The 72,089-nt window shown below is 42.6% G+C and overlaps 1 protein-coding gene across 2 annotated transcripts; it reads left to right on the top strand.

Annotated features, from left to right (window-relative positions):
* Positions 1 to 44,565: 44,565 nt before the first annotated feature.
* LOC127338484 (uncharacterized) lies at positions 44,566 to 46,243 on the top strand. 2 transcript variants are annotated; one of them, XR_007874427.2, is made up of 2 exons: positions 44,566 to 44,806; positions 44,976 to 45,226. XR_007874427.2 is itself a non-coding variant. In XM_051364601.2 (2 exons), the coding sequence occupies exons 1-2, from the start codon at positions 44,757 to 44,759 to the stop codon at positions 46,151 to 46,153; spliced, it is 729 nt and encodes a 242-aa protein (XP_051220561.2). In that variant the 5' UTR covers positions 44,566 to 44,756; the 3' UTR covers positions 46,154 to 46,243. The 2 variants fall into 2 exon arrangements, 1 of the variants encoding a protein (XP_051220561.2); XM_051364601.2 differs by lacking the exon at positions 44,976 to 45,226 and adding an exon at positions 45,475 to 46,243.
* Positions 46,244 to 72,089: the final 25,846 nt, after the last annotated feature.

The raw sequence follows: 72,089 nt of genomic DNA, 5'->3' as shown, positions 1-72,089 counted from the left end.
ACTGCATCTTCTCCAAAAAAAACCTCTTCTGTCTCTTTCTCCCGTTCACCCCTCTCTCCCTTGCATTAGATTACCGACTCCAATGAAGCAGAAGCGTAAGGTTGAGGAGATTCCTGATTGCTACCACCAGTCCATGGGGTGGGGCAACCTCCACTACCCACTGGTGGAGAACATAGCCGAGCGGGCGGATATCCTCAGCACTGGTCACCTCGCTCGAGGCATGATCGGCATGCTGCATGCCATCCGTGGAGCGCATAAGGTTCCGTTCGGTTTACCGAGCCTGCTCCACTGCGACCCCGAGACATGGCCAGACGACCGCGACAATACTGTAAGAGTATTTATTTATTTACTCATCTCGTTTCAGCTTGTGTTTTTTCAATCAACTTTTCTTATTGCCAAACATCATGCATGAATTTAGACTCAACATCATCACCTGATTTGGGAGTACTGTAAGGTTTGCTGCCTTCACTATGCACATGCACTCTTCGGAATTGCTTTATTTATCCATTACATTTGTGCTTCAGTTCAGCACAATCCGCTCTTCATTCTGTCGAATACCTTTCATGCATAGACAATTCTGAAACAAATCCTATTTGCAGGGCATTCACGCGTTGCTGATGCCATTAGACAAGCCGACAGTTCCAGCATTTATCCATACCAAGGAGGAACTGGATGGACATGGACCCATGCACTTGGTGGGTTGTAACAGCGACTGGGTGGCATTTGTCCAGCAGGACGGGCACTTGACGATCCGCAACATATACATATCAGATACTATTATACCTCTTCCATCTCTGCAAGATGCAGGAATTTCTTTGGGCCCTACTAGTGAATGGTGGCATGGCAGCCCAACATTCCTGTTCAAATACAAAATAGATAAAAGTTTGGAACTGCTCAAAGTACGGATCATCAAGAGGCCGTACAAAGATGATCTAGCAGGGCCATGGTATTATGAGGTAATCGTTGTATTTGACGAATTGATCGCTATCCTACAAGCGCCCCTAGAAAAGGAGTGGAATATCCTAAGAAACCCTGAATTCTTTGATAGAAACAGCTATGTCGATGCCATGGGCATTCCTGGATATGGTACAAGTTCACACCTACATCGTGTATACGCAGTTACATATCCGTATGGAGATGTTCTGGTTTGGGAACCATATACCTGTGGTGAGTCTTTGTTTTATGTCTTAACTAGTAAATGGCATGCTGCACATGTTGGCCAATTACGATTCGCAATACTAATGTATAAAAGTTGCGTTCTAAATGTTGTTCAAACTTTCAATACAACTAATAATTTGGTTATACCATCAAAATAAGTGTGAGCATACAGTTTATAAATATGAACAAAAATTTGGAACCTTTCTTAATCACTATCAAGTGGGACGTGTGATATCGGTGTGAGACTGCTCTGATTTTTCTTCATAATGGAAACATGACAGTTCTAGAAACACGTGGACACTGGTGTGGTATTTTTTTCACGCGAATACCTCTAATCCCAACCGTTAGATTTTGGACACCAACAGTTGGAATTGCTGCTACATGTCTTGTTAAAAACTAGTGCCTTATAGTAGTAGAAAATAGAAGATAGAAGAGAAGAGATAATTTTCAGTGTAGTTCCTACTTGCTGCATTGTGGTTGATCTTTGTGCATTGCAGGGACACATGCAGCCCCGCGTCTCATTGACGCCCCTGCCATTGAAGATGAAGAAGCAGAAGTGGCTGCAATTTTCGCTCAAATCGAGGGAGATGCTGTCATGGAAGATGATGAAGCAAATGTGTCTCAAGGCGATGGAGGTGCCGACGAAGATAATGATGCTGATGAAGAAGAATTAGAAGAAGAAGAATTAGAAGAAGACTAATTCGATGATGAAGAATTAGATGATGAAGAATTAGATGATGATGGTGATAATCATAATTATGAAGATGAAGATGTATTTCTTGGATTTTCTGACCAGCGCACTTGGTTCCTGGCACCAATGAGAGCAGAGTCCATTACTGGTGAATCTGATCTCGCGTGGATTCAGGTTAAAGGTTATCGGCCCATCCTCGGTCCTCCAATATTACATATGGGTAACAAGCTAAGGTCTTATCTTTTGGTACGGTGCTACGTTTTCTTGAGATCTGCCCATACCTTGGACCCTGTAGAAGAGGCAAGGTGGGAAAGATTGAACAATTTGAAGGGGCGTTCTTTATTTCTTGGACTCAATCACCCAATTTTCATGCTACCCCCGCCAATCGACGCAGAGGCTGCAGAACCAGATTTCCAATTGTTCAAACCTGACTGTGTCTTTGCTACCCACAATCGCGCCCGTGATACATGGATACGTCCAAGGACAAATTGGTGCAGAATGCACGTCAATGGAGGTCCTGCCATAGGCTCAAGATTGCAGTACAAAAAAGAGAAGATTGAACATAGAGCCGAATCACCCATGTGGTTCGTCCCAACACTTCCACCTGTTTTTCCTTGAGAAATAAGAGACAGATGGTGACCTTATTTTATAGAGAAAACATAGTGTTCGTGAACTTAACCTCATGAACATTCGCTGTTCGGTTTTTGCTGAAATCAAAATTTTGCAGAGATGAAGATCTTTGTTTGAATCCCGTGCTGAACATATTTTTCACAAATTAGCTACCCGTATTGTGATGAATACATGCTGGTTTGTTGTTTGGTGCAGTAGCAGACATGAAGATCTTTGTCCTGAATACCACAATGGACTTTTTTTTTCTTCAAATATTAGCTAAGCTCACGCTATTAGGCGCAAATGCCTATTAAGAGATTCCGTGCTCTTGGGCACCAGTGCTCCTGCTATTTTAGAAAAAATAAAAAATATATTTATTTGTTCAAAAAATTAGAAAAAAAATCATGGAGTAGCTAATGAATTGTCCCATAAACGTGCAAAATTTCAGTTTCAAATACAAAAAATTCTGGGCTACACAAAAGTAACAAACGTGTGGATCTGGGTATGCATATTTCAAATCTCCAAATTTCAACAGACTTTGTCTTTTTTGTGTAGTCTACAATATAAAGAATGTCATATTAAAATTTTACACGCTTGTAGGTTACTTTATTTATTATGTCTACATTTATTTTCAGATTTTTTTGAAACAAATATGTATGATATTTGATTTTTTTAAACAGCAGGAGCACTGGTGCCCATTAGCCAAAGACACTTTTCGCAAATGCCTTCAATAAAGGAACGGATGGTGACCTTATTTTATAGAGAAACCATAGTGTTTGTGAACTTAAAGTCATGAACACACGCTGTTCGGTTTTTGGTGAAATCAAAATTTAGCAGAGATGAAGATCTTTGTTTGAATCCCGTGATGAACACATTTTTCCTAAATTAGCTACCAGTATTGTGATGAATACATGCCAGTCTATTTTTCGGTGGAGTAGCAGACATGCAGGGGATCGAAAGAAACGGCAAAGTAGCTAGAAATCAGGGGTCAAATATAAATTCGAGAAAGGAAACGTTTATTCAACAGTCAGGCTGACATGTGGGACGTATCTTGCAGCCGCGGCCTCAACATTTATCATTCAGAGAGGATGACATGTGGGACCCACGAACCAGCATCGTTCTCGACGTTTCTCAAAGGGGCAGGAGATCGAAAGAAAAAGGCAAGTAGCTCGAAATCAGGTGTCCAAAAAATCCAAGAAAGGAAAGGTTTATCGCACAAAGAGGCTGACATATTGTACCCGGTTGCGGCGGCGTCATCAACGTTTCAAAGGCGGTGGAGTTCAAAAGAAAAAGGCAAATAGCCAGAAATTAGGGGTCAAAAATAAATCCAGCAAAGGAAACTTTTATCGTACAAAGAGGCTGACATGTGGGACCCAGCCAGCAGCGTCCTCAACGTTTCTAAGGTGGCAGGCAATGGAAAAAAGGCAAATAGCCAGAAATTAGGGGTCAAAAATAAATGCAACAATAGAAACTCTTATTGTTCATAGAGGCTGACATGTTGGACCCATGAGCCAGCAGGGCCCTCAACGTTTCAAAGGCGTCACGGGATCAAAAGAAAAGAACCAAATAGTCATTAATTAGGTGTCAAAAATAAATCCAAGAAAGTAAATGTTTTACTTTTCATAGAGGCTGTCATATGGGACCCATGAGCCAGCAGCGTCCTCAACGTTTCTAAGGCGGCTGGGGATCGAAAAAAAATAAGCGAAGTAGCCATTAATTAGGGGTCAACAATAAATCCAAGAAAAGAAATGTTTATTGTTCTTAGAGGCTGACATGTGGGAGCTATGCGCCAGCAGCGTCCTCATCGTTTCAAAGGCGGCCGGGGATCCAAAGAAAAAGGCAAATAGCCGAGAAATCAGGGGTAAAAAATCCAAGAAAAGAAATATTATTGTTCATAGAGGCCGGCATGTGGGACCCATGAGCCAAAGCGGCGTCCACAATTTCAAAGGCGGTACAGATCGAAAGAAAAAGGCAAGTGACCAAAAATCAGGGGGTAAAAATCCAAGAAAAAAACTTTATTGTACATAGAGGATGACATACGGGTCCCATGAGCCAACAACTTACTCGACAAGTTTCGAGAGGGCCGAGGCGGCATGAGATCGAAAGAAAAAGGAAAGTGACCAAATATCAGGAGCAAAAAATAATCCATGAAAAGAAACTTTCATTGTACATAGAGGATGACATAGGGTCCCATGTTGTAGCAGCGGTCTGAACGTTTCAAAGACGGCATGAGATCGAAAGAAAAAGGCAAGTGACCAAATATCAGGAGCCAAAAACAATCCAAGAAAAGAAACTTTTATTGTACCTTTGAGAGTCGGCATGAGATTGAAAGAAAAAGGCAAGTGACCAAATATCAGGAGCCAAAAACCTAGAAAAGAAACTTTTATTGTACATAGAGTATGACATGCGGGTCCCATGACGCCGCATCCTCAACGTTTCCAAGGCGGCAGGGATCAAAAGAAAAGGAAATAGCCAAAAAGCGAGAGGGTGAAAAATCGAAGAAAAGAAACTTTTATTTTACATAGAGGATGACATGTGGGTCCCATTTTGCAGCAGCGGTCTCAACGTTTCAAATGCGGCTTGAGATCAAAAGAAAACGAAAGTAGCCCGAAATTAGGGGAAATAAAACTCCAAGAAAAGAAAGTTTATTGTACATAGAGGATGACATACGGGTCCCAAGGCGGCAGGGGAACAAAAGAAAAAGGAAATAGCCAAAAATCAGAGGGTGAAAAAAAAATCCAAGAAAAAGAAACTTTTAGAGTTCATAGTTCATAGAGGATGACATGCAGGTCCCATGAGGCAGCAACGTCCTCAACGTTTCCAAGGCGGCACACAGGACCAAAAGAAAAAGGATGTATCCCTGCTGGGCCTTTTGATCAAAAAATAATCCAAGATAAGGAAGATATAAATTGGGGCTGCCTGGCCATCTGGGCCTTCTAACCTGCTGGACGTCTTTTGACTCGTACAATTTCAGCCCACTCCAAAACAAGAAAGTCCTATGCTTCGCAAAAACAAAACAAAAACAAGGAGATTCATATTAGTTCGTTTATGTAAAAATAAAGATTTAATTTATCCGTTTGCAATAGCTCAGAGCGAAATACACTTTTTATTGTCTGCAAAATAATCAAGATATCACATGTTTCTTGTACGGGGAGGCTGACATCGGGACCCATGAGCCAGCAGCGTTGTCAAAGTTTTAAAGGCGGCAGGGGATCGAAAGAAAAAATAAATCAAAAATCAGTTGGTAAAAAAATCGAAGAAAAGAAACATTTATCGTTCTGAGAGGATGACATGCGGGACCCATGTGGCAGCAGTATCCTCAACGTTTCCAAGGCAGCACGGGATCCAAAAAAAGGCAAAATAGCCAGAAATTAGGGGTCAAAATAACTCCAAGAAAAGAAAGGTTTATCGTCCATAGAGGCTGACATGTGGGACCCATTAGCCAGCAGATTCTTCAACGTTCAAAGGCGGCAGGGGATCAAAAGAAAAAGGAAGTAGCCAGAAATTAGGGGTAAAAAATAACTCCAACAATGGAAACTTTTATTGTTCATAGAGGATGACATGCGGGACCCATGAGCCAGCAGCTTCCTCAACGTTTCAAAGGCGGCACGGGATCGAAAGAAAAAGGCAAGTGACCAAATATCAGGAGCCAAAAATAATCCAAGAAAAGAAACTTTATTGTACATAGAGGATGACATGCGGGTCCCATTTAGCTGCAGCGGTATCACCGTTTGAGATGCGGCAGGAGGTCGAAAGAAAAAAGGCAAGTGACCAAATATCAGGAGCCAAAAAAATCCAAGAAAAGAAAGTTTTATAGTACATAGAGGATGACATGCGGGTCCCATTTTGCAGCAGCTGTATCACCGTTTGAGAGGCGGCAGGGGATCGAAAGAAAAAGGCAAGTGACCAAATATGAGGTGCCAAAAATAATCAAAGAAAAGAAAGTTTTCAACGTTTCAAAGGCGGCAGGGGATCAAAAGAAAAAGGAAGTAGCCAGAAATTAGGGGTCAAAAATAACTCCAAGAAAGGAAACTTTTATTGTTCATAGAGGATGACATGCGGGACCCAAGCGCCAGCAGCTTCCTCAACGTTTCAAAGGCGGCATGAGATCGAAAGAAAAAGGCAGGTGACCAAATATCAGGACCCGAAAATAATCCAAGAAAAGAAATTTACTGTACATAGAGGATGACATGTGGGACCCATTTTGCACAGGACCAAAAGAAAAATGAAGTAGCCAGAAATCAGGGGGTGAAAAAAATCCAAGAAAAGAAAGATATCAATTGGGCTGCATCTGAACATCTGGGCCTTCGAACTATCCTGCTGGGCCTTTTGACTCGTACAATTTCAGCCCACTCCAAAACAGGAAAGTTCGTTTTTTTCTCAAAAAAAAGAGGAAAGTCCTATGCTTCGCAAAAACAAAAAACAAGGACACTCAACATATAAGTTTGTTTATGTAAAAATGAAGATTTAATTTATCCGTTTGCAATAGCTCAGAGCGAAATACACTGTTTATTGTTTGCAAAATAATCAAGATATCACATGTTTCTTGTACGGGGAGGCTGACATCGGGGACCCATGAGCCAGCAGCGTCGTCAACGTTTCAAAGGCGGCAGGGGATCGAAAATAAAATAAAAAACTAAAAATCAGTTGGTAAAAAAATCCAAGAAAAGAAAACATTTATCGTTCTGAGAGGATGACATGCGGGACCCATGAGGCAGCAGCATCCTAACGTTTCCAAGGCGGCAGGGGATCAAAAGAAAAAAAAAGGAAATAGCCGTAAATTAATTAGGGGTCAAAAATAAATCCACCAAAGGAAACTTTTATTGTTCATAGAGGATGACATGTGGGACCGACCTGCCAACGTCCTAATCGTTTCAAAGGGGGCAGGGGATCAAAATAAAAAGGCAAATAGCCAGAAATTAGGGGTCAAAAATAACTCCAAGAAAGGAAACTTTTATTGTTCGTAGAGGATGACATGGGGGACCCATGAGCCAGCAGCTTACTCAACGTTTCAAAGGCGGCATGAGATCGAAAGAAAAAAACGCAAGTGACCAAATATGAGGTGCCAAAAATAATCCAAGATTTATTGTACATAGAGGATGACATGCGGGTCCCATTTTGCAGCAGCGGTCTCAATGTTTGAAATGCGGCTTGAGATCAAAAGAAAAAGAAAGTAGCTAGAAATTAGGGGGTCAAAAAAATCCAAGAAAAGAAAGTTGATGGACATAGAGGTTGACATGCGGGTCCCATGTGCCAGCAGCTTACTCAACGTTTCAAAGGGGCCAGGGGATCAAAAGTAAAAGGCAAATAGCCAAAAATCAGAGGGTGAACAAAAATCCAAGAAAACAAACTTTTATAGCACATAGAGGATGACATGCGGGTCCCATGAGCCAGCAGGTTCCTCAACGTTTCAAACGTGGCATGAGATCGAAAGAAAAAGGCAAGTGACGAAATATCAGGAGCCAAAAATAATTCAGGAAAAGAAACTTGATTGTACATAGAGGATGACATGCGGGTCCCATGTGTAAGCAGCTTACTCAACGTTTCCAAGGCGGCAGGGCATCAAAAGAAAAAGGAAATAGAAAAAAATTAGAGAGTGAAAAAAAACCATAGAAAATAAACTTTTATAGCACATAGAGGATGACATGCGGGTCCCATGAGCCAGCAGGTTCCTCAAAGTTTCAAACGTGGCATGAGATCGAAAGAAAAAAATGCAAGTGACCAAATATCAGGAGCCAAAAATAATCCAAGAAAAGAAAGTTTTATAGTACATAGAGGATGACATGCGGGTCCCATTTAGCAGCAGAGGTATCACCGTTTGAGAGGCAGCAGGGGATCGAAAGAAAAAGTCGAGTGACCAAATATGAGGTGCCAAAAATAATCCAAGAAAAGAAAGTTTTATAGTACGTAGAGGATGACATGCGGGTCCCATTTAGCAGCAGCGGTATCACTGTTTGAGAGGCAGCAGGGGATCGAAAGAAAAAGTCAAGTACCAAATATGAGGTGCCAAAAATAATCCAAGAAAAGAAAGTTTTATAGTACATAGAGGATGACATGCGGGTCCCATTTAGCAGCAGGTTCCTCAACGTTTCAAACATGGCATGACATCGAAAGAAAAAAAGGCAAGTGACCAAATATCAGGAGCCAAAAATAATCCAAGATTTATTGTACATAGAGGATGACACGTGGGTCCCATTTTGCAGCAGCGGTCTCAATGTTTGAAATGCGGCTTGAGATCAAAAGAAAAAGAAAGTAGCTAGTAATTAGGGGGTCAAAAAAATCCAAGAAAAGAAAGTTGATGGACATAGAGGATGACATGCGGGTCCCTTGAGCCAGCAGCTTACTCAACGTTTCAAAGGGGGCAGGGGATCAAAAGAAAAAGGCAAGCCAAAAATCAGAGGGTGAAAAAAAATCCAACAAAGGAAACTTTTATAGCACATAGAGGATGACATGCGGGTCCCATGAGCCAGCAGGTTCCTCAACGTTTCAAACGTGGCATGAGATCGAAAGAAAAAGGCAAGTGACCAAATATGAGGTGCCAAAAAAAACTCCAAGAAAAGAAAGTTGATTGCTCATAGAGGATGACATGTGGGTCCCATTTAGTCAGCGGTCTCACCGTTTGAGAGGCGGTAGGGGATCGAAAGAAAAGGCAAGTGACGAAAGATCAGGAGCCTAAACTTATTCAAGAAATGAAAGTTTTATTGTACATAGAGGATGACATGCGGGTCCCATTTAGCAGCAGCGGTATCACCGTTTGAGAGGCGGCAGGGGATCGAAAGAAAAAGGCAAGTGACCAAATATGAGGTGCCAAAAAAATCCAAGAAAAGAAAGTTTTATAGTACATAGAGGATGACATGCGGGTCCCATTTAGCAGCAGCGGTATCACCGTTTGAGAGGCGGCAGGGGATCGAAAAAAAAAGGCAAGTGACCAAATATGAGGTGCCAAAAAAAACTCCAAGAAAAGAAAGTTGATTGCTCATAGAGGATGACATGCGGGTCCCATTTAGCTGTAGCGGTCTCAATGTTTCCAAGGCGGCAAGGGATCAAAAGAAAAAGGAAGTAGCCAGAAATCAGGGGGTCAAAAAAAATCCAAGAAAAGAAAGAAATTTGGTTCATAGAGGATGACAAGTGGGACCCATGATCCTGCATCGTAAACGGCTCGATCGGAGAGCGTTGAACGAGATGGCGCGATCGAGAAAAAAACAATGCTAGAGAGGTGATGTCTACGTTCCCCCTCCTTTCCTGTAGACAGTGTTGGGCCTCCAAGAGCAGAGGTTTGTAGAACAGCAGCAAGTTTTCCCTTAAGTGGATCACCCAAGGTTTATCGAACTCAGGGAGGAAGAGGTCAAAGATATCCCTCTCATGCAACCCTGCAACCACAAAGCAAGAAGTCTCTTGTGTCCCCAACACACCAAATAGGTGCACTAGTTCGACGAAGAGATAGTGAAATACAGGTGGTATGAATATATATGAGCAGTAGCAACGGTGCCAGAAAATAGCTTGCTGGCGTGTAGTTGATGGTGGTAGTATTGCAGCAGTAGTAACGCAGTAAAACAGTAAACAAGCAGCGATAGCAGTATTTAGGAACAAGGCCTAGGGATTTCACTTTCACTAGTGGACACTCTCAACATTGATCACATAACAGAATAGATAAATGCATACTCTACACTCTTGTTGGATGATGAACACATTGCGTAGGATTACACGAACCCTCAATGCCGGAGTTAACAAGCTCCACAATTAATGTTCATATTTTAGTAACCTTATAGTGTAAGATAGATCAACATAACCAAATAGATCACATCAATACCATCATAATGATAATTAACTCCACAATCTACAAGAGATCATGATCATAGCCTACGACTAGAACCACATGGTGCACACACTAGTCACCTTTACACCATGCAGGAGGAATAGAATACTTTAATAACATCACTAGAGTAGCACATAGATGAATTGTGATACAAAACTCATATGAATCTCAATCATGTAAAGCAGCTCATGAGATTATTGTATTGAGGTACATGGGAGAGAGATGAACCACATAGCTACAGCGAAGCCCTCAGCCTCGGGGGAGAACTACTCCCTCCTCATGGGAGCAGCAGCGGTGATGAAGATGGCGGTGGAGATGGCAGCGGTGTCGATGGAGAAGCCTTCCGGGGGCACTTCCCCGTCCCGGCGGCGTGCCGGAACAGAGACTCCTGTCCCCCAGATCTTGGCTTCGCGATGGCGGCGGCTCTGGAAGGTTTCTGTGGGTTTCGTCGAACGCATCAGGGTTTTCGATCCAGGGGCTTTATATAGGCGAAGAGGCGGCGCAGGAGGGTCGAAGGGGCGACGACACCATAGGGCGGCGCGGCCAGGGCCTGGGCCGCGCCGGCCTAGGGTCTGGGGGCCCAAAGGCCCCCTCCTTGGTCCTTCCCGGGTGTTCTGGATGCTTCCGGTGAAAATAGGAACTTGGGCGTTGATTTCGTCCGATTCCGAGAATATTTCGTTACTAGGATTTCTGAAACCAAAAACAGCGAGAAACAGAACGGCACTTCGGCATCTTGTTAATAGGTTAGTTCCAGAAAATGCACGAATATGACATAAAGTGTGCATAAAACATGTAGATAACATCAATAATGTGGCATGGAACATAAGAAATTATCGATACGTCGGAGACGTATCAGCATCCCCAAGCTTAGTTCTGCTCGTCCCGAGCAGGTAAAACGATAACACAGATAATTTCTGGAGTGACATGCCATCATAAACTTGATCATATTGTAAACATATGTAGTGAATGCAGCGATCAAAACAATGTATATGACATGAGTAAACAAGTGAATCATATAGCAAAGACTTTTCATGAATAGCACTTCAAGACAAGCATCAATAAGTCTTGCATAAGAGTTAACTCATAAAGCAATAATTCAAAGTAAAGGCATTGAAGCAACACAAAGGAAGATTACGTTTCAGCGGTTGCTTTCAACTTATAACATGTATACCTCATGGATATTGTCAACATAGAGTAATATAATAAGTGCAATATGCAAATATGTAGGAATCAATGCACAGTTCACACAAGTGTTTGCTTCTTGAGGTGGAGAGAAATAGGTGAACTGACTCAACATAAAAGTAAAAGAAAGGCCCTTCGCAGAGGGAAGCAGGGATAAATCATGTGCTAGAGCTTTTCAAGTTTTAAAATCATATAGAGAGCATAAAAGTAAAGTTTTGAGAGGTGTTTGTTGTTGTCAACGAATGGTAATGGGTACTCTAACTACCTCGCCAACCAGACTTTCAAGAGCGGCTCCCATGAAGGACGCTATCTCTACCAGCAAGGTAGATCATCCCTCTTCTCTTTTGTTTACACATGTACTTTAGTTTTTATTTATTTATGGGTGACACTCCTCCCAACCTTTGCTTACACAAGCCATGGCTAACCGAATCCTCGGGTGCCTACCATCAATCTCATACCATGGAGGAGTGTCTATTTGCAAAATTAAGTTGCTTGCTGATGAATCAGAGCAAAACATGTGAAGAGAATTATTAATGCAAGTTGTAATTAATTGGGGCTGGGAACCCCATTGCCAGCTCTTTTTGCAAAATTATTGGATAAGCGGATGAAGCCACTAGTCCATTGTGAAAGTCTGTCAAAAGTAAATGACAAGATCGAAAGATAAAACACCACATACTTCCTCATGAGCTATAAAACATTGACACAAATTAAGAAGCATTTTGAATTGTTTAAATGTAGCACATGAAGTATTTACTTGGAATGGCAGAAAATACCATGTAGTAGGTAGGTATGGTGGACACAAATGGCATAGTGGTTGGCTCAAGGATTTTGGATGCATGAGAAGTATTCCCTCTCGATACAAGGTTTAGGCTAGCAAGGCTTATTTGAAACAAACACAAGGATGAACCGGTGCAGCAAAACTTACATAAAAGACATATTGAAAACATTATAAGACTCTACAGCGTCTTCCTTGTTGTTCAAACTCAATACTAGAAATTATCTAGACCTTAGAGAAACCAAATATGCAAACCAAATTTTAGCATGCTCTATGTATTTCTTCATTAATGGGTGCAAAGCATATGATGCAAGAGCTTAAACATGAGCACAACAATTGCCAAGTATCACATTACCCAAGACATTTATAGCAATTACTACATGTATCATTTTCCAATTCCAACCATACAACAATTTAACGAAGAAGAAACTTCGCCATGAATATTATGAGATAAGAACACATGTGTTCATACGAACCAGCGGAGCGTGTCTCTCTCCCACACAAGCATGATGTAATCCAATTTATTCAAACACAAACAAAAACAAAAACAAACCGACGCTCCAAGCAAAGCACATAAGATGTGATGGAATAAAAATATAGTTTCAGGGGAGGAACCTGATAATGTTGTCGATGAAGAAGGGGATGCCTTGGGCATCCCCAAGCTTAGACGCTTGAGTCTTCTTGATATATGCAGGGGTGAACTACCGGGGCATCCCCAAGCTTAGACCTTTCACTCTTCTTGATCATAGTATATCATCCTCCTCTCTTGACCCTTGAAAACTTCCTCCACACCAAACTCGAAACAAACTCATTAGAGGGTTAGTGCATAATCAAAAACTCACATGTTCAGAGGTGACACAATCATTCTTAACACTTCTGGACATTGCTCAAAGCTACTGGAAGGTAATGGAACAAAGAAATCCACCCAACACAGCGAAAGAAGCAATGCGAAATAAAAGGCAGAATCTGTCAAAACAGAACAGTCCGCAAAGACGAATTTTAAAATGGCACCAGACTTGCTCAGATGAAAATGCCCAAATTGAATGAAAGTTGCGCACGTATCTGAGGATCACTCACGTAAATTGGCATAATTTTCTGAGTTATCTACAGAGAATTTTGCCCAGATTCGTGACAGCAAAGAAATCTGAAACTGCGCAGTAATCCAAATCTAGTATGAACCTTACTATCAACGACTTTACTTGGCACAACAAAACACAAAACTAAGATAAGGAGAGGTTGCTACAGTAGTAAACAACTTCCAAGACACAAATATAAAACAAAGTACTGTAGCAAAATAACACATGGGTTATCTCCCAAGAAGTTCTTTCTTTATAGCCATTAAGATGGGCTCAGCAGTTTTAATGATGCACTCATAAGAAATAGTAGTTGAAGCAAAAGAGAGCATCAAGAGGCAAATTCAAAACACATTTAAGTCTAACATGCTTCCTATGCATAGGAATCTTGTAAATAAACAAGTTCATGAAGAGCAAAGTAACAAGCATAGGAAGATAAAACAAGTGTAGTTTCAAAAATTTCAGCACATAGAGAGGTGTTTTAGTAACATGAAAATTTCTACAACCATATTTTCCTCTCTCATAATAACTTTCAGTAGCAACATGAGCAAAATCAACAATATAACTATCACACAAAGCATTCTTATCATGAGTCTCATGCATAAAATTATTACTCTCCACATAGGCATAATCAATTTTATTAGTAGTTGTAGTGGGAGCAAATTCAACAAAGTAGCTATCATTATTATTCTCATCAAGTGTTGGAGGCATAGTATAGTCACAACAAAATTTACTCTCCATAGTAGGTGGTACCAAAAGACCACTATCATTATAATCATCATATATGGGAGGCAAAGTATCATCAAAGAAAATTTTCTCCTCAATGCTTGCGGGACTAAAAAGATCATGCTCATCAAAGCCAGCTTCCCCAAGCTTAGAATTTTCCATAGCATTAGCAACAATAGTGTTCAAAGCATTCATATTAATAACATTCCCATTAGCATGCATATAAAGTTCCATGGGTTTTTTAATTCTCTCTTCAAACACATCATGTCCTAATTCAAGATAAAGTTCATAAAGATCTCTCATATTTTTGTTGTTTTCCATTATGCCTAACTAGTGTAAACAAGAAACAAAAAGTTGCAATTGCAGGATCTAAAGGAAATAGCTTCGAGTACTTACGGCGCCGGAAAATAGCTTAGTAGCCGAGATCCGGAGTGTGAGTACCTTTTACCTTTCCTCCCCGGCAACGGCGCCAGAAAATAGCTTGATGTCTACGTTCCCCCTCCTTTCCTGTAGACAGTGTTGGGCCTCCAAGAGCAGAGGTTTGTAGAACAGCAGCAAGTTTTCCCTTAAGTGGATCACCCAAGGTTTATCGAACTCAGGGAGGAAGAGGTCAAAGATATCCCTCTCATGCAACCCTGCAACCACAAAGCAAGAAGTCTCTTGTGTCCCCAACACACCAAATAGGTGCACTAGTTCGGCGAAGAGATAGTGAAATACAGGTGGTATGAATATATATGAGCAGTAGCAACGGTGCCAGAAAATAGCTTGCTGGCGTGTAGTTGATGGTGGTAGTATTGCAGCAGTAGTAATGCAGTAAAACAGTAAACAAGCAGCGAGAGTATTTAGGAACAAGGCCTAGGGATTTCACTTTCACTAGTGGACACTCTCAACATTGATCACATAACAGAATAGATAAATGCATACTCTACACTCTTGTTGGATGATGAACACATTGCGTAGGATTACACGAACCCTCAATGCCGGAGTTAACAAGCTCCACAATTAATGTTCATATTTTAGTAACCTTATAGTGTAAGATAGATCAACATAACCAAATAGATCACATCAATACCATCATAATGATAATTAACTCCACAATCTACAAGAGATCATGATCATAGCCTACGACAAGAACCACATGGTGCACACACTAGTCACCTTTACACCATGCAGGAGGAATAGAATACTTTAATAACATCACTAGAGTAGCACATAGATGAATTGTGATACAAAACTCATATGAATCTCAATCATGTAAAGCAGCTCATGAGATTATTGTATTGAGGTACATGGGAGAGAGATGAACCACATAGCTACAGCGAAGCCCTCAGCCTCGGGGGAGAACTACTCCCTCCTCATGGGAGCAGCAGCGGTGATGAAGATGGCGGTGGAGATGGCAGCGGTGTCGATGGAGAAGCCTTCCGGGGGCACTTCCCCGTCCCGGCGGCGTGCCGGAACAGAGACTCCTGTCCCCCAGATATTGGCTTCGCGATGGCGGCGGCTCTGGAAGGTTTCTGTGGGTTTCGTCGAACGCATCAGGGTTTTCGATCCAGGGGCTTTATATAGGCGAAGAGGCGGCGCAGGAGGGTCGAAGGGGCGACGACACCATAGGGCGGCGCGGCCAGGGCCTAGGTCGCGCTGGCCTAGGGTATGGGGGCCCAGTGCCCCCCCTCTGGTCCTTCCCGGGTGTTCTGGATGCTTCCGGTGAAAATAGGAACTTGGGCGTTGATTTCGTCCGATTCCGAGAATATTTCGTTACTAGGATTTCTGAAACCAAAAACAGCAGAAAACAGGAACTGGCACTTCGGCATCTTGTTAATAGGTTAGTTCCAGAAAATGCACGAATATGACCTAAAGTGTGCATAAAACATGTAGATAACATCAATAATGTGGCATGGAACATAAGAAATTATCGATACGTCGGAGACGTATCAAGAGGCTGCCATCTGGGCCCTACATCCCTGGGCGGTGCGGATTTGCGTTGACTCGGCCGGCGAACCCGAGAATTCGCGATGCACCACGTCCCGGGCCACCATACGCGACGTTTTGGCCGCTTTCGTTGGGCTAGGTGGCCCCAAAAACGAGAAAAAAAAAGTTTTGACATGCACCACGGAGGGACCAAAAATCGTCGGCCATGGTGCACCAGCAACCACGGCGCGACTTCAACTTCGTCGGCCATGGCAACTTTTCTTGTAGTGTATATAGGCTGAAGGGCGAGGTCGGTGGGCGCTCGAGGGGCCCACACCACCCCTAGGCGCGGCCAGGGGTGGCCCGCACCTAGGCATGGCATGGCCACCTCCTGGCAGTTCTTCGTCTGACCTCTGAACTCCGTCTTCGTGTCGGAAAAAATAGGAGGGTTGTCTTTTGTTTCGTCCAATTCTGAGAATATTTCTTGTATAACTTTTCTGAAATACAAAAATAGCAGAAAACAAGAACTTGCACTGTGGCATCTTTTCAATAGGTTAGTTCTAGAAAATGCATAAAAGTGCAACAAAGTGTAAACAAAACATATAGAAATTGGTGCAAAATAAGCATGGAGCATCAAAAATTATAGATACATTTGCAACGTACCAGCATCCCCAAGCTTAACTCTTGCTCATCCTCGAGTAGGTAAGTGATAATAAAAATAATATTTGAGGCGATATGAAGCCAATACAATCTTGATCAAGTTATTTTAAAAGCATTGTGAGATGGGATCAAAGTGCTCTAAACATAGACATGATAGATATAATTCTAACAATAGAACTTAGCAACCATGTTACAACATGAGAAGTAACTCAAACAAAGGATCATGAATAATAGTGCACTGAAAGCAACTGTTTGTTTTTTAGCATAGAGAAAACATAGAAAAGCGGTATTCAGCTTGTCCTTTATGGAATAGCAAAACATAAATGCCATGACGCCTTTAAAGTTCAAAGGCTGACTAGATACAAATAGTTTGGGAACAAGCAATAACATAATTATGAATCAATAAATAATACATTTTGGGACTATGCACATTATACTCAGAATGACAACTGTGCTCTCTTAATTGGTGCAAAGTTAGAAGATGGAGACTCAGCATAAAAGTAAAAGAAAGGCCCTGCACAGAGGGAAGCAAGATTACTCATGTGATAGAGTTTTTTTTTTGAATAGAGGTATTGAAAATGTATTTTGAGAGGTATGTATGTCTATGTCAATGGCTGGCATCAAATGATCTATCACCCCTTCATGTTTAATGGCCTAAAGAGCGGCTCCCATAGAGAGAACTATAAAGTTCCTCTTCTCCTAATTTGTTTGAACAAGCTAAGTTCATGATTTCTCAAGTACATAGTGTTAGGAGATTTTGATTATGTGATTAATTTAAGTGGGCTGGGCACCCGCGCCTCTTTTTGCAATATTAAGGAATATCACATTATGCATGCTAGTCAAGGTGTGAAGCCATAATAAACATGAAAGAGATGTTAAAGCATTCAACACTTCCTCTCATGAGCTATAACAAAACACAAAACAAGTAATAATTTTTGAAGGTTTAAAGGTAGCACACAAGCAATTCACTTTGGAGTGGCGGTGAAATACCACATATAGGTAGGTATGGTGGACACAATTGGAAAACTTTGGTTTTTGGGAGTTGGATGCATGAGTAGAGCTCATACTCAGTACAGGCGAAGGCTAGCAAAAGTCTAGGAGCGACCAACTAAGAGAGCAATAATGGCCATAATCATGCATAGCGACAAAACATTATTAATCAAAGCATAAAGTGATATTACAAGTCAAAAACTAAATGATCATAGAGGCTTAAGGTGATTAGTTTGTAGTAATAACATAGTGTAAGCATGTGCCAAGTCAACCTTATTAAAGCATGAAAGGAGAATACCACAATATTATGCTTTTGTATAATGGAAACAACACATGATTCTTTCAATGGAACATTAAGCACTCTCAGCTATTTAAGAGAAGTCATGCTACAACAATAAATACTAAGCATATTATTAAAATAACATCTAACATGACATGCTAAAGTCTAAGCTACAATCTAAACAAGCTTCCTTTTGCACCACTATAAGCATGAAATATTTTACTCGTCTCCAACACCAATCAGTTTATTTAAAACAACTCGCATAGATAATAATCAATAAATACCAGAGAGCTAATCATACCTTACTAAAGAAACTAACAAGCTCTGAAAAAATATGAGTGGAAAACAAGAGCTAAACGCAGTACTAGCAAAAGAGAGCACTCAAAGAACAATAGGAGTGAAAACTAGAGTGTTCTATGCAATTAAAATAGAGTGTGTCATTCTCCAAAATAAATATGATGGGATCCAACCATATTCTACAGCAAACAAAACAAAAGAAAATTAAAAACAAAAATAAAGATGCTCCAAAACAGCACATAGCATATGAAGCAATAAAAATATAGCTTCTTGAAAGATGACCTGATACTTTGTTGATGAAGAAGGGGATGGCCAAGGCATCCCCAAGGTTTTTGATGAGCGCAGATTGCACACCGTTGGGGAACCCCAAGAGGAAGGTATGATGAGCACAACAACAAGTTTTTTCCTCAGTAAGAAACCAAGGTTTAATCGACCAGTAGGAGAAAGGCGTGACTTCTGAAGGTGTTGCTAGCTGACTATTGGCAGGGCGCACTACCGGCGTCAGCAACAACTTGGAACCTGCACACAACACAACCAAAATAATTTGCCCCAACTTACAGTGAGGTTGTCAATCTCTCCGATTTCGCTGAACACAAAGGATTAAACGTATCGAGTGGAAGGAGATGTTTGCAGTAATTAAAGAGAACAGAGCTTGCAGTAAGTAAATAGAGCAGGATTCCAGTGGATGAATTTATCAGTGTAAAGGAAAGGACCGGGGTCCATAGTTCACTAGAGGTGTCTCTCCATAAAGATAAATAAAATGCTGGGTGAACAAATTACAGCTGGGCAATTGACAAAATACAGATCATGCATGACAAGATGATTACTATGAGATTCGTTTGGGCATTACAATATAATACATAGATCGTAATCCAACTGCGTCTATGACTAATAATCCACCTTCCGGTTATCGTCTGAACCCCTTCCAGTATTAAGTTGCAAGCAACAGATTATCGCATTAAGAAATGTTTGTAAAGTAAATAATAGAATTACCCTTAGATAAAACATTGTTGTTTTCTCCCTAGTAGCAACAACACATCTATAATCTTAGAAGTTATTATCACTCTTCCAGAAAACTAGAGGCATGAACCTACTATCGAGCATAAATACCCCCTCTTGGTGTCACAAGCATCTACTTGTCTAGAGTATCTACTAGCAACGGAGAGCATGCAAGATCACAAATAACATATGACAAGAATATATAATAGATCTCAACATAGTATTCAATATTCATCGGATCTCATAAAACACAACATGTATAATTACATAAGGATGATCTTGATCATGTAGGGTAGCTCACAAGATCTAAACGTGATGCACAAAATGGAGAAGACAACCATCTAGATACTGCTATGGACCCATAGTCCAGGGATGAACTTCTCACGCATCACTTCGGAGGCAGGCATGGCGATGTAGATGCCTCTGGCGATGATTTCCCCCTCCAGCAGGGTACCTGGAAGAGCTTCAAAACCCTCCCAAGCTAGGGTCTGCGATGGCGGCCGCGACGGAACTTTTCGTGGATGGAGGCTCGGGTGTTTAGGTTTTTCCCAAGATCGTGAATAAATAGGCGGAAGGGTGAGGTCGGTGGAGGCCAGGGGGCCCACACCACCCTTAGGCGCGGGCCAAGGCCAGGCCACGCCTAGGTGTGGTCTGGTCGCCCTGCTGCCTTTCTTCGACCCCCCCCCATCTGGACTCTGTCTTCGTTACGGAAAAAAATTGACTTCGGTTTTTGTTTCGTCCAATTCCGAGAATATTTCGTGTACAACTTTTCTCAAATACAAAGCAGCAGAAAACAAGGAACTGACACTGTGGCATCTTGTTAATAGTGCCGGAAAATGTATGAAAGTGCAACAAAGCATGAGCAAATTATATAGAAATTGGTGTAAAACAAGCATCAAGCATCAAAAATTATAGATACGTACGTTTGAGACGTATCAGCATCTCCAAGCTTAACTCCTTCTCCTCCTCGAGTAGGTAAGTGATAACAAAATAATTTTTGAGGTGACATGAAGCCAACACAATCTTGATCAAGCATTGTAAAGCATTGTAAGCTGGGATCAAAGTACTCTAAACATAGGCATGATATATATAATTCTAACAATAGAACTTAGCAACTATGTTATAACAGGAAGAGTAACTCAAACAAAGGATCATGAATAATAGTGCATTGAAAGAGAGTGTTTGTTTATGAGCACAGAGAAAACATAGCAAAGTGGTACACAACATGTCCTTTATGAAGTAGCAAAACATAAATGGTAGGACACCTTTAAAGTTCAAAGGGTGACTAGATACAAGTAATTTAATAACAAGCAATAACGCATAATCATGAATCAATCAATAATAATTTTAGGACTATGCACATTGCACTAAGAATGACAACTATGCTCTCTTAATTGGTGCATAAAGAAGAAGATGAAGACTCAACATAAAAGTAAAAGAAAGACTCTTTGCAGAGCAAGCAAGATTAACAAGTTTTTTAAACCTTCCAAAAATTATGGTACTCATTAGCTTTGAGCTCTCATTGCCCCTATCATAAGAATCTTGAATGGTTAAGGTTAATGTGATGGCAAATATGAGCTATATGCTTGACAAATCACAAATTGAAAATCTCATGCCCCTTGAATACGAGTACCTAAACCTCATGCTACTCAACTTAATTAGGTCCCAACTAAGTTCTTGTCATTGTAAGTATACATGTATCATTGAGAACCGCCAACGGGGTATCCCTTGCCCCATGATATGGATGTACTCTTGTAGGAGCAATCCCATGCCAAAATGACAAGACAAACATACAATGAGCATCTCAGCAATCTTTTATTTACTATGGGTATAACTTTTTATTGAAAATGCTTCATATAATGCTCACTATGGTTCGCTGTAAATTTCCACCATGAATGATGCATGGCTTAGATTAGCGGCCCAAGCGTTTCTCTAACACATATACAAACTCCATGGACTTACAAGTTTCCATTTTATTTCGCACCGCTAAGCATCCAAAAATAAAAGAACATGACATGAACTAAATATGAATAAGTGCAATGTTGAAAGTGTTCCCCATGAAAGCATGGTTGTGCTAACTCCCAACTTGCAATTTGCAAAAATATAAACTTCATAAGATAGTCACAATGATCAAGTTTATTAATTGTAAAAAAGTAAATGTGCCATCAAGTTCGTGAGAGCTTTACTAACTAATTTTCTCATGCCAAAATTTAATTTGGACGATAAATAAAAATATGATGAATATACTTGGAATAGCAATAATGCTATTAGGTAGATATGGTGGAAACTTTTGGTAAACTTTGGTTATTGGTGGTTGGATTCACGAGTAGAGTTCATACTCAGTACAGGTGAAGGCTGGCAAAAGACTGGGAGCGACCAACTAAGAGAGCAATAATGGCCATAATCATGCATAGCGACAAAACATTATCAATCAAAGCATAAAGTGATATTACAAGTCAAAAACTAAATGATCATAGAGGCTTTAGTTGACTGGTAGTAGTCATAACATGGTATAATCATGTGCCAAGTCAACCCAATAAAGCATCAAAGGAAAATACCACAATATTATGCTTTTATGATGGAAATAACACATGATTCTTTGAATGACGCATTATGCACTCTTAGATATTTGAGACAAGTCATGCTACAACAATAAATACTAAGCATATGACAAGAATAACATCCAACATGAAATGCCAAAGTCTATGCCACAGTCTAGTCAAGCTTTATTTTGCATCACTATAGGCATGAAATATTTTACTCGTCTCCAACACCAATCAACTTATTTGAAATGACTCTCATAGATGAAAATCAATAAGGGCCAGAGAGCTAATAAGACATGAATAAAGAAAACTCAAAAGCTCTGAACAAAATAAGAATATAAAACCAAGAGCTAAACGCAGTACTAGAAAACTAGAACACTCGCAGAATAATAAGAGCGAAAACTAGAGCGTTCTATGCAATTAAAATGGAGCGTATCTCTCTCCAAAACAAATATGTCGAGACCCAACCATATGCTACAGCAAAAAAAACTAAACTAAACTAAAAACAAAAATAAAGACGCTCTAAGAACAACACATAGCGTATGAAGCAATAAAAATATAGCGCATAGAAAGATGACCTGATGCTTTGTTGATGAAGAGGATATGCCTTGGGCATCCCCAATCTTTGACGCTTGTACCTCTTGGATATTTCTTGGGGTGACATGGGCATCCACAATCTTGAGCTTTTGTCCATTCTTCATCTCATCAGATCATTCTTCTCTCCTTACACTTGAAAAATTCCTCCATACAAAACTTCACATAATTCTTTATTAGCAGCATTGGTACAATGAAAATAACAAATCCACTTGGTTTCCATTCTAACATATATCAAACATATATTAAAATATTAGCTACTGTAGCAACTCTTCAAAAAAGCTCTTTGCTCAAATAACTCAAAAAGAAAGAGATTAAGAGGCAAATGCAAATAGTGGTAGAAATCTGTCAAAACAGAACAGCAGGTAAAGATCGATTTTTTTAAAAAAAATCTTATGTTGATCAGCTTGGAAAGTGTTAAAATAACGAATGTTAGATAATAACCTGGAGCATATGAACAAACATTGGAAGCTCAAAATCCGCTCTGACAATTTATACGAATTTTTATGGTGACAACACAGTATCTGTTTTCAGGACAACAACTTCCCCAAATCTTACTTCCGTCCTATTATAGGCTATTCTTGGCAGAAAAACAAAATAAAAATGATAAGGAGATGTTATTACAGAGGTAATAACTTCCAAGACTCAACAAAAAAAATACAGAAATTAAAACAGGGGTTATCTCCCAAGAGTTCTTTTTATTTAACGCCTTTCAGCTAGGCGCAGAAAAAGAGCTAGCATCAACTATTATCAAGTGAAGAAGCATCAACATCATAATTTGTTCTAATAATAGAATCATAAGGTGACTTCTTTATTTTCATACGGAAGTGTTTCATACCTTTCTTGAGTGGGAATTTATATTTAATAATATCATCTCTCATATCAATAGAAGCACCAATAGTTCTAAGAAACGGTCTTCTCAAAATAATTGGATAAGAAGCATTGCATTCAATATCCAAAACAACAAAATCAACGGGGACAAAGTTATTATTAACCATAATAAGAACATTATTAACTCTCTCCAAAGTTTTTTTTAGCAATATCAACAAGATGAACATCCAAATAACATTTTTCCAACGGTGGCAAATCAAGCATATCATAGATTTTTCTAGGCATAACAGAAATGCTTGCACCGATCAATTTACTCGTCTCCAACACCAATCAATTTATTTAAAACAACTCTCATAGATAATAATCAATAAAGACCAGAGAGCTAATCATACCTTACTAAAGAAATTAACAAGCTCGAAACAAAATACGAGTGGAAAACAAGAGCTAAACGCAGTACTAGCAAAAGAGAACCCTCACGGAACAATATGAGTGAAAACTAGAGTGTTCTATGCAATTAAAATGGAGTGTGTAATTCTCCAAAACAAATATGATGGGATCCAACCATATTCTACAGCCAACAAAAAAATGAAACTAAAAACAAAAATAAAGACGCTCCAAGAACAACACATAGCATATGAAGTAATAAAAATATAGCGTCTTGAAAGGTGACCTGATACTTTGTTGATGAAGAAGGGGATGCCTTGGGCATCCCCAAGCTTTGTGATGAGCACAGATTGCACACTGATGACCCACAAGTATAGGGGGTGTATCGTAGTACTTTCGATAAATAAGAGTGTCGAACCCAACGAGGAGCAGAAGGTGCTGACAAGCAGTTTCGATGAAGGATTCACTGTAAATGCTCACAGACAAGTTTTCAGGAAGTTTTGATAGCAGATAAATAAAATACAAGTAAGTAAAATGCGAGAGTAATAATTGCAGCGAGTGGCACAATCCTTTTGAGCACAAAGGACAAGCCGGTTTGTTTACTTATGATGACCAAACGTTTTTGAGGACACACGGGTATTTAGTCTAGTGCTTTCGCTTCATATAGTTGATTAATCTTCATTGTTTTGACAAGTGTTGTGTGGGTGAACCTATGCTAATGCACCGCCCTTCCTAGGACTAATACATACTTGTGATTAAACCCCTTGAAAGCATCCGCAAATACAAGAAAGTAATTAAGATAAATCTAACCAAAGCCTTAAACTCTGAGATCCTGCTATCCCTCATGCATCGATATACCAACGGGGGTTTAGGTTGCTGTCACTCCGGCAACCCCACAATTAGCAAATGAATACAAGATGCATTCCCCTAGCCCCATAAAGGTGAATTATCATGTAGTCGACGTTCACATGACACCACTAGAAGAATAACACCACAACTTAAATATCAAACCATTAAATATTACTCAACATAGATCACTACTAACATTTAGACTTCACCCATGTCCTCAAGAACTAAATGAACTACTCACAAGACATCATATGGAACATGATCAGAGGTGATATGATGATGGATAACAATCTGAACATAAACTTTGATTCAACGGTTTCACTCAATAGCATCAATAACAAGGAGTAATTAACACCGGGAGAGTTTCCCCTATGAAATACTCAAGATTTAACCCAGATGTTACAGCGGAGACGGGGTGCAGTGGTGGAGATGACGGTGTCGGTGGTGGAGATGATGATGATCCCAATGAAGTCCAGCTTGATGATGGTGATGATGGCGATGATTTCTCCCCTCCGGAAGGGAATTTCCCCGGCAGATTTCTTCCTGCCGGAGAGCTCTTTTCTCTCTGGTGTTCTCCGCCTCGAGGAGGCGGCGGTGTCTATCCTCGATGTCTCCCCGCACCTTAGGGTTTCTGGGAGATGAAGTACGCGGAAGGGCGATGGCCGAGGGGGTCATGGGCCCCCTCCCCACGTGGCGGCGCGCCGGCCTCGGTGGCCGCGCCAGCCTAGGGGTAGGGCCCATGGCGGCCCTCCTCGGCCTCCCCTTTTGGCTGGCTCCATCGTTTGGAAAAATAGGAGCTTCGTTATATTTTCCGTCAATTGTTGATCTTCAGAAATATTGTATCCTGACGACGCTTTTTCCAGCAGAATCCTGACTTCGGTGAGTAGTTCTCCAATAATCATGAAACATGCAAAATAGGTGAAATAACATAAGTATCCTCTCTAAATATGAAATATATCTATGAATAAAAGTAAATTATGATATAAAATAGTGATGCAAAATGGACGTATCAACTCCCCCCAAGCTTAGACCTCGCTTGTCCCCAAGCGAAACTGAACTCAGTAAACAAGACCACATGTTTATGGAGTGAAGAGTCGATAAATAAAATACGGACAAGAAGCATCACATTTATTAATTCACACAAGACATTCTAGTAAACAACTTCCTCATATAACTCAACTTGAAATAAGTAAAGGGAAATCACAAATAAAGGTGCATAGGAAATCATAATTGGTGATGGCAAACTTTGTTCTTGGTCAAAGAACAATTAACAGATTGTACTTATCTTTCGAGCAGAGTCTTTATATTAGAGCTTATATGACAGAACTTACATGCTCAATCATAACAATCTTCTCATTGTAAGGGTATTTTACCCTTATCCATTATTTTGGTAACAATGACACCGTGCTAGAGTATTTGGCCTAATATGTTTATAAGGATAATCTCAGGTATTGGGCAATGAGGCATAAATGGTGTATCAAAGGAACAAGAAGGCTAAAGAAGCTGTTCTTGAGCTCTCTCTCTCTTACTCCATTGCTAGAAACACCAAAAGCCTCAGATCTCCCTCCTCCTCCACCCAAACTCAAATCCCTCCGGGGAATCGTTAGAGGAGGACCCGATCTACCGTTCTACCAAGCCAAATCTCATTCCCCTTGTATTCATCGAGAAGCTTGCTTCCTAGGGTTCCTTGGAAACCCTAGGTGGGCAAGAGGAGTCCGGAAGCATCCGGGCTGTGGATTTGCTCCGGGCAAGATTGTGAAGGTTTGGAGGCTACCTCAAAGTCTACCACAAGTGAGTGAGCTATTCCTTCGTGGGATAAGCTCCGGAGAATAGGGTGAGCCTTCGTGGCGCGGGGAATCTTTCGTGGGACCTCCACTCCTCCAAACGTGACGTACCTTGTTGCAAAGCAAGGGAACACGGGAATACATCCTCGTCTCCGCGTGCTATCGGTTATCTCTAACCGAACTCCTTACTTGTGATTTAACTGCCTGTGAGAGCCTTCGTGCTCAAGTTAGTTGTATCCTCATATAGGTTGCATCACCTAGTTTGCATTAGGCTCACCTTTATATTCCGCAAAGCCTAATATTGCAAAGAAAGAATTAAAATCTGTAGAAACCTATTCACCCCCCCTCTAGGTCTACCATCTCTATACTTTCAATTGGTATCAGAGCCTGGACTCTTATTAAGGGCTTCACCGCCTTAAGAGTGAGATGGAAAAACTATTCGAGGGTCTAGATGACGACTCTAACCTTTCGGTTAAAGAAATGAAATCTAGACTCTTGGCATATGATGCCGAGAAGAAGAAAAAGGAGGATGAACTACAAAGCCAAATGGCAGAAATGACTGCCATGCTTAAGAACCTAACTGCTGGTGGAGCTCCTAGTGGGGCTTCGGCCTCTAAGGAAACCTACCATGAAGTTAACCATGACTATCCCAAAAAAACTTCACCCATGCCTCATATAAACCATTGTGGGACCGTTCCCCATTTTGATGGAACTCACTTTCCACATTGGAAATCTGCTATGGAATCTCATATTCGCAGCTGCAGTGTGGAGCTATGGGAGCTCATTGTTCATGGACATCGGGAGCCACAAGATCCTACTCGGTTGACCTCCACCGAGTTCTACAACCGTCAACTCAATGCCTCCGCACGTGACAAGATTAGAAGTGGCATCAACCGCAAGCTCCTTGATCAAGTCGATGACATTGTCTCCGCTAAAGAGTTGTGGGATCGGATCATAGTACTCCAAGAGGGAACCGATTTGATCCAATCAGCTCTTTATGAGACCGCAAAGCAAGAGGCCCACCAGTTCATGATTCGAGATGGAGAATCCGTATCCGATGCCTATGCTAGGCTTGGTGCTCTTAGAGTAAGGGTCAAGGGACTTGGTGTTGAGAAGTACAATGATGGCTTCGAGATGAATGAAGCATTCATAAAGTCCAAGGTCATTGCTATGATTGCCGTCAAGCAAGAAGACACCAACCTTGCACTCAACTTGCAAATCATGACCAAGAGTGCCGATCTCAACTTCGATGATCTCGTCTCCTATGTGGCCGCCAATGAAAACATGGCCAAAGCGGGAAAGAGGCTCATGGCAATGAACCGTGTTGATGAAGCCTCGCACAACCATGAAGGGTCACACAACCTTGCTCTCAAAGCTAGGGCCGATCATGGGAGCAAAGAAGACTATGAAATTGAAGAAGAAGAAGAGATGACTTCAACTAGTGACATGGCTACCGACTTTGCTTTCTTGGCCAAGAAATACAAGGCAAAGTTCCCAATGCTCCTCAATGACAAGAAGAAGAAGAGAACTTGCTACAATTGTGATGAAGATAGCCACTTTGCAAATGAGTGCCCTTATGAGAAAAGGGTAGACAAGCCAAGATTCATCAAAGGGGTCAAGCCAAGATTGAAGCCAAACCCAATCAACGATCGATACAAGAAGAACAAGGGAAGAGCCTTTGTTGGGGCCGAGTACTTGTCCGTGTTATCACCAGAATTTGACCGAGTCAGGGGTGGGCCGCGATCAAGATGGGCTTAAAGATTATACATGGAAGAATATACGTGAATCGGCCTTATGCACAACATTTGGGCTAGCGTGCCCGTGTATCTGTAATATAGTAGATCGTATCTTAGATTTAAAGTGAGAGTTTGTCTCGTACACGGTGGGGATTATTCCCACGTTAGAAAGTCCCCTGGACTATAAATATGTATCTAGGGTTTATGAAATAAACAAAAACCAACGTTCAACCACAAATCAATCTCGGCGCATCGCCAACTCCTTCGTCTCGAGGGTTTCTACCGGTAAGCATCATGCTGCCTAGATCGCATCTTGCGATCTAGGCAGCACAAGCTTTATGTTGTTCATGCGTTGCTCGTACTGAAGCCTTTTTGATGGCGAGCAACGTAGTTATCTTAGATATGTTAGGGTTAGCATTGTTCTTCGTATCATATGCTATCATAGTGCAACCCTTGCATATCTAGCCGCCCTCACACCTATCTTAGGTGTGGGGGCGGCACCCCGCTTGATCTTTATTTAGTAGATCCGATCCGTTACGGTTGCTCCTTGTTCTTCAAGGATTAGTTTAATATCTGCAATAGTTAGGCCTTACAAAGGGTTGGAGGATCCAGCGGCACGTAGGGTGTCGTTTGCTAGTCCTAGGCAGGATGTTCCGGGGATCAACCTCGTGTTGGTTTTTAGGCCTTGTCTAGGATCGGCTTACGATCACCGTGCGTGGCCGCGAGGCCCAATCGTGAGTAGGATGATCCGATTATGCGGTGAAAACCCTAAATCGTCGTAGATCGTATTAGCTTTATCTTGATCAAGCAGGACCACCATATATTCGTGCACCTCGTACAAATCATGGGTGGATCGGCTCCTTGAGCCGATCCACAAGATAACCTGAGAGCCGATCGAGGCTCGTATTTAATGTTTACGTGTATGCCATGCAGGAAACTAAGCGAGGCATCTCCATCACCTTCCTGACCAGGTATAGGTCAGGTGGCACGCCCTTGCATCAGCATCGGACGTGTGTACCAGAGGCTTTGCGGGCCGTCGCTCGGAGGGACCAGGGCCAGCCGCAGCCCTAAGTTGTTCCCGGCTCTACTGTGTTGCCCGTCGCTGCTCGCCGGTGGGTTTTGACCGCAACACATTCTGGCACGCCCGGTGGGACTATCTTCTACATCAACCACATCGCCATCTACATCTGAGATGGCGGACGGCACTCCAGTCACGTACGAGGATCTGACCGACGAGCTCAAGAAGAAGTATGACGAGGTCAAAGCAATCCTCGAAGCCGACCTCATCGGCTCTTTTCACAGGACCCGTTCACATGGCATCAGGTGGAAGGGGTTCTCGCCTAATGGTGCACTCGATGGGATAGACCTCTCTGCCCCGTCAGAAGAACGCACCAGGTCCCTACGTCAGGAGATCAACTACTTGGTGGCTCACTCGCTGCACCGCCACTCTGAGAACCTGGTGAACACTCTGGAGCGTGTCGCTCTCCGGGTGATCCAGGAGATCATGAGGCACCAGTACTCTCCGTCAGGACCAGCTCTCGGGACACACCAAGGAGAGATGCCACTCCAGTCCCGTCCACCGTTGCCATTTGTGTTGGCAGCACCAGAAGTGTCGAATTCACCGGCATTTGTCGTCTACAAGATCGGTGGTGACCCTAGTGACTGCCAGTTCTTGCATGAGGCGCCTAAGGAGATCCCTCACGGGTACATGTGCACATACGTGCCAGACTGTGGTAACTGGGCACTCACAAACCAGGCCGCAACATCAGGGACTTCTGGGAAAGCAGGAGGAACGTCAGCGACAGATCTTGAGAAGCAGACGTGGCTAGCTACGTATGCCACTCCAACAAACCTCCAGAGCGCAGCTCCTGCAGTTGGCTCAGAGCTCGAAAAGCAAACATGGCTGGCTAAGTACGCCACCCCGGCGAATCTTCAGAGTTCGACTCCTACAGCCAGCACCGCGGATCAAATCAGCACGATCCTGAGAGACCAGTTCGGCATGGTGCCGAAAAGAAGGACAATCGGCTATTCCAAGCCGTACCCCAACGAATACGAATTGGTCCCGCTACCACCCAAATATCGGCTCCCTGATTTCTCCAAATTCAGTGGATCAGATGGTTCCAGCTCCATTGAGCATGTGAGCCGATATTTGGCACAACTAGGAACAGCCTCAGCGTCGGATCCACTACGTGTGAGGTTCTTCGCACAGTCCCTCACAGGATCGGCTTTCGGGTGGTACACTTCGTTGCCACCAGACTCAATCCGGACCTGGAAGCAGTTGGAAGAACAGTTCCACATGCAGTATCACTCAGACGCTTCCGAGTCTGGCCTTGCCGATCTAGCACAAATACGTCAGAAGCGTGGAGAAACTGTGGCAGAATACATCCAGCGCTTCAGGAATCTTAGGAACCGATGTTATTCGGTTCGGGTGACTGAAAAAGAAGCAGTCGAGTTGGCAGTGGTGGGCCTTGCATCACAAATCAAGGACGTGGCCTCTCAGGCAGACTACCCTTCACTGGCGCACATGGTTCAGAAACTGTCAGCATATGAACAGCGCCACCCGGACTTGTACCAGGATAAATTCAAGCGTGCAGTAGTCCTGGTTGAGGCAGATGAAGACGAAGTTTCTGCGGCAGATCAAGAGGTAGCAGTGGCTGAATGGACTCGGGGGGCAACCCCCGTGTCCTGCAAATGGGTTAAGCCACCAGGTCCGCCCAGGGGGTTTGATTTTGACGTGACCAAAACTGAGCAAATCTTCGACCTCCTACTCAAGGAGAAGCAGTTGAAGATACCCGAAGGCCTCAAAATCCCCACGGTACAGGAGCTGAACGGAAAGCCATACTGCAAATGGCATAACTCGGTCTCCCATGCCACCAACGACTGCAGGGTGTGGCATCAGCAGATCCAAATGGCGATAGAACAAGGACGTCTGATTTTTAACCAGTACGCCATGAAGGTCGACACCCAACCCTTCCCCGCCGTTAACATGGTGGGATGCACTTACCCCGAAGGTTGCCAGCCAGGATCCTCGTTCAGCATCAACGTGGTAGAACCTGGACACCACGCTGGCAAGGACGGAGACGAGGGCAGTTGCTCTCATAGCAAGGACACAGAGGAAGCCGCTCCACGCGATCGGCTCCGACACGACGGCAAGCGCTACATCACAGAGGGAGAAGTGAAGAACATGAGATATCAGCGACCCCTCTCTGATCACCTCCTCAACAAGTACGTGAGTCAGTATGACCAACGCCGACGATCCAGCGATGATGATGAAAGGGAGCGTCTGGCTAGAGAAGCCAGAAGACATCGTCGGCATGATCGCGATGAGGAGAAGTACGAGCGCCGTGCCAGGGAGAAGTCGAGGGAGCGAGACGACGAGGGTAGACACTGGGACTGCCCCTTCTTCAGACACTGCTGGGACTCAGGAATGAGCCGATTGCCTACAATCGGCAATTGCCCAGAATGCAACCAGGAGAAGAAGGAGGCAGCCAACGTGTCCGTGTTCAAACGTCTAGGGCCTCTCTCACCACAAAGCAAACGCGCTGAGTCCCCTCGGATGGAAGATCTTGAGGATTCGGAAGACGAGGGAGAAGAAGAAGAAGAAGATAGGTACCACCGTCCAAGGTGGTGCCCTGATGGACTCAGCCGTTCTCAAAAGCGCAGGGTTCAGCGACTGCGTGGCTTGGAGGAAGCCGAAAGGCTATACCTGCACACGCTAAGGAAAGCGCGGCCTGATCTGGCCGCCAAGGTCCAGCGGACCCTGGATGAAGAGGGTCAACCACGGAAAATGGAGTGGCGCCCCAAGCAAAGGAAAGCCGATGATGAAACATCGGCTGGCACAAACATGGTGTTCATCCTTCCTTCGGAGTTCAGTGCTCCAGGATTAGACGAGGCACCTGTGGCACAACTTGACTGCGGCCCACGGCCGGTTATCTTTGAGAAGCCACGAGAAAGGAGCTACAGACATCTGAAGGCCCTGTACTTACGAGGTTATATCGATGGGAGGCGTGTCAATAAGATGCTGGTGGACACCGGAGCGGCAGTCAACATTATGCCATACTCTTTGCTACGTCGGTTGGGACGCTCTAGCTCGGATCTAATCAAGACCAACGTGACATTGAGCGATTTCAACGGCCAAGCGTCTGACGCACAGGGTGTTCTGAATGTGGATCTGACCGTAGGAAGGAAAACCATCCCTACGACGTTCTTCATCGTTGACAGCAAGAGCACCTATGCTGTTCTGCTAGGAAGGGATTGGATCCACGCCAACTGTTGCATTCCCTCCACGATGCACCAATGCATAATACAGTGGGATGGAGATGAGGTAGAGGTCGTCCAGGCTGATGACTCAGCCGAAATTTCAACGGCTGGCATGAACGCGTGGGAAGCAGCAGGCCAAGAACCCCTCTCAGGTATCAATTTGGACGACTGCGAGCGCATCGACGTGACAAAGGGAAGGGTTAGGCTGGTTTTATCCACTGGCCTGACCGAGTAGCAAGAACCAACTTATGGACGAACATGGCGAGGCCGATCCTTTGGATCGGCCCCAAAGGTCTATGAAGGAACATTACAAAGCCTTCATTGAAGCGCTTCAATCAATATGGAGGCCGATTCCAGCAATCGGCCAAAATTATCCTCACCACATGTTCTGCTTGTGTTCAGCATCAATCTACTTGGCAGCGGTTTTTTACGTCGGCTAGTAAGTTAAAGAAGAATCAACATTGGTCCTACCAGAGCCGACGTGCAAATACAATGCCTTGGCTGAACTACAGAGCCGATATCTGCAGTTACCTGACAGATTCGACTCGGGGGGCACCCGAACCAGACGAACATGTGAACATCTGCAAGTGAACATGTGTGCAGTGAAATATTGCAGTGAAATAGTGGGGACCGATAGAAAAATCGGCCAGTAAAAAAAAACTAAGAAACGAAGCCGATGCGCAGCCATCGACTCTAGTGTACAAGGTCTATCGGTTCTTCACGAAGTTTCTCCGCCAAGTCCAGTGGTCGGTTTGGGTACATCTTCACTGACATTCTCGCCTCGAGTAAGGCTCGGGGGGCAGCAGGCCTGGTAGATGCTCTGTTTAGGAGCCGATTGGGGTACCATCGGCTGATCTTTCGTCGCAACCTTCTTCACAAAATGATGAGTGTTTGAAGAAGATCATTAGGTCTGGTTGGAAGAATTCAAAGGCTTTCCTGAAGGCTCTACATTATCCACCAGATTTTAAAATCATAAGTTGAAGAATTGAAGGGTGAATTTTAAAGGACCGATGCGTTGCTATCAGCTCATTACGCATTGGCTAAGGGGACAAATCGGCAAGATCAGTATGAGAGGAAATCGGCTAAATTAAGCTCAAAGGAAATCGGCAAAATCAAATTGGGAGAAGTTCTTCGTTGATAAGCAGGATTTCTTACATAAAGAGCTGATTGCTCTCAAAAGGAAATACTAGGGGATACATTGCCCCATCTATTACTACTGGTCCTATGCTAGAAGTCCTATCTACGGGCCGTCACTGCCCTCGTCATCGCCATCGTCGCCGCTGTCGGCGCTACTCCCGGCGGGCTCGTCGTCGCTGCTCCAGTGGCCACCGACCGGGCCTTCGTTGTCCTCATCCTCCTCGTCAGCGTCGTCGTCGTCGCTGTCGAAGTCGCTGAGGTTCCCCGGCCAGGGGCAGAACCGCTTGGCCGGCGGCTCGTCGGAGGGGGTGTTGTCCTCCTCCTCCTCCTCCTCCGTCTCCTCCTCCTCCTCCTCAGGAGAGGTGAAGTCGTCGCAGGGGAAGCGATCATCGTCGCTCTCCTCCTCCGTTTCCCCGTCGGCGAGGAAGCGGAGGTCGCTCTCCCCGTCGGTCAGGGACTTGTCGTCCTCTGACCAGATGGAGAAGTCATGGCTAGACTCCTCCCCGGCCTCAATGGCGCGGCGGGTGTTGGCCGCGTGGACTTGCGCCGGGTTCGGATCCGGCGTCGGCTCGCGAGAGGAAGAGGACTGGGTGGAAAGATCCGATGAAGCAGAGGAGGAAGAAGACATGGTGGCGCAGGAGGGCTTTTGGGAGTGCTAATGTGGAGGTAAACTGTGCGGAGCGGTTAAATAAAAGGGGATATAGTGGGAATTCAATGCCACAGCAGTTTCCGAGGAAGTGGTGCCTAAAAGAAAAAGAAAAAAACTGCCAGGTCACGCGGAGAAGTTGAGAAGGCAAGGCATCATGATGAAGGATACTGCGACGGTTCTGCCACGACATGACCCGACGAAGGGAAGCAGAGTGATTTTGGAATTATCAATTCCAAAACCAGGGGGGCATGTGTTATCACCGGAATTTGACCGAGTCAGGGGTGAGCCGCGATCAAGATGGGCTTAAAGATTATACATGGAAGAATATACGTGAATCGGCCTTATGCACAACATTTGGGCTAGCGTGCCCGTGTATCTGTAATATAGTAGATCGTATCTTAGATTTAAAGTTAGAGTTTGTCTCGTACACGGTGGGGATTATTCCCACGTTAGAAAGTCCCCTGGACTATAAATATGTATCTAGGGTTTATGAAATAAACAAAAACCAACGTTCAACCACAAATCAATCTCGGCGCATCGCCAACTCCTTCGTCTCGAGGGTTTCTACCGGTAAGCATCATGCTGCCTAGATCGCATCTTGCGATCTAGGCAGCACAAGCTTTATGTTGTTCATGCGTTGCTCGTACTGAAGCCTTTTTGATGGCGAGCAACGTAGTTATCTTAGATATGTTAGGGTTAGCATTGTTCTTCGTATCATATGCTATCGTAGTGCAACCCTTGCATATCTAGCCGCCCTCACACCTATCTTAGGTGTGGGGGCGGTACCCCGCTTGATCTTTATTTAGTAGATCCGATCCGTTACGGTTGCTCCTTGTTCTTCAAGGATTAGTTTAATATCTGCAATAGTTAGGCCTTACAAAGGGTTGGAGGATCCAGCGGCACGTAGGGTGTCGTTTGCTAGTCCTAGGCAGGATGTTCCGGGGATCAACCTCGTGTTGGTTTTTAGGCCTTGTCTAGGATCGGCTTACGATCACCGTGCGTGGCCGCGAGGCCCAATCGTGAGTAGGATGATCCGATTATGCGGTGAAAACCCTAAATCATCGTAGATCGTATTAGCTTTATCTTGATCAAGCAGGACCACCATATATTCATGCACCTCGTACAAATCATGGGTGGATCGGCTCCTTGAGCCGATCCACAAGATAACCTGAGAGCCGATCGAGGCTCGTATTTAATGTTTACGTGTATGCCATGCAGGAAACTAAGCGAGGCATCTCCATCACCTTCCTGACCAGGTATAGGTCAGGTGGCACGCCCTTGCATCAGCATCGGACGTGTGTACCAGAGGCTTTGCGGGCCGTCGCTCGGAGGGACCAGGGCCAGCCGCAGCCCTAAGTTGTTCCCGGCTCTACTGTGTTGCCCGTCGCTGCTCGCCGGTGGGTTTTGACCGCAACAGTCCGATGATGAAGAGGAAGATGAGGAGAAAGAGGCCGGGGTGGCCGGCTTGGCTTTCTCTAAGCCCGGGTCACTCTTCACATATGACTACTCCAAGGACTACTCCACGGAGAATGATGTTGGTTCTTCCTTCATGGCAAGAACAACTCAAGATGATGACTCCGATGACTCTCCCTCCTCTACAATCGTTGGCTCTTGTCTTATGGCAAGGGAAACCAAGGTAATGGAACCTCCACCTTCCCTATCTAGTGTTCTTGATGATGAAAGCGAAAAACAAGAAGAATTAATTGTGCTTAAGGAACTCTATGATGTTAGATGCACCCTTCGTGGTGAAGCTCTTGTCAAGTTTGATTTCTTGATGGACTCACTCAAGGAAAAGGATGAGTCCATCGAGGAATTAGAATATCATTTAAATGAGAAGGAACGGAGATTCAATCTCCTAAGACAAGAGCTAAAAACCTAAAGGTGCATATCTCAAGGTCTTAAGCAACAAATTGAAACTTATGAACTTGATAAAGTTAAGGACCTAGAAACTATTGATAGGGCTCAATCTTTGACTCAAGTGCTCCATACCTCAAAGGAGGAACTTGAAGTTGCTCATGCTTCTCTCACTAGGGATCTTGACCACCTTGAAAGAGCTAACAAGCTTGTTAAGGATGAGCTCAAGAAACTTGGAGAGAACCATGACCTACTCCAAGAAACCTACACAAAAGCACTTGAATCAATGAAGGATCCCATTGTTGTTGAAAAGCATGCTAGTTCCCCTACCTCTTTTACTAGTGAGCATGCTAAGCTTGTTGAGGAACATGTTCGTTTACAAGAGGAACTCTCTTTGCATGTTGAGACCAATGCATATCTTGAATCCTTGGTGACTAAATATGGTCTCAACTATCATCCTAATGAATCCTCTTGTGAGCAAGCATCTATTCTTGAGGAAAATGTTAGGTTAACAAAGGAACTTGCAAAGTTCACCACCGCCAAGAACAAGATGGGATTGGATGACCTCTTGAGTAAGCAAAGGTCAAACAATCAAAAGTTTGGACTTGGATATGTTCCCAAGTCTCACAAGAAGAAGAACTACAACAAGGAGAAACCCGCTCAAGATAAGAACAAGAAGGTCACTAATAATGGCAAAGCCTCAAAGGGCAAAGCCACAAGTGGTGACCGCACGGGGCCAAACGATCACTATGCATTATTTGTTGATTATTATGGTGATGTCTATGCTAACTATGTTGGCCCTCCTAATGGCTATGCTTATAGAGGGTACTCAATTTGGGTACCAAAAGATATTGTTGCCATTGCAAAGGAACCCATTAATCGATGGGTTCCTAAATCCTCTACTTGATTTTGTAGGGGTATTCCTCCGGTGGTCCAAAATGGGTGTTTGATAGTGGATGCACCAATCATATGACCGGAGGAAGAGGTGTGCTTGATCAATTCATTGAAGACATCAACAAGAAGTCAAGCATTACCTTTGGTGATAACTCAAAGGGAAAGGTACTTGGGTATGGCAAGGTAGCAATCTCTAAGGACTTGTGCCTTGAGACGGTTATGCTTGTTGAATCCCTTGGCTATAACTTACTTTCTATATATCATCTTGCCGATGCCGGTTACAATTCATATTTTACTAATTATTGTGTGAAAGTCTTTAGAAGTGACAATCTCAAATTGGTCCTCGTTGGATATGTGGAGAACAACCTTTACGTGGTTGACCTCTAGAAAGAGAGCTCCTCTCACTCCACATGTCTAATGGCGACCAAGCATGACGAAGGTTGGTTGTGGCATCGCCGCCTTGGTCATGTCAATACGAGGAATCTCAAACAACTCCTAAAGGGTGAACACATTGTGGGACTAACCGGCATTTCTTTTGAGAAAGATCGTGTTTGCAGTGTATGTGTAGCCGGAAAGCAACTCAAGAAGAGACATCCTATCAAGAGTATCGTCACCACATCTAGGCCTTTGGAGCTCCTTCATTTGGATCTCTTTGGGCCATCACATTATGATACTCTTGGTGGGAGCAAGTATGGACTCGTCATTGTTGATGATTACTCAAGATACTCTTGGGTCTTTCTCCTTAAGTCTAAGGATGAGACCCATAGGGAATTCATTGTCTTCGCCAAGAAAGCTCAACGTATGTATGAATCCGAGATCAAGGCGATAAGAACCGACAATGGCACCGAGTTCAAGAACTACACCATGCGAGAGTTTGTCGATGATGAGGGCATCAAGCATGAGTTTTCGGCGCCATACACCCCTCAACAAAATGGTGTTGTTGAAAGGAAGAACCGGACTATCATTGAGATGGCAAGAACCATGTTGAGTGAATTCAACTCACCTCACAACTTTTGGGGAGAAGCCATCTCTACGGCCGTCCACTACTCCAACCGGCTCTTCCTCCGTCCCCTCCACAACAAAACTCCATACGAGCTTCTTACCGGTAACAAGCCTAATGTCATGTACATTCGTGTCTTTGGATGCAAATGCCTTGTTAAGAACAACAAAGGAAAGCTCGGTAAATTTGAAACTAGAACCATAGAGGGCATATTTGTTGGTTATGCGGAGAACTCTCACGCCTATAGGTACTACAACCGGTCCACCGGGACTATTGAAGTATCTTGTGACGTGGAGTTCTTGGAGGATAATGGCTCCCAAGTGGAGCAATTTGATCCATGTGTTGCAGGAAATGATGATGATCCATCTAGTGCCATCAAGCATATGGGCATTGGACACATTCGGCCCTAGTGATGATCAAGATGATGGAATAGAAATATCAAGCACGGCTCAAGTGGAGCCTAGCTCAACTCAAGCCGAACCATCAAGTGCAACTCAAGAACCATCCTCCACTCAAGATGAGTCACATTCCGAAGAACAAGAAGAAAGTCCTCATTCCACGGAGCAAGACCATGATGATGATCAAGAAACATCCTCAACTCATGTTCAAGCTCAAGTGGTCCCTCATGATCAAGCACTAGCAAGAGATGAATTCATTGATCATGAAGGAACCATTCGGAAGATCAAGGCCGCTACAAGGGCAAGTGACATGAAAGTAGATCATGTCCTTGGTAGCATCTCTAGAGGAGTGGTAACTCGTAGACACCATGCATTACTTATCACTTATTGTCAACACCATGCTTTTGTGTCTAGTTTTGAACCACTCAAGGTACATGAAGCCTTGGTTGATCCGGATTGGGTAATTGCCATGCAAGAAGAATTGGAGTGTTTCACTCGTAATGAAGTGTGGTCTCTAGTTGAGAGACCCAAAGATCATCGCATCAATGTTATTGGGACCAAATGGGTATTCAAGAACAAGCAAGATGAGAATGGCATTGTCATACGAAACAAAGAAAGGTTAGTGGCGCAAGGGTTTGCCCAAATAGAAGGTATGGATTTTGAGGATACCTTTGCGCCGGTAGCCCGTCTTGAAGCTATTCGTCTTTTGCTTGCATTTGCATCTTTCCACAATTTCAAACTATATCAAATGGATGTGAAAAGTGCATTTTTGAACGGTCCTCTAAAAGAAACCGCATATGTGGCTCAACCCCCGGGTTTCGAAGACCCATGCCGACCCAATTACGTGTATTTACTCCATAAGGCACTCTACGGTCTCAAGCAAGCTCCACGTGCTTGGTATGAGTTCCTTAGGGATTTCTTACTACATGATGGGTTTTGCATGGGTACGGTCGATTCCACCCTTTTCACCAAACGGGTTAAAGGGGGTGGCCTATTTATATGTCAAATATATGTTGATGATATTATCTTTGGTGGAACTAACCCCAATCATAACAAAGCTTTTGAGCTATTGATGACTAGGAAATTTGAGATGTCCATGATGGGAGAGTTGAAGTTCTTCCTAGGCTTCCAAGTGAGGCAACTTGCAAAAGGCACCTTCATCTCTCAAGAAAAGTATGTGAAGGACATGCTCAAGAAATTCAACATGACCAATGCAAGCCCAATGAAGACACCCATGCCCGTAAAGGGGCAACTTGGCTCATGTGATGGTGAGAAGGATGTGGACATAATGAATCAAGAGTCTTAGTAGCATAATGAATAACATTCAATTTTTTATCTACTCGCTGTCCAAGAACAACACCTACAGCAAAATCACTAGCATCACACATAATTTCAAAAGGTAAATTCCAATCAGGAGGTTCAACTACAGGAGCAGTTGTTAAGGCTTTCTTTAGACTTTCAAAAGCTTCCTTACAATCATCGTCAAAAACAAAAGGTACATCTTTTTGAAGAAGATTAGTAAGAGGCTTTGAAATTTTAGAGGAATCTTTAATAAATCTCCTATAAAAACCAGAATGACCAAGAATACTACGAATACCTTTAACATCCCTAGGATAGGGCATCTTCTCAATTGCTTCAACTTTAGCTCTATCTACTTCAATACCTCTCTCAGGAATTTTATGTCCCAATACAATTCCTTCATTAACCATAAAGTGGCATTCCTCCCAATTAAGAACAAGGTTAGTTTCTTCACATCTCTGCAAAACTTTATCAAGGTTTCGCAAACAATTATCAAAAGAATTCACATAGATGGAAAAATCATCCATGAATACCTCTACAATCTTTTCACAAAAGCCATGAAAAATAGCAGACATGCATCTTTGAAAAGTAGCAGGAGCATTACATAAACCAAAAGGCATACGCCTATAAGCATAAGTTCCATAGGGACAAGTGAAAGTGGTTTTCTCTTGATCTTTAGCTCTAACAGCAATTTGTGAAAACCCAGAATAACCATCAAGAAAGCAGAAATGAGTATTTTTAGATACCCTTTCTAACATTTGATCAATAAAGGGTAAAGGGTAATGATCTTTCTTACTAACTTTATTAACCTTACGAAAATAAATGCACATTCTATACCCTACAACTACTCTTTGAGGGATGAGCTCATCATTATCATTAGGTACAACAGTTATTCCTCCTTTCTTAGGAACACAATGCACAGGACTAACCCATCTACTATCAGCAATATGATATATAATACCAGCTTCAAGAAGTTTCAATACCTCATTCCTTACCACATCCTTCATCTTAGGAATTAGACGCCGCTGATGTTGAACAACAGGCTTTGCATCATCTTCCATGTTGATGGCATGTTGGCAAATAGAGGGAGAAATCCCTTTCAAGTCATCAAGAGTGTAGCCAATAGCTCCTCGGTGTTTCTTCAATATTTCCAATAATCTTTCTTCCTCAAAATCTGAAAGCTTAGCACTAATAATAACAGGATATGTTTTCTTATCATCAATATAAGCATACTTAAGATTATCAGGTAACGGTTTCAAATCAAAAACAAGATCTTCCTTTGGTGGTGGTGTTGTACCTAGATCTTCGACCGGTAAGTCATGTTTAAGAATGGGTTGACGAAGGAAAATTTCATCAAGCTCATTCCTTTATTCCCTAAAGACTTCACTCTCGTGATCCTCCAAATGTTGCTGCAAAGGATTAGTAGGAGCAAGAGCAATAGATGCAAGCTATTCAACTCTAAAGTCATCATTAGGCAATTCAGCTTCATAAGGAACTTTAGCAAATTTAGAGAAATTAAACTCATAAAATTCACCAGCAAATTTAGTCATAATTTTCTCTTTCTTGCAATCTATAATAGCTCCACAAGTATTTAGAAAAGGTCTACCAAAAATGATAGGACAAGTCTTACTAGCAGCAGAACCAAGTACCAAAAAGTCAGCAGGATATTTAATCTTACCACATAGAACTTCCACATCTCGAACAATACCAATAGGAGAGATAGTTTCTCTATTAGCTAGCTGAATAACCACATCAATATCTTCAAGTTCACAAGAACCAATTTCATGCATGATTTCCACGTAAAGCTCATAAGGAATAGCACTAGAACTTGCACCAATATCACATAAACCATAATAACAATGATCACCAATTTTAACAGAGAGCATAGGAACGCTGACTTTCCTAGACTTATTAGGATGTGAAACAATATTAGAAGCATCTTCACAGAAAATGATGTGACCATCTTCTACATTTTCAGTCACAAGGTCTTTAACTATTGCAACAGCAGGTTCAACATTTATTTGCTCATCAGGTTCTATAGGTTTCTTTGCACTTTTGTTAACCAAACTAGTTATAACAGAATACTCTTTCATTTTAGCAGGAAAAGGAATTTTTTGATATAAGCTTCAGGAAGAATGTGATCAACAGTTTTAACCTCAATACATTTACCTATAGGTGAATCATTTTTATCTTTGTAAGGTTCATGATACTTATTACTCCCTCCGTCCCGAAAAAAGCTGCGCGGCGGCATTTTTGCAAAAACATCCCCAAGTTTTTTCACCTGAGGTCCGCAGTCCCTGCCACAACTTCCCCTCCTCGTCCGTCTCGCGACCTAGGTTCTCCTCCCGCGACGGAGCGCCTACGCCGCTGCCGTCCCTCGCCTCGCCGCCGCCGCCCTCCTCGCCGCCGCCGCCCTACTCGCTGCGGCCGCCCTCCTCGCTGCCTCCACCGCCCCTCACCTCGCTGCCGCCTCGCCGCCTCCTTTCCCTAGCATCACTGCTTCCTTCCCCTAGCCTCGCCGCACCCGGCCTCAACTCACAAAGATTCAACTTTTTACCTAGACGTTGAGAAGAAACCTAATCTGATGGCGGTATTGGCGGATCCGGTGGTGGGGTTTCTGGATCCAGTGTTGGAGGACAGGAGCGCCTCTCCGGGAGCGACAACGAGCTGTTGCTGCCTGCCGGACGCCACCACTCTGCGATCTCGAACCATCTGTCCAACGGGCGGGTGCGGTGCTTATGTCGCCGGAGAGGCCGCCGGCGTCTTCCTGCTGCACGGCCGTGGAACCACGATGGACACGCTCACCATCAAGCACTGCTCGGTAAATCCCATACTCTGAATGCTTTCATATGCTATGGTTGCTGCAGTCGTACCAGTACGCCAGTTGGGGAATTCCGTCAGCTTCCTGGACGTAATTGCACATGGTGTACCGGGATTGTGAGGCGAACCAAATTAGAGAAAGAGCTTCTGAAAGAGAAATGCATCGGCAAAGTTATCTGTTGGATAGCCACAGAACTCTTGTTGAATAATTCAGTGTGAGAGAAATCCTATATGTAGCCACTGTAATGATTTTGATAGTGATTGATCACAACTTACATGCATGTCCCGCCTCTGTTCATCTCACTGGACACTCCAAATTGCGCGGTTATGTGAATTTGTGTGTGGTTTAGTTAGTATTCAGGTACCTGTATTTGTAGTCTTATGCTTTTTGGGATATACTGATGTGAATTTGGGAGTAATAGGAATGCATTTAGGTTCAGTTTGCTCATAGTGAAGTTTTCCTTGACTCATATTCTCTACTTGCTGACAGGAGGCAAGCCAGGTTGCTTTTGGGGCTGAACTGTGCATGCCCTCTTGAGGCCATTTCTCTGCCTGGAGCCACGGCAGCTCTTGCAGAAGCGCATAATTTTGATGTGCAGCTCTCTGCCTGGGGCTGAACTCTATATGTCGGCTAAGGGCTAGCTCTTATGAGTATCTGATGTTCAAAAGGTAAACCATTCTAGTTCCATTACCTCTTGATCGTGCAAGTATGTTGAAATTAATTCTGTTGCTAGCATATTCTGTGTTCTTCTGAACCGCTGAGTTGAGTTGGAGAGAGTACACATATTGCTTCTGATTATGAAATGAGCTTATAACTAGATATAATTATAATTCATCGGTACTTGAAGCAACAAAGCCGAAGTTTCTCTTTATAACTAGACATAATTACAACATAAAAACAATACTCATTTCTCTACAGTAGCATTACTCTTTCTTTCTCTACAATATCCATATGAACACAATAACACTCCTATTCCACTCCTACTCTTTCTAATTTGCCTCTCCTTTTTCTATAAGCTCTTTAGTTTTTACAAGTAGCTCGGATGTGATTGATAGAGCGATTGGTAGGCTTCCTTCTCTCTCCTTCAGGTCCTTATGCAAGTGTGGGGGCTCGTATTTTATTCCCCCTCCTGCTTTCATGACCTCTCTCATACATGCCTGGAGTGTCAAGAAGCTTCGATACAACATGTTGACCTTGTAGTTCCCGTACTCTTGTTGCACATCCTCTATCAGTTCCCTAATACTTGTAGGTGCTCTAGTATCAGTGAGGGACTGCAAAGATGGAAAGAAACATAAGTCGAGCACATTCATGTCTGGACTATTAGGAGGTTGCTGCAACAACCTAATGTCCAGATTTGTCTGTGCTACGGCCTGTCGGAAAACCTCATCATGAGGTAGGATGTGAGGTTTCGCGTTGTCTTGCTGTATGTAAATTGTTCTTCCTACATCCTCGTCTGGCCACTTGTCTTGTATAGCAGGTATCACTAGGTTGCACATATAGTTCCTCATAACCTCTCGAGTGACTTTCAATGGTTGCACTATCATTGTCCCTTTTGGTCTGTTTTTGCTCTTTTTCACCGCTGGGGTTTCCGTCACAAAAGCCCACGTGCCGATTTTGCCATCAAAAGTGACAACTCCCCCTTCATATCTTGGCTTGGCTACTGCAGTGAGAAACATCACATTACCGATACAGTTCTTGTTCTGGACGGCACGCAAGGGTGGAGGCTCTCCGGGGAGCAGGTAGTAGCTGTTTTTCTTTTTTGTCATGTGGAACCACTTTTCGTCTATGTGAACTATGTCATCCATTTCTTTGAATGACGGCATAGAAGTTGTGAACTCGTTGTCATTCTCATCCAGCATACTGACGCAAAATTTCAATCTCTGAATAATGTTTGCTGCCGTTAGCAACGGCTTTAAAGTGTTAGTGACACGCTTCACCTGACCCCACTGGAACCTTCTGCGTAATGTGGAGGGACAAACACCAAGGGCCCTGGGTAGTGATCGAATTGTTTTTCTCTTGTTAAGAGGGACCGTCAAAATCCTCTCGAGGTCAAGGTCCTTTCTCTTACGACCAACATTGCCCTACTTTCTGATCGACACATCAACTTCTAGACCTTCCTTAATCTGGTCATTTGCTTGTTTCCATATCGTTTCGACAGTTCGTAGGCTTGTCTTCAATAGGCATGCAACAAGCTGCTTGTCTGTCTTGTCAACTTTTCCATCTCTTTGTTTGATTACATCTAAAGCAAAGTAAAGCCCCCATCTTTGCTCATTTGTTAGGTTTGCGTGTCTGTTGTTTCTAGTTGCTCCTTCCATATTGGTTTCTTCATCTTGATCTACCAACATCTCCTCTTCTACTGCATGTATGTAGACATCATCTTCGTCAAGTGGAGTGTAGTTGAGGTCAAGTGGGGCGTTATTGAGGTCTGGGAGCACCATAGTGAACTTGTTGATCAGACCGGCGAGGAGCAGCTGAAAGGTAGACCGGCGAGGAGTAGCTGAAAGGTAGACCGGCGAGGAGCAGCTGAAAGGCAGACCGGCGAGGAGCAGCTGAGAAGTGATGAGTTCAGGCAGATACGGCCTTCTTGATGTGTTATTATCTGCAAACAGGTAAGTTTAAATTGGTGAGGAGGCAGCTGAGAAGTTACAACTATGCTTATCATTTTCTTATGTTCTTGTTATGGATATGCAAATGCACTGTGCATTATCAGCAACTCTACATAATTGAGACATGTGAAATGTTACAGTTGCTTTTAGCTTAAATTGAAATGCTGTCCAGGTTGCCAGGGAAGGTGGCCATGTGGACCAGCACAAGACCAAAACTGATGACTGGGATTTGCATGATATCACTCAAATTTGCATGATATCACTGGGATTTCTTGCCACCATTTATATTTCTGTGAAACACCATGAGGAAAAAAGGAAACTAATCACCCATTACTGAGTCTGTACATAAGGAAAGTAATCACCCATTACTGAGTCTGTACATAAGGAAAGTAATCACCCATTACTGAGTTTGTACATAAGGAAAGTAATCACCCAAATTTGCATGATATTACTCAAATTTTCTTGCCAATATTTGCTATATGAAATAAGGAAAGTAATCACCCAAATTTGCATGATATTACTCAAATTTGCTTGCCAATATTTGCTCTATGAAATAAGGAAAGTAATCACCCAAATTTGCATGATATTACTCAAATTTGCTTGCCAATATTTGCTCTATGAAATAAGGAAATTAATCACCCAGCTAATTCCAAGTTTGGTGGGAATTGTAGGTACCTTTCCTTCACCGACAAATTGACTGGAGTTGCAGCAGCTGCTGTCTTCCCCTTTGGGCGACGCACTCGCCAGACGTGGATAGTGGTGGAGGAGCGAACGCCCTCGGCTAAGAGCGGCGGATGGCGAGGAGGTGGAGAACTATGTCCTCCATGTTCGTTGAAGCGACAGCGAGCGCACGGAGGACCCTACGACGGTGGCCCCTGCGACGGCGACCAGACCAGCGGACGGCGGTCGGAGGTGGAGCTGCTCACGGCGGCACCTGCGCGTGGTCGCGGCGGCCCCTCAGACGGTGGGCGGAGCGGCGGCTGGGGATGGAGCTGCTCACAGCCGCCCCTGCGCGTGGTCGCGGCGGACGGCGGCCGGAGATGGAGCTGCTCACAGCGGCCCCTGCACATGGTCGCGGCAGCCCCTCCGACGGCGAGAAGAGCGGCGGACGGCCGCCGGAGGTGGAGCTGCTCGCGGCGGCTGGTGGAGGGCGCCGACGAGCTCGTGGAGGGCGCCGGCGAGCTAGTGGAGGGCTCCGGCAAGCTCTTGCAGGGCGCTGGCGAGCTCGTGCAGGGGTGTCGGCGAGCTCGTGCAGCGCGGATCGCGGCCAGATCGTGGCCGGATCACGCGCGCGGCGCTGATTGCGTGAGTTGTTTCCGTGCGCTGATTGTGGGGAGTTTGTTGGGCTGATTTCAAAGTGTAAAGGGTTTTTCTGTAAAATGGTCAACAGTTCAAAACATTTCTCCCCCGCGCAGCTTTTTTCGGGACGGAGGGAGTAAAATTCTTCCTAGGAAATTCAAAATGAGAGGCAAAAGCTTTATAAATATGCAACAACTTGAGAGTCAAGACCATAAGTAGCACTCATATTTCAAAATTTATCACTATCCATAAAAGTTTCAATGCATTCATAATCATAATTTATACCTGACTCTCTACCTTTGTCGTTCTCCCATCCTTCAGTATTCTCTTGGATCCGATCAAGAAGGTCCCATTTAAACTCTTCTTTGTTGCGCGTGAATGATCCAGAACAAGTAGTATCCAACAAGGTTTTATCTTGAAAAGAAAGTCTTGCATAGAAATTATCAATAATGATATTACCAGGAAGCTCATGAATGGGGCATTTGAGCATTAAAGACTTCAATCTCCCCCATGCTTGGGCAATAATCTCTCCATCATGGGGCCAGAAATTATATATGTGGTTTCGGTCTTTGTGAATTTCACTTGGAGGATAGAATTTAGAATAAAATAGAGGTATAATATCCTTCCAATCAAGAGAATGCCCATTCTTCAGCAGTTTATACCAATGCGCTGCTTTACCAGACAGCGACATAGAGAATAGTTTATTCCTAACTTCATCCATAGAAATACCTGCACACTTGAATAACCCGCATAATTCATGTAAAAACAATAAATGATCTCCAGGATGGACAGTTACATCCCCTTCATAGCGGTTATCCACAACACGTTCAATAATTTCATAGGTGTTTTATATGGAATCACTTTCTCACCTGGCGCCTCATACACTACCGTTGTAGTAGTAGTAGATATTCCAAATAGGAATTATAGCAGCAGGCAGAAATAAAAACAGCATGTAAAGTAAAAGTTTTCCTTACCAATTCCACTTACCAATAGCGCTTCACTCCCCGGCAACGGCGCCAGAAAATAGTCTTGATGACCCACAAGTATAGGGGGTGTATCATAGTACTTTCGATAAATAAGAGTGTCGAACCCAACGAGGAGCAGAAGGTGTTGACAAGCAGTTTCGATGAAGGATTCACCGTAAATGCTCACAGACAAGTTTTCATGAGGTTTTGATATAGGAGATAAATAAAATACAAGTAAGTAAAATGCGAGAGTAATAATTGCAGCGAGTGGCCCAATCCTTTTTAGCACAAAGGACAAGCCGGTTTGTTTACTTATGATGACCAAACGTTCTTGAGGACACACGGGAATTTAGTCTAGTGCTTTCGCTTCATATAGTTGATTAATCTTCATTGTTTTGATAAGTGTTGTGTGGGTGAACCTATGCTAATGCACCGCCCTTCCTAGGACTAATACATACTTGTGATTAAACCCCTTTCAAGCATCCGCAAATACAAGAAAGTAATTAAGATAAATCTAACCACAGCCTTAAACTCTGAGATCCTGCTATCCCTCATGCATCGATATACCAACGGGGGTTTAGGTTGTTGTCACTCCGGCAACCCCACAATTAGCAAACGAATACAAGATGCATTCCCCTAGGCCCATAAAGGTGAAGTATCATGTAGTCGACGTTCACATGACACCACTAGAAGAATAACACCACAACTTAAATATCAAACCATTAAATATTACTCAACATAGCTCACTACTAACATTTAGACTTCACACATGTCCTCAAGAACTAAACGAACTACTCACAAGACATCATACGGAACATGATCATAGGTGATATGATGATGGATAACAATCTGAACATAAACTTTGATTCAACGGTTTCACTCAATAGCATCAATAACAAGGAGTAATTAACACCGGGAGAGTTTGCCCTATGAAATACTCAAGATTTAACCCCAGATGTTACAGCGGAGACGAAGTGCAGCGGTGGAGATGACGGTGTCGGTGGTGGAGATGATGATGGTGATCCCAATGAAGTCCAACTTGATGACGGTGATGATGGCGACGATTTCCCCCCTCCGGGAGGGAATTTCCCCGGCAGATTTCTTCCTGCCGGAGAGCTCTTTTCTCTCAGGTGTTCTCCGCCTCGAGGAGGCGGCGGTGTCTATCCTCGATGTCTCCCCGCACCTTAGGGTTTATGGGAGATGAAGTACGCGGAAGGGCGATGGCCGAGGGGGTCATGGGCCCCCTCCCCACGTGGCGGCGCGCCGGCCTCGGTGGCCGCGCCAGCCTATGGGGAGGGCCCATGGCGGCCCTCCTCGGCCTCCCCTTTTGGATGGCTCCGTCGTTTGGAAAAATAGGAGCTTCGTTATATTTTCCGTCAATTGTTGATCTTCAGAAATATTGTATCCTGACGATGCTTTTTCCAGCAGAATCCTGACTTCGGTGAGTAGTTCTCCAATAATCATGAAACATGCAAAATAGGTGAAATAACATAAGTATCCTCTCTAAATATGAAATATATCTATGAATAAAAGTAAATTATGATATAAAATAGTGATGCAAAATGGACGTATCACACACCGTTGGGAAACCCAAAGAGGAAGGTATGATGAGCAAAGCAGCAAGTTTTCCCTCAGTAAGAAACCAAGGTTTAATCGACCAGTAGGAGAAAGGCGTGACTTCTGAAGGTGTTGCTAGTTGACTATTGGCAGGGCGTACTACCGGCACACAACACATCCAAAATACTTTGCCCTAACTTACAGTGAGGTTGTCAATCTCATCGGTTTCACTGAACACAAAGGATTAAACGTATCGAGTGGAAGGAGATGTTTGCAGTAATTAAAGAGAACAAAGCTTGCAGTAAGCAAACAGAGCAGGATTGCAGTGGATGAATTTATCAGTGTAAAGGAAAGGACCGGGGTCCACACTTTACTAGAAGTGTCCCTCCATAAAGTGAAATAACATGTCGAGTGAACAAATTACAGCTCGGCAATTGACAGAATACCGACCATACATGACAAGATGATTACTAGCTATGAGATTCGTTTGGGCGTTACAACATAATACATAGACCGTAATCCAACTGCGTCTATGACTAATAGTCCACCTTTCGGTTATCGTCCGAACCCCTTCCATTATTAAGTTGCAAGCAACATATTATCGCATTAAGCAATGTGTGTAAAGTAAACAATAGAATTACCCTTGGATAAAACATTGTTGTTTTCTCCCTAGTAACAACAACACATCTACAATCTTAAATGTTATTGTCACTCTTCCAGAAAACTAGAGGCATGAACCTACTATCGAGTATAAATACCCCCTCTTGGAGTCACAAGCATCTACTTGGCCAAAGTATCTACTAGCAACGGAGAGCATGCAAGATCACAAATAACATATGACAAGAATATATAATTGATCTCAACATAGTATTCAATATTCATCGGATCCCAACAAACACAACATGTAGCATTACATAAGGATGATCTTGATCATGTAGGGCAGCTCACAAGATCTAAACATGAGGTACAAATTGGAGAAGACAACCATCTAGCTACTGCTATGGACCCATAGTCCAGGGATGAACTACTCACTCATCATGTCAGAGGGGGGCATGGCGATGTAGATGCCTCCGGCGATGATTTCTCCCTCCGGCAGGGTGCCGGGAAGAGCTCGAGAACCCTCCCGAGCAAGGGTCTACGATGGCGGCCGCGACGGAACTTTTCGTGGATGGAGGTTTGGGTGTTTAGGTTTTTTCCCGAGATCGTGAATAAATAGGCGGAAGGGCGAGGTCGGTGGAGGCTAGGGGCCCACACCACCCCTAGGCACGGGCCCTGCTGCCTTTCTTCGACCCCCCTCTGGACTCTGTCTTCGTTACGGAAAATATTGACTTCGGCTTTTATTTTGTCCAATTCCGAGAAGATTTCCTGTACAACTTCTCTGAAATACAAAACAACAGAAAACTTGGAACTGGCACTGTGGCATCTTGTTAATAGGTTAGTGCCAGAAAATGTATAAAAGTACAACGAAACATGAGCAAATCATATAGAAATTGGTGTGAAACAAGCATGGAGCATCATAAATTATAGATACGTTTGAGACGTATCACTTATTTGACGCTTGTACCTCTTGGATATTTCTTGGGGTGACATGGGCATCCCCAAGCTTGAGCTTTTGTCCATCCTTCATCTCATCATATCATTCTTCTCTCCCTACACTTGAAAACTTCCTTCATACGAAACTTCACACAATTTTCATTAGCAGCATTAGTGCAATCAAAATAACAAATCCACTTTGGTTTAGTTCTAACATAAGTCAAACATCCATTAAAGCATTAGCTACTGTAGCAACTTCTTCAAAAAGCTCTTTCTCTCAAAAGAACTAAAAAAATATTAAGAGGCAAATGCAAATGGTTGCAAAAATCTATCAAAACAGAACAACAGGTAAAGATCGATTTTTTCGAAAATCCTATGTTGCTCAAATCAAAAAATACAAAACTAACAAAAGTTATATAATAACCTGGGGCATATGCTAAAAAAAATTCAGATCACTCCGACGTTCTGGCTAGAAAATACGAATTTGTTTGGTGACAACACAAAGTCTATTTCAGGACAGCAACTTCCTCAAATTTTACCTTCTTCCTATTAGAGGCTATCCTTGGCACAAAAACGAAATAAAAAGGATAAGGAGAGGTTATTACAGAGGTAACAAGTTCCAAGACTCAATAAAAGAAAAATTAGAGAAATAAAACATGGGCTGTCTCCCATAAGCGCTTTTTAAAATGCATTTTAGCTAGGCTTGATAGTTTTAATGATGTTCTCATGAAAATATAAAATGAAGCAAAAGGAGCATCAAGAAGCAAATTCAAAACACATTTAAGTATAACCCACTTGATATTCATAGGAATCTTGTATACAATAAATTCACAAAGAACAAATTGACAACCATAGGAAGATAAAACAAGAGTAACTTCAAAACTTTCTGCATATAGAGAGGTGTTTTAGTACCATGAAAACTTCTGCAACCATATTTTCCTCTCTCATAATAATTTTCAGTAGCATCATGAATAAACTCAATAATATAACTATCACATAAAGCATGCTTTTCATGATCTACAAACACATAATTTTTAGCAAGCTCAAAAATAGTGGGATTAAAACATTCAAATCCATTTTTAACAATTTTATAACAAGATGGTCGATCATTCTCAAGTGGTATGGGGCTCCAAGATAAAGTCAAGACCCCTCCAATCTCATTTTCAATAGTAGTATAATTAATATTATCAACCAATATAGGACCATCATCTAGAGCTTTATCATAAACATTTTCTACAAAACTCTTTAGTACCATGCATTTCGAAGTTAGGCACAAATAAAGGATTATCATAAGATTTATCAAAATAGCATGAATTATCATAGATAAAAGGTGCATAATTATTATCACAAGTTTTACTGATAGTAAATATTTCGAGAGAATCCACAGGAACATAACCTTCATCCTCCTTTGGTAAGCATGGGAGACAACCAAATAGTGTAATGGATAAAGAGTTATTCTCATTATAAGGTAGGCACGGGTAGCTAATCCATTCTTCCTCCTTTTGTTCATCACTCTCCTCCTCTTTTTCATCTAATGAGCTTTCAGGTTCAACAATTTCTTCTTCCACAGGTTCCTGCAAATTGTCGATACATTCTTGTGCATGACTGAGTCTCTCTTTATAATCAATGATATAACAATTATTGCTGAAATTTTCTATGCAATAATCAAGGATAGAAGAGAACATATCTTTAAGGTTATTACAAGCAACACAGGTTTCATAATTTTAGACATGAAGGATTCTATTTCAGAAGCTCCCATGAATAAAACAAATTGTTCTACTTCTTCAAATCCAAGATGAATATAGTTATTCCAATGATAGTTCACAATTAAAACTTCTTTACTAAAGCCACATTGGAATTTAAGATTTTTAGTATCCTGTTCAGAGCAACAATTTATATCATGGCGTTTAAGCAAAATTTCAGCAATTCGATTCAACTGTTTTAACACGCCTCTCATGACTTTACCCTTATATGATTCTTTATACTTTATAAATTGTTCCATAGAGGTTCTAGCATGTTCTTCCATAACAACATTTTTTTAGATTTTCATTTTTCCAAATTTTTATGAATTTTCTGGTATATAAGAAAAATAAAACAAGACAAAATAAAATAGACAAAAGTAAACTAAACAAAACATAACTAAACAGAAATAAACTAAGCACAAATAAACTAGACAAGACAAAATAAAATAAAAACAGAGAGACAGGTAAAGTGTGCTCCCCAGGAGAACTTATGAGTAGAGCTATGCTCCCCGGCAATGGCGCCCGAAAATAGTCTTGACGACCCACAAGTATAGGGGATAGCAACAGTCTTCGAGGAAAGTAAAACCCAAAATTATTGATTCGGCACTAGGGGAGACAAAGAATACTTATAAGGATAATTCTATTGTTTACTTTACATACTTTGCTTAATGCAATAATCTGTTGCTTGCAACTTAAAATTGAAAGGGGTGCGGACGCTAACCGGAAGGTGGATTATTAGTCATAGACGCAGTTGGATTATGGTCTATGTATCATGTTGTAATGCCCAAATGAATATCACAGTAATCATATTGTCATGTATGGTCTTTATTCTGTAAATTGCCTAGCTGTAATTTGTTCACCGAGCATGTTACTTATCTTTATGAAGAGACACCTAACTGTGGACCCCAGTCCTTTCTTTACACTGATAAATTCATCTACTGCAATCACTGTTTTGTTTACTTACTGCAAGCATTGTTCTCTTTATTTCACTACAAACAAACATCTATTTCCACACTATACGGTTAATATTTTATTTTCAGTAAAACCGGTGAGATTGACAACCTCACTGTAAGTTGGGGCAAAGTATTTTGGTTGTGTTGTGTGTAGCTTCCACGTTATTGCTAATGCCGGTAGTGCGCCCTGCCAAAAGTCAGCTAGCAACACCTTCAGAAGTGATTTCTTTCTCCTACTGGTCGATTAAACCTTGGTTTCTTACTGAGGAAAAACTTGCTATTGTGCTCATCATACCTTTCTTTTGGGGTTCCCCAACGGTGTGCTCTGCACTCATTGAGATTTTATTATAGCTTCAATATAGTTTGAAAAATTCTAATTGCAAAATGTTTTAAAGTTTGATCTTGTTTTGAAGATTTCATCATAAAAGACTCAAATATGGAAGATAAAAGGCGAACTTTATGTTCAAAAGATAAAAACTGTACAAAGTTAAGAATCAAACTAAAAAAGATGGATATATGGATGGATTGATGGACAACAATATTGCACTTTTCAATGTAAACATACCAACACTCACTTACAAATCGGCAAAAACCGTGCTGTACCATGTACTATCATAGAGTGAGAATCTAGGTGGGTAAAATGGGTGAAGAAAAAAGTTACTACCTAATGGTTTATTTCATAGATACAATGTACATCTAAACTACTATGAATCTGACTTTTTCAAAAACCTAAATGGAAATGCAAAATGCGCTGAACACAACATGATCACAAAGCAAATATAGGTGGCCAACCCTACCTCGAGGATACAAATGAGAGATTTGTGTCATGTTGTGAACCTTTCCCCGAGGAATAAAGAAACTTTTGTCTATAATTTGGATCCCAAAGTTTTTTTGGTTGGATCCTTAAACATGACTCTAAAGTGGAACATATTGGGTTTCTGATTCAAAAAAACTCTGAAAAATGAGGGTGACTAGGGCGCGCGCGCGCTACGCTTCGCGCCAGCCCGCGCGCTGGCGTGCAAAGCGGGATCCTTCTGCACGCGCCACGCGTCAGCCGCGGACAGCCTCACTTTATGCATTTTTCTCTTTCCGTGTTTTTGTCATTGGCTTTCGTATCGCGATAATTTGCCAGCTGTTGCATGAGCATTCATCCGCCGCCGCCGACGCGGCCCTGGGTTTCGTTGTTTGACGCTTTTTTTTCCTTTGTTCCTTCTCTTTTGTTTTAATATTTCTCTTTCCGGACAATGGAGATTTTATGGGGTATAATGGGAGGGGTCTCCTTTGAACACTATAGTAGGTGTACTTTGTACAAGGGAGTTCGTATGTTTGTACGCACTGCCTGTTCGTCCATATTTACTGTTCCGACTTTGCACTGTGCGATCTAATACAGTGCATAGAGTCCTACTGGGGCAGTCCGAGAGGGCATGATAAGATGCACCGTGCTATCTAATACAGTGCATATAGTCCAACTGGGGCAGTACGTGAGGGTGTGATAACACTAGTAGAAAAAGGGCCTTTAATCTCGGTTCGCAACTGCCATTAATCCCGGTTGCGCAACCGGGATTAAATATGCGGGACTAAAGGCCCCCCTTTAGTCGCGGTTGCTTACGAACCGCGATTAAAGGCCCGTCCACGTGGGCGCCAGCCGTCCATCAGGGTGGAGGACCTTTAGTCGCGGTTCGCCTGGTCAACCGCGACTAAAGGCCTCCGCAGGTTTAGGGTTTTAGCCCCCCCCCCCCCCTAAATCTGGTTTCTTTTTAATTTGTATTGTTTTATTTCTTTTATATTTTATTTTGTGTTTTATTTTAATTTTGAAGAAGTTTCAGTACACATATTATACGCTAATATATACATGCATATGAACGTACAATTTCAAACAAGTTTGAAATTAGAAACAAGAAGAATTCAAGAGGAATATACAATATATATATATATATATATATTCAATCTCGGATGACCATATACAATTTCGAACAAGTTTCCATACACAAGTTGCGGGATCAGAAGTTCTTCGTCCTCGTAATAGTGTTCTCCTTTACGATGGAGGACTTCCCTCACCAAAAATTCTGCTAGTTCCTCTTGAATTGGTCGGAAGCGAGCTTCTGGACTAAGCGTCTTCCGCAAGTTATTCCTCCGCACATTGTTATCTGACGGCTTCCGCTCAGAGGTGCATCTCCGGATGAACTCACAAACATAGTATCCACATAGATTGGTCCCCGGTGGCTGAATATCCATATTAACTAACCTTCTAAATTCTAACTCTTTTTTGAATTCACCGACCATTTGATCTGAGAACCGTCTCCAAACCCTACAGGACAAAGAAAATTAAATGAACAATGGAGTTATTAGTTACTTGATATTAGGAAATGAACGAAAGAGGCCGAGTGCAAATGATTGAAAATAATTACTTTTGCAGCATATTTCTCATGTTGACCCAAAGCTTTGAATCCATATTCAGAGAGTCCATGATGAGAACTCTGAAGGTGTCAAATTCAATTATTAGCAGAATCCAGTGGAACCTGCGGACACGATACATGCACAGTCATGCATAACTCATCGATTAGACATACCATGCATGGAGTAAACAAAAGAGAATGTGCTCGAGACAGAAACACTCACCCAAAATGGTAAGAAATAGAATTTGACTTTTGAGTTGCTATTTTGTAAGAAAATCCCACAGGTCCTGCTCCACGTCGCGGGGGTGTTTTTCTAACACATATCCATTAACGATATGTGGGTCAAAGAACCCAACATCATGGATGTTCCTTTTTGGCATTCCCCAATCTTCATTCTGCATAATAGCGTACACAACAATATAGTTAGGACAATATATATATGGTGCGGACAATGAATGAGATGAGGTAGAAATAAATCACTTACAGAACGTAGCAACTGATGATATATTTGTCGAGCTCGCGCAGATTGAAAAGCTGGAACAATTCACTCATATGAACTGTTACATAGTAATGTTTGAAGTGATGCTGATGTCTAACTTCCGCATAAATATATTCTTTGCCGGCCTTATTTTTTATGAAACCCTTGTACCAACGTAGCAGCTTTCGCATTTGTGCTGGTAGATCCTCTTCCTGCGCAGGCTCGATGATGCGTGCAGTTAAGACACGTCCGTTGGGAACCCCAAGAGGAAGGTGTGATGCAGACAGTAGCAAGTTTTCCCTCAGAAAGAAACCAAGGTTTATCGAACCAGGAGGAGCCAAAAAGCACGTTGAAGGTTGATGGCGGTGAAGTGTAGTGCGACGCAACACCAGGGATTCCGGCGCCAACGTGGAACCTGCACAACACAACCAAAGTACTTTGCCCCAACGTAACAGTGAGGTTGTCAATCTCACCGGCTTGCTGTGAACAAAGGATTAACCGTATTGTGTGGAAGATGATTCTTTGCGAACAACAGTAAAGAACAAGTATTGCAGTAGATTGTATTTCAGATGTAAAGAATAGGACCGGGGTCCACAGTTCACTAGTGGTGTCTCTCCCATAAGATAGCAGATGTTGGGTGAACAAATTACAGTTGGGCAATTGACAAATAAAGAAGGCATAACAATGCACATACATATATCATGATGAGTACTATGAGATTTAATCAGGGCATTACGACAAAGTACATAGACCGCCATCCAGCATGCATCTATGCCTAAAAAGTCCACCTTCAGGTTATCATCCGAACTCCCTCCAGTATTAAGTTGTAAACAACAGACAATTGCATTAAGTATGGTGCGTAATGTAATCAACACAAATATCCTTAGACAAAGCATCGATGTTTTATCCCTAGTGGCAACAGCACATCCACAACCTTAGAACTTTCTGTCACTATCCCAGATTTAATGGAGGCATGAACCCACTATCGAGCATAAATACTCCCTCTTGGAGTCACAAGTATCAACTTGGCCAGAGCCTCTACTAGCAACGGAGAGCATGCAAGAACATAAATAACATATATGATAGATCGATAATCAACTTGACATAGTATTCAATATTCATCGGATCCCAACAAACACAACATGTAGGATTACAAATAAACGATCTTGATCATGATAGGCAGCTCACAAGATCGAACATGATAGCACAATGAGGAGAAGACGACCATCTAGCTACTGCTATGGACCCATAGTCCAGGGGTGAACTACTCATACATCGATCCGGAGGCGATCATGGCGATGAAGAGACCTCCGGGAGATGATTCCCCTCTCCGGCAGGGTGCCGGAGGCGATCTCCTGAATCCCCCGAGATGGGATTGGCGGCGGCGGCGTCTCTGGAAGGTTTTCCGTATCGTGGCTCTCGGTACTGGGGGTTTCGCGACGAAGACTATATGTAGGCGGAAGGGCAGGTCAGGGGCGTCACGAGGGACCCACACAACAGGGCCGCGCGGCCAAGGCCCAGGCCGCGCCGCCCTGGCGTGTCGTCGCCTCGTGGCCCCACTTCGTCCCCCCTCCGTTCTTCTGGAAGCTTCGTGGAAAAATAGGCCCCTGGGCGTTGATTTCGTCCAATTCCGAGAATATTTCCTTACTAGGATTTCTGAAACCAAAAACAGCAGAAAATAGCAACTGGCTCTTTGGCATCTCGTCAATAGGTTAGTGCCGGAAAATGCATAATAATGACATATAATGTGTATAAAACATGTGAGTATCATAATAAAAGTAGCATGGAACATAAGAAATTATAGATACGTTTGGGACGTATCAAGCATCCCCAAGCTTAGTTCCTACTCGCCCTCGAGTAGGTAAACGATAACAAAGATAATTTCTGAAGTGACATGCTATCATAATCTTGATCAATACTATTGTAAAGCACATGAGATGAATGCAGCGATTCGAAGCAATGGTGAAGATAATGAGTAAACAAATGAATCATATAGCAAAGACTTTTCATGAATAATACTTTCAAGACAAGCATCAATAAGACTTGCATAACAGTTAACTCATAAAGCAATAAATTCTTAGTAAAGGAGTTGAAGCAACACAAAGGAACATATAAGTTTCAGCGGTTGCTTTCAACTTTAACATGTATGTGTCATGGATAATTGTCAACACAAAGTAATATAACAAGTGCAATAGGTAAACATGTAAGAATCAATGCACACAGTTGATACAAGTGTTTGCTTCTAAGATAGAAAGAATAGGTAAACTGACTCAACAATAAAGTAAAAGATAGGCCCTTCGCAGAGGGAAGCATTGATTACTATATTTGTGCTAGAGCTTTCATTTTGAAAACAAGAAACAATTTTGTCAACGGTAGTAATAAAGCATATGAGTTATGTATAAGACATCTTATAAGTTGCAAGCCTCATGCATAGTATACTAATAGTGCTCGCACCTTGTCCTAATTAGCTTGGGTTAACACGGATTATCATTGCATAACATATGTTTCAACCAAGTGTCACAAAGGGGTACCTCTATGCACTTTGTACAAGGGTCTAAGGAGAAGGTTCGCATTGGATTTCTCGCTTTTGATCATTCTCAACTTAGACACCCATACCGGGACAACATAGACAACAGATAATGGACTCCTCTTTTAATGCTTAAGCATTCAACAACAGTTAATATTCTCATAAGAGATTGAGGTTTTATGTCCAAACTGAAACTTCCACCATGAATCATGGCTTTAGTTAGCGGCCCAATGTTCTTTTCTAACAGTATGCATACTCAAACCATTTGATTGTAAAAACCGCCCTTACTTCAGACAAGACGAACATGCATAGCAACTCACATGATATTCAACAAAGGTAAAAGAGTTGATGGCGTCCCCAGAAAACATGGTTACCGCTCAACAAGCAACTTACTAAGAAATAAGACACATAAGAACATATTCTTCACCACGATAGTTTTTAAGCTATTTTGTCCCATGAGCTATATATTGTAAAGGTAAAGAATAGAAATTTTAAAGGTAGCACTCAAGTAATGTACTTTGGAATGGCGGAGAAATACCATGTGGTAGGTAGGTATGGTGCACACAAATGGCATAGTTTTTGGCTCAAGGATTTGGATGCACAAGAAGAATCCCTCTCAATACAAGGCTAGGCTAGCAAGGTTGTTTGAAGCAAACTCAAGTATGAAATGGTGCAGCAAGACTCACATATAAACATATTGTAAGCATTATAAGACTTTACATCGTCTCCTTGTTGTTCAAACACCTCAACCAGAAAATATCTAGACTTAGAGAGAACAATCATGCAAACCAAATTTTAACATGCTCTATGTGGTTATTCATTAATGGGTACAAGGTACATGATGCAAGAGCTTAAACAAGATCTATATGAGCACAACAATTGCCAAGTATCACATTATTCAAGACATTATACCATTTACCACATGCGGCATTTTCCGTTTCCAACCATATATCAATGAATGAGGTAGTTCAACTTTCGCAATGAACATTTAAGAATAAAGCTTAGAACACATGTGTTCATACGAAACAGCGGAGCGTAATATCTCCAATATAAAGGAATGTGGGATCCAATTTTATTCAAACAAAACAAAAACAAAAACAAACAGACGCTCCAAGTAAAGCACATAAGATGTGATGGAATAAAAATATAGTTTCACTAGAGGAACCTGATAATGTTGTCGATGAAGAAGGGGATGCCTTGGGCATCCCCAAGCTTAGACGCTTGGGTCTTCTTAAAATATGCAGTGATGAACCACGGGGGCATCCCCAAGCTTTGACTTTTCACTCTTCTTGATCATATTGTATCATCCTCCTCTCTTGACCCTTGAAAACTTCCTCCACACCAAACTCGAATCAAACTCATTAGAGAGTCAGTGAATAATTCATATATTCAGAGGTGACATAATCATTCTTAATACTTCTGGACATTGCACAAAGCTACTTAAAGTTAATGGAACAAAGAAATCCATCAAACATAGCAAAACAGGCAATGAGAAATAAAAGGCAGAATCTGTCAAAACAGAACAGTTCGTAAAGACGAATTTTAAAATGGCACTAGACTTGCTCAGATGAAAATGCCCAAATTGAATGAAAGTTGCGTACATATCTGAGGATCACGCACGTAAATTGGCAGATTTTTCTGAGTTACCTACAGAGAACCCTGCCCAAATTCGTGACAGCAAGAAATCTATTTCTGCGCAGTAATCCAAATCTAGTATTGACTTTACTATCAAAGACTTTACTTGGCACAACAATGCAATAAAATAAAGATAAGGAGAGGTTGCTACAGTAGTAACAACTTCCAAGACTCAAATATAAAACAAAATTGCTGTAGTAAAATAAACACATGGGTTATCTCCCAAGAAGTGCTTTCTTTATAGCCATTAAGATGGGCTCAGTAATTTTAATGATGCACTCGCAAGAAATAAGAGTTGAAGCAAAAGAGAGCATCAAGAAGCAAATTCAAAACAAATTTGAGCCTAACCTACTTCCTATGGAAAGGAATCTTGTAAATAAACAAATTCATGAAGCATAATGCAACAAGCATAGAAAGATAAAACAAGTGTAACTTCAAAAATTTCAGCATATAGAGAGGTGTTTTAGTAACATGAAAATTTCTACAACCATATTTTCCTCTCTCATAATAACTTTCAGTGGCATCATGAACAAACTCAACAATATAAGTATCACGTAAAGCATTCTTATTTACATGCATAAAAGTATCATTACTCTCTACATAAGCATAATCAATTTTATTAGTTGTAGTGGGAGGAAATTCAACAAAGTAGCTAGCATTATTATTCTCATCATCAAATATAGGAGGCATAGTATAGTCAAAGAAAATTTTCTCCTCCATGCTTGGGGGACTAAAAATATCATGCTCCTCAAAACCAGCTTCCCCAAGCTTAGAATTTTCTATAGCATTAGCAACAATGGTGTTCAAAGTATTCATACTATTAACATTGCCATTAGCATGCATATAAAGTTCCATAGGTTTTTTAATTCTCTCTTCAAACACCTCATGTCCTAACTCAAGATAAATACTATAAAGATCTCTAATATTTTTGTTGTTTTCCATTAAGCCTAACTAGTGAAATCACTCAACTTAGTGTTCTCAGGAGTATTCATTTTAGCAGTAGTAAATAAAGCAAACTAAATAAAGTAAATGCAAGTAACTAATTTTTTTTGTGTTTTTAATATGGAGAACAAGACAGTAAATAAAGTAAAACTAGCAACTAATTTTTTTGTGTTTTGTTTTAGTGCAGCAAACAAAGTAGTAAATAAAGTAAAACAAAGCAAGACAAAAACAAAGTAAAGAGATTGGAAGTGGAGACTCCCCTTGCAGCGTGTCTTGATCTCCCCGGCAACGGCGCCAGAAAAAGAGCTTGATGCGTGCAGTTAACACACGTCCGTTGGGAACCCCAAGAGGAAGGTGTGATGCAGACAGTAGCAAGTTTTCCCTCAGAAAGAAACCAAGGTTTATCGAACCAGGAAGAGCCAAGAAGCACGTTGAAGGTTGATGGCGGCGAAGTGTAGTGCGGCGCAACACCAGGGATTCCGGCGCCAACGTGGAACCTGCACAACACAACCAAAGTACTTTGCCCCAACGTAACAGTGAGGTTGTCAATCTCACCGGCTTGCTGTGAACAAAGGATTAACCGTATTGTGTGGAAGATGATTGTTTGCGAACAACAGTAAAGAACAAGTATTGCAGTAGATTGTATTTCAGATGTAAAGAATAGGATCGGGGTCCATAGTTCACTAGTGGTGTCTCTCCCATAAGATAGCAGATGTTGGGTGAACAAATTACAGTTGGGAAATTGACAAATAAACAAGGCATAACAATGCACATACATATATCATGATGAGTACTATGAGATTTAATCAGGGCATTACGACAAAGTACATAGACCGCCATCCAGCATGCATCTATGCCTAAAAAGTCCACCTTCAGGTTATCATCCGAACCCCCTCCAGTATTAAGTTGTAAACAACAGACAATTGCATTAAGTATGGTGCGTAATGTAATCAACACAAATATCCTTAGACAAAGCATCGATGTTTTATCCCTAGTGGCAACAGCACATCCACAACCTTAGAACTTTCTGTCACTGTCCCAGATTTAATGGAGGCATGAAGCCACTATCGAGCATAAATACTCCCTCTTGGAGTCACAAGTATCAACTTGGCCAGAGCCTCTACTAGCAACGGAGAGCATGCAAGAACATAAATAACATATATGATAGATTGATAATCAACTTGACATAGTATTCAATATTCATCGGATCCCAACAAACACAACATGTAGGATTACAAATAAACAATCTTGATCATGATAGGCAGCTCACAAGATCGAACATGATAGCACAATGAGGAGAAGATGACCATCTAGCTACTGCTATGGACCCATAGTCCAGGGGTGAACTACTCACACATCGATCCGGAGGCGATCATCGCGATGAAGAGACCTCCGGGAGATGATTTCCCTCTCCGGCAGGGTGCCGGAGGCGATCTCCTGAATCCCCCGAGATGGGATTGGCGGCAGTGGCGTCTCTGGAAGGTTTTCCATATCGTGGCTATCGGTACTGGGGGTTTCGCGACGAAGACTATATGTAGGCGGAAGGGCAGGTCAGGGGGCGTCACGAGGGACCCACACAACAAGGCCGCGCGGCCAAGGCCCAGGCCGCGCCGCCCTGGCGTGTTGTCACCTCGTGGCCCCACTTCGTCTCCCCTCCGGTCTTCTGGAAGCTTCGTGGAAAAATAGGCCCGTGGGCGTTGATTTCGTCCAATTCCGAGAATATTTCCTTACTAGGATTTCTGAAACCAAAAACAGCAGAAAACAACAACTGGCTCTTCGGCATCTCGTCAATAGGTTAGTGCCAGAAAATGCATAATAATGACATATAATGTGTATAAAACATGTGAGTATCATCATAAAAGTAGCATGGAACATAAGAAATTATAGATACGTTTGGGACGTATCACTCGACGAGAGGCACATTCGGAAAATATGTAAATGCTACCTCACTCATTGGCGCATCCTCAAGGCCTAACACTGCACGAAGATTCATACCGAACTCGGCCGCTTTTTCGTTGGCACCTGTTATAGTCATTCCCTATTCTGCCGCAGCTGCTATGATAGTGGGGTCCATTAGTTCAAAGTCCTTATCCATATCGGCTCTGAAGGACAATGTCATAGCATCCGGGATGGCGGCTTTCACTATGAGCGGGGGGATCGATTGTTTATTCTGTTTCCCGAGCTGGGTAACTTGTTTCACACTTTTTTTACTTTCTTCTTTCTTCTCCTCCAAGGCTTTCTTCTCCTTCTTCGCCAAGGCTTTCTTCTTCGCCAATATTTCTTCTTGCCTACAAAGTTCACCTCCATAGTCGTCAGGCATATTCTTCTCGGCTTGGGACGGTGTGCTCAAAAATGACTTAGCCCACTTCTTTTCATTCTCAGTAAATACTGGCTTGGGCTCATGCTCTTTTTCGCCTTCATATCCGCCTTCTTCTCATACTGAGCAGCCACGGCCAAGTTGGTTTGTTCTTCACTTTGTTCCCAAGGCCTTGGGAGGAGAGACTTCAGTGATGGCTCCGGTACCTTTGTGGTCTTAGGTACATAAGGGTCCGGGTTAATAGTCCAGGACTGCTTCTGCTTCTTCGCCGGAGGTGGATTGGGGGGCGGCGTACTCGCTGGAGGCGGACTGGGGGGCGGCGGCTGCTTACCCGCCGGAGGTGGATTGGGGGGCGTCATCGGCTGACGTGAAGGAGGTGTAGGTGAACCACCACCACCACCACCACCACCGGAGGGGGGTGGACTTGTTGGCCTTGGCGCCTTGCCTGGAAACACTATGTACTTCTTTTTCCGTAGAATGAACTGGCGCTTGACATCTCCAAGTCTTGTCTCCCCTTCGGGTGTAGCATAGTCAATCTCCAGATCCTCAAACCCTTGGACTATGTCCTCCACCGTGACACGAGCATAGCCATCATGAATGGGGTTGTTTTGGTGGAGTGCTCCAGGTGTACAGGGTAAAGCACTGCCGATAGCTACCTTCGTGGAAATGTTCCCCACTGGATAATGCAGATCACATTCTTTCATCGCATGTACATCATCCACGGGGTAGTGAGGCTCCGGTGCACAAATCTCGATCGTCGGTGCATTAGCACCAGCCGAGGTGAAGGGTGCATTAGCACCAGCCGGGGCCTCCGTGGAAGCCACGCTGCTTCTCCGCTGCTTGCTTTCGAGATCCGCTGCCTGATCTTCATGCGTCCCAGCTGCCGATCTTTCTTGTACTAGTACATGCACCATTTGCTTCACCTCATCGAGTTCCGATGCCAACTTTCCCATAAAATCTGCATCCCAATCCGTCTTTCTCTTACGGCTTCTGTAACCGTACGGGTCATCGTCCTGGGAAAACCCGACGGACCACGGAATGGCGCCTTTGCCTCGTACACGTCCTGGGTGTTCACGATTCCCGAGGGCTTTTGTCAGCGCGTCATTCTCTCTGTTGAACTTGATCTTCCCCTTTTGAGCATCAGTCATTGCGTCAATAAGGGCTTGGGTGGGTTTAAACGCTTTATTCCAGTGAACACACTCCCCTGTCACCGGGTCTAGCGTTCCCCCATGCCCGTACCACCAGCTTTTGGCCCTTGGGTCCCATCCCTCTGTACCTAGAGGGATTCCTCGCTCCCTCAGGTCGTCCTCCATCTTCTGCCACTTAGGCTCTGAAAGGCGGTATCCTCCTGGCCCCATAATATGATTGTACACTTTCTTAGCCGCATTTTCCTTATTTTTTACGATATGGCCTTGAAATGCTCCGATTGATTTTGCTTGACAAATTTGGGCCAATCATTTTTCAGTTTCTCATATTGTCCATTGAAATCCGGAGTCTTTTTCTGGGAGATAAAGTCACGGCGTAAATTTTTCTTGTAGGTCCGGAATGCTTCGCCCATCTTCTGAAGAGCGAACTCTTTGACTAGCCTCCTCCTCTTACGTCCATCCAGAATCTCATTACCGAATTCATCGTATTTGTTGAATTCCGGAGGTAGAATGAAATGCTCCATAAGCTTTCTCCAGCAATCCTTCTTCATTCTCTTGTGGACAAAACTGAAACCAACACGTGCCTTCTTTGGCTCATTCCATTCCTGGACGGTGATCGGGACGTTGTCTCTAACAACGACTCCGCATTGGTTGATGAACTTTGTATAATGCTTTTCGGGTGCAGCGGCCTGCCGGTTGCACTGACAACATCGATGTTATATGTTTCTCCTGGTTTCATCGTCTTGGTTGCGCCACGCTTTGACGTCGTACTCGATTTTTTTGACGATCGAGCCGAGGGCTAAAATAAGAAAGAGAGTCGCGTTAATACACATATTTATTCAAATCAGTAAGTTTGTATCACCAGAGGCTCAATGTATATATATACCTCGCCGGAGGTGGTTGCTACTTGCAATTCGAGATCGTCGTTTGTCGACGGTTGACCTCCATCGACAATGTTCGTTCCTTCGTCATCACCTTGTTGACGACCTTCACCTTCACCGTCAAGGCTCAGATAAGAAGAGACATCCTCTTCTTCATCTTCTTTGGTCGACACATAAGGAATTTCGCCGTTTATGATGCCCATTATATGTTCTTCAGCATCTGCATCATAGTTTCCCCTAATCGGGTCGGCTCTATCGTCCGCCATATGTCACTCATGAAAACATGTAGTAAAAACTAATTAATTAAGTGAAGAAGGGGGGCGGTGGCGGTGGCGAAAGGGGGGGCGGTGGCGGTGGTGAAAGGGCGGTGGCGGTGGCGAAAGGGCGGTGGCCCTCGCCACCCCCTCCATATACGCGCGGGGTACCGATTAAGTTTAAAAAAATTGTTAAGTAAAATAACTAATTCATTTCAAATTAAACTAATTCATTTTACCGTTTTTGTTAATTAAGTTATTTTTTTACTTAACATGCCAAACTTTAAAATTCCAAACTTTGTAATTATTTGAACTAGTTGAAATTATTTGAACTAATTCAATACAATATACATCATCGCCCTGATTATTTGAACTAGTTGAAATTATTCAGATTCAAATATGATGATTTGAGTATTTTCACATGGAATTAATTTTATTGCACATATTATAAATTTTGTAAAGTTATTTTTTTGTTAAGTTAAAAAAACAAAAAAAAATTGTGATCGAGAGAGGGGCGCCGTGTACTGTGGCGCCCCTCTCCCGCGGCGGTGGACGGCGGCGGCGGTGGCCGGCGCGCGTGGTGTGCGGCGGCGTGTGGTGTAGCGCGGCGGCGCGGAGAGGCGGAGGCGTTCGGCGGCGCGGGCTCTCTCGAGAGGCCGGCCGGCGCGCAGAGATGTACGGGGGCGGCCAGGGCGCGAGAGAGAAGAGTTCGACGGCGGCGGTCTTCGAGGGCGATGATGCGTGCAATTAACACACGTCCGTTGGGAACCCCAAGAGGAAGGTGTGATGCAGACAGTAGCAAGTTTTCCCTCAGAAAGAAACCAAGGTTTATCGAACCAGGAGGAGCCAAGAAGCACGTTGAAGGTTGATGGCGGCGAAGTGTAGTGCGGCGCAATGATGTCTACGCCCCCCTCCTTTTCCTGTAGACAGTGTTGGGCCTCCAAGAGCAGAGGTTTGTAGAACAGCAGCAAGTTTTCCCTTAAGTGGATCACCCAAGGTTTATCGAACTCAGGGAGGAAGAGGTCAAAGATATCCCTCTCATGCAACCCTGCAACCACAAAACAAGAAGTCTCTTGTGTCCCCAACACACCAAATAGGTGCACTAGTTCGGCGAAGAGATAGTGAAATACAGGTGGTATGAATATATATGAGCAGTAGCAACGGTGCCAGAAAATAGCTTGCTGGCGTGTAGTTGATGGTGGTAGTATTGCAACAGTAGTAACGCAGTAAAACAGTAAACAAGCAGCGATAGCAGTATTTAGGAACAAGGCCTAGGGATTAGACTTTCACTAGTGGACACTCTCAACATTGATCACATAACAGAATAGATAAATGCATACTCTACACTCTTGTTGGATGATGAACACATTGCGTAGGATTACACGAACCCTCAATGCCGGAGTTAACAAGCTCCACAATTCAATGTTCATATTTAAGTAACCTTAGAGTGCATGAAAGATCAATTCGACTAAACCAAGTACTAACAAAGCATGCACACTGTCACCTTCATGCATATGTAGGAGGAATAGATCACATCAATACTGTCATAGCAATAGTTAACTTCGCAATCTACAAGAGATCATGATCATAGCATAAACCAAGTACTAACACGGATGCACACACTGTCACCATTACATCGTGCAGGAGGAATAAAACTACTTTAATAACATTGCTAGAGTAGTGATGTCTACGTTTCCCCTCCTTTCCTGTAGACAGTGTTGGGCCTCCAAGAGCAAAGGTTTGTAGAACAGCAGCAAGTTTTCCCTTAAGTGGATCACCCAAGGTTTATCGAACTCAGGGAGGAAGAGGTCAAAGATATCCCTCTCATGCAACCCTGCAACCACAAAGCAAGAAGTCTCTTGTGTCCCCAACACACCAAATAGGTGCACTAGTCCGGCGAAGAGATAGTGAAATACAGGTGGTATGAATATATATATGAGCAGTAGCAACGGTGCCAGAAAATAGCTTGCTGGCGTGTAGTTGATGGTGGTGGTATTGCAGCAGTAGTAACGCAGTAAAACAGTAAACAAGCAGCGATAGCAGTATTTAGGAACAAGGCCTAGGGATTAGACTTTCACTAGTGGACACTCTCAACATTGATCACATAACAGAATAGATAAATGCATACTCTACACTTTTGTTGGATGATGAACGCATTGCGTAGGATTACACGAACCCTCAATGCCGGAGTTAACAAGCTCCACAATTTGTTCATATTTAAGTAACCTTATAGTGTAAGATAGATCAACACAACCAAATAGATCACATCAATACCATCATAGTAATAGTTAACTTCACAATCCATAAGAGATCACGATCATAAACTAAGCCAAGAACTACATGATGCACACCCTGTCCACTTTACACCATGCAGGAGGAATAGAATACTTTAATAACATCACTAGAGTAGCACATAGATGAATTGTGATACAAAACTCATATGAATCTCAATCATGTAAAGCAGCTCATGAGATCATTGTATTGAAGTACATAGGAGAGAGATTAGCCACATAGCTACCGGTACAGCCCCGAGCCTCGATGGAGAACTACTCCCTCCTCATGGGAGCAGCAGCGGTGATGAAGATGGCGGTGGAGATGGCAGCGGTGTCGATGGAGAAGCCTTCCGGGGGCACTTCCCCGTCCCGGCGGCGTGCCGGAACAGAGACTCCTGTCCCCCAGATCTTGGCTTCGCGATGGCGGCGGCTCTGGAAGGTTTCTGTGGGTTTCGTCGAACGCATCAGGGTTTTCGATCCAGGGGCTTTATATAGGCGAAGAGGCGGCGCAGGAGGGTCGAAGGGGCGACGACACCATAGGGCGGCACGGCCAGGGCCTGGGCCGCGCCGGCCTAGGGTCTGGGGGCCCAGTGCCCCCCCCTCTGGTCCTTCCCGGGTTTTCTGGATGCTTCCGGTGAAAATAGGAACTTGGGCGTTGATTTCGTCCGATTCTGAGAATATTTCGTTACTAGGATTTCTGAAACCAAAAACAGCAGAAAACAGGAACTGGCACTTCGGCATCTTGTTAATAGGTTAGTTCCAGAAAATGCACGAATATGACATAAAGTGTGCATAAAACATGTAGATAACATCAATAATGTGGCATGGAACATAAGAAAAGCTTAGTTCTGCTCGTCCCGAGCAGGTAAAACGATAACACGGATAATTTCTGGAGTGACATGCCATCATAAACTTGATCATATTGTAAACATATGTAGTGAATGCAGCGATCAAAACAATGTATATGACATGAGTAAACAAGTGAATCATATAGCAAAGACTTTTCATGAATAGCACTTCAAGACAAGCATCAATAAGTCTTGCATAAGAGTTAACTCATAAAGCAATAATTCAAAGTAAAGGCATTGAAGCAACACAAAGGAAGATTAAGTTTCAGCGGTTGCTTTCAACTTATAACATGTATACCTCATGGATATTGTCAACATAGAGTAATATAATAAGTGCAATATGCAAATATGTAGGAATCAATGCACAGTTCACACAAGTGTTTGCTTCTTGAGGTGGAGAGAAATAGGTGAACTGACTCAACATAAAAGTAAAAGAAAGGCCCTTCGCAGAGGGAAGCAGGGATTAAATCATGTGCTAGAGCTTTTTAAGTTTTGAAATCATATAGAGAGCATAAAAGTAAAATTTTGAGAGGTGTTTGTTGTTGTCAACGAATGGTAATGGGTACTCTAACTACCTTATCAACCAGACTTTCAAGAGCGGCTCCCATGAAGGACGTTATCTCTACCAGCAAGGTAGATCATCCCTCTTCCCTTTTGTTTACACATGTACTTTAGTTTTTATTATTGATGACACTCCTCCCAACCTTTGCTTACACAAGCCATGGCTAACCGAATCCTCGGGTGCCTACCATCAATCTCATACCATGGAGGAGTGTCTATTTGCAAAATTAAGTTGCTTGCTGATGAATCAGAGCAAAACATGTGAAGAGAATTATTAATGCAAGTTGTAATTAATTGGGGCTGGGAACCCCATTGCCAGCTCTTTTTGCAAAATTATTGGATAAGCGGATGAAGCCACTAGTCCATTGTGAAAGTCTGTCAAAAGTAAATGACAAGATCGAAAGATAAAACACCACATACTTCCTCATGAGCTATAAAACATTAACACAAATTGAGAAGCATTTTGAAGGTTTAAAGGTAGCACATGAAGTATTTACTTGGAATGGCAGAAAATACCATGTAGTAGGTAGGTATGGTGGACACAAATGGCATAGTGGTTGGCTCAAGGATTTTGGATGCATGAGAAGTATTCCCTCTCGATACAAGGTTTAGGCTAGCAAGGTTGTTTGAAACAAACACAAGGATGAACTAGTACAGCAAAACTCACATAAAAGACATATTGAAAACATTATAAGACTCTACACCGTCTTCCTTGTTGTTCAAACTCAATACTAGAAATTATCTAGACCTTAGAGAGACCAATTATGCAAACCAAATTTTAGCATGCTCTATGTATTTCTTCATTAATGGGTGCAAAGCATATGATGCAAGAGCTTAAACATGAGCACAACAATTGCCAAGTATCACATTACCCAAGACATTTATAGCAATTACTACACGTATCATTTTCCAATTCTAACCATATAACAATTTAACGAAGAAGAAACTTCGCCATGAATACTATGAGTAGAGCCTAAGGACATACTTGTCCATATGCAACAGCGGAGCGTGTCTCTCTCCCATACAATGAATGCTAGGATCCATTTTATTCAAACAAAAACAAAAACAAAAACAAACCAACGCTCCAAGCAAAGCATATAAGATGTGATGGAATAAAAATATAGTTTCAGGGGAGGAACCTGATAATGTTGTCGATGAAGAAGGGGATGCCTTGGGCATCCCCAAGCTTAGATGCTTGAGTCTTCTTGAAATATGCAGGGATGAACCACCGGGGCATCCCCAAGCTTAGAGCTTTCACTCTCCTTGATCATATTGTATCATCCTCCTCTCTTGACCCTTGAAAACTTCCTCCACACCAAACTCGAAACAAACTCATTAGAGGGTTAGTGCATAATCAAAAATTCACATGTTCAGAGGTGACACAATCATTCTTAACACTTCTGGACATTACCCAAAGCTACTGGAAGGTAATGGAACAAAGAAATCCACCCAACACAGCGAAAGAAGCAATGCGAAATAAAAGGCAGAATCTGTCAAAACAGAACAGTCCGTAAAGACGAATTTTAAAATGGCACCAGACTTGCTCAGATGAAAATGCTCAAATTGAATGAAAGTTGCGTACATATCTGAGGATCACTCACGTAAATTGGCATAATTTTCTGAGTTACCTACAGAGAATTAGGCCCAGATTCGTTACAGCAAAGAAAACAGTTTCTGCGCAGTAATCCAAATCTAGTATTGACTTTACTATCAAAGACTTTACTTGGCACAACAAAACACAAAACTAAGATAAGGAGAGGTTGCTACAGTAGTAAACAACTTCCAAGACACAAATATAAAACAAAGTATTGTAGCAAAATAACACATGGGTTATCTCCCAAGAAGTTCTTTCTTTATAGCCATTAAGATGGGCTCAGCAGTTTTAATGATGCACTCATAAGAAATAGTAGTTGAAGTGAAAGAGAGCATCCAGAGGCAAATTCAAAACACATTTAAGTCTAACATGCTTCCTATGCATAGGAATCTTGTAAATAAACAAGTTCATGAAAAGCAAAGTAACAAGCATAGGAAGATAAAACAAGTGTAGCTTCAAAAATTTCAGCACATAGAGAGGTGTTTTAGTAACATGAAAATTTCTACAACCATATTTTCCTCTCTCATAATAACTTTCAGTAGTGTCATGAGAAAACTCAACAATATAACTATCACATAAAGCATTCTTATCATGAGTCTCATGCATAAAATTATTACTACTCCCAACATAAGCATAGTTATTCTTATTAATTGTAGTAGGAGCAAATTCAACAAAGTAGCTATCATTATTATTCTCATCAAGTGAAGGAGGCATAGTATTATCATCATAAAAATTACTCTCCATAGTAGGCGGCACTAAAAGACCAATATCATTATAATCATCATAAATAGGAGGCAAAGTATCATCAAAGAAAATTTTCTCCTCAATGCTTGGGGGACTAAAAAGATCATGCTCATCAAAGCCAGCTTCCCCAAGCTTAGAATTTTCCATATCATTAGCAACAATGGTGTTCAAAGCATTCATACTAATATCATTGCTACTAGCATGCAAATAAGATTCCATAGGTTTTTTAATTTTCGCATTAAACCATTCATGTCTTGACTCAGGAAATAGAATAAAAAGCTCACAGATGTTGTCCATTATGCCTTACTAGTGTAAACAAGAAACAAAAAGTTGCAATTGCAGGATCTAAAGGAAATAGCTTCGAGTACTTACAACGCCAGAAAATAGCTTAGTAGCCGAGATACGGAGTGTGAGTACCTTTTACCTTTCCTCCCCGGCAACGGCGCCAGAAAATACTTGATGCTGTCCAGGACTGGCGCGTGGTTGACGAGGGAGGAAATCCCGTTGTGTAGCTTTCTGGTCCCCGGCAACGGCGCCAGAAAAGTAGCTTGATGTCTACGTTCCCCTCCTTTCCTGTAGACAGTGTTGGGCCTCCAAGAGCAGAGGTTTGTAGAACAGCAGCAAGTTTTCCCTTAAGTGGAT

Source organism: Lolium perenne, chromosome 1, assembly GCF_019359855.2.
Source record: "Lolium perenne isolate Kyuss_39 chromosome 1, Kyuss_2.0, whole genome shotgun sequence".
NCBI classification, from domain to species: Eukaryota; Viridiplantae; Streptophyta; class Magnoliopsida; order Poales; family Poaceae; genus Lolium; species Lolium perenne.
The sequence above is the reverse complement of the archived record's forward strand: the minus strand, read 5'-3'. Positions and strand labels throughout refer to the sequence as shown.

Bases quoted from the DNA above. Each gene is read 5' to 3' on its own strand.
- LOC127338484 (XM_051364601.2), top strand. From the start codon at position 44,757: ATGAGTTCAGGCAGATACGGCCTTCTTGATGTGTTATTATCTGCAAAC. The intron at 44,807-45,474 runs GTAAGTTTAAAT...TGGGAATTGTAG, and splicing joins GTGTTATTATCTGCAAACAG to GTACCTTTCCTTCACCGACA.